Consider the following 72,089-nt stretch of genomic DNA (forward strand, 5'->3'; position numbering starts at 1 on the left):
GTTAAATGTTTTACACCTGTAATGGTATTTTAGTTTGCAATGAATATTTAATTTACAAGGAACAACCTTGGGTAATATCAAATACTGTGTTTATTGTTGAACAATACCAACCCTATAATATTGATAAGGATTCAATTAAGGCCCAATTTTGAGGCCTGAGGTTAGATTTTAGTGAGCATGTATCACAAAGGGTTCCCTGGATAGCAATTTACAGGAAAGATTATGGAATTAAAGATCAATCTTTAGCAACATGCACTAGTATTTTACTAAATAAGATAGATGCCTTGAGTCAGTCTTGTTTCCAGGTAACTGATCTGCATTATGGCTGAAATAATGGAAGTGTTGCATTACCCTTGAAAACTCCCTACCATACTCCCTGACCTTGCCCCACCACGTTCTTGATGGTTAGCCATTAATATTCATAGATGGAGATGGGTCTCTTAATTGCTTATAGCTTTCAACCCATCAGTTATTGTTCTTGGTTCATCCCACTCAGTTTAACATGTTGGAATTCTCTGATGTATTTGCCAAGATAGAAACTGGAATCTCTTCTTGGAAAAATGGCCGCGTTAATCAAACTCTACAACTTCCAACAAGCAGAAATCCATCTGAGGGTTTCATTTTATTAAACATTAATTGAAAAACATATTTAAAATTCATGCCTAATTGACTCTAGATACCAAATTGATAAAACATCATATAGCATTAAAAAAAAAAAAGCATAACAAAATATTCAAATAAGTCTGCATGTTATGTCTAAAAGGACCTACTGTGTTTCAGATTTTGCCTGCTTATGGGAATCTGAATTTAATTCAGATCTTATTTTATAGCAATTAATTTTATTTACTTAATAAATGCAATTTAATTATTAAATTAGAATTCTAGATTCCTGAGAATGATAACTCCAGTGAGGAGAGAAGCAGTGGGAGAATTAAGACAGGGAGGAACTGAATGGAGTGTAAAAGTGGGGTGTTCACCCACAGCAGGGATTTGATCTCTTATGCCAATGCCTGTCAATTTGTAAGAAGGGTGGGCATGCTCTATTGAGAATGACTTTAAGACCACACACTAATTCAGAGGGGAAGAGTGCTGTATCAGTTAGTAATGTCTGCTACTGGCATAGGAAGAAGAAATAGCAGTATGTATGCCATATGTATGCCACTCGTTGTTTAAGTAGAAGAACTAAAATTGAAAATATATGTAGGATTATCATAAGTTCCAATTTGCTCAGGACAGTCTCAATTTATGCCTGATCAATTAATCCCTGTTAATTATGCACAGTACCTCCTTTATTTTCAAGAGATTCCTAGTTTGGATAATAAATTATATATAGCCACCCAGCAAAAATTCTTGCATAATTATCATTAGTTCATTAGTTTACTCAAGAAATATTTCTAAATCCCTACTTTTGGGTCCTGATTATTCATTATTAGCCACAACCTTCCTTTCTTTGGGCCAGAGTTTTCTCAATATTCTGCTCAAAACATCTCAACACAACACAGCCTTTGTTTCTTTAGACACATGCATGAGTCACACTTCCCATCTAAATCAGTGTACAATATATTCTGGAATACAGCCATAAGATCACACTCCTCAGCCACTCCTATATCCCTGATAATTCTCCCTTCTTCCTCCCCACAGTAGCTCCTGAAAAAAAAATATTTTAACCTCTCTTCTGAATGCAGCTCCTTTGTATTTTCTGCCATCCCAGGTATCCTGTCTATATCAAATAAGTGTTGATCTTCAAAAGCCCAGGTCAGCAAAAGACTGAAGAATATGTATGTCTCATATTTTTTTCCACAGCAGTTTCACGAGACTTTAACATCTTTGATTCTGTCTAGATTTTCCAGTTGAGTTCCCAAGGGTATAGCCTGGGTCCTCTAAAACAAACATCCACCACTATTGAAGTTCCTAGCCATACTTGCTCTAAAAGACACACCTGTCAATTTGCTTGCTGTCGCCAGGCTCTGGAATAAACCAGAGTTTCTCAACCTCAGGAATATTAACATTTTGGACTTGATAATTCTTTGTTGCGTGGGACTATCTGTCCATTTTGGGATATTTAGCAGCATCTCTGGCCTCTACCCACCGGATGCCAGTAGCACTAGCCCTCCCCGAATTGTGACGACAAAAGTGTCTCCAGACACTGCCAAATGTCCCCCGCAGGTGAGTTGAAATTGCTGCAAGTTGAAAAATACAGGAATGGGCACTCTGAATATCAAGACAAATAAATCACTCTTTCTGTCCTTGAGCAAGTCGTGTGAGCAGACACATGGGTAGGCCGGTATGGTACAAAACTGTAAGCGCCCTGGTAAAGGGTTGGCAAAAATTCTAGGGGAACCAAAGAAGGAGAGATGAGCTTCTTCTTGGATAGTCAAATAAGGCTTTACAGAGGATGTGCCTTTGGGGCTTTGATGGTAACTTAATATTCCACAGATGGGAAAGAAGGGAAGGTCATTCCAAGCAGAGGAACAGCATATGCAAAGGTGCTGAGATATGAAGGAGAATAGTGTGTGTGAAACAGAGTAAGAAGTTTGGAGGGGACGGAGTGATGGGTACATTGGGAGAGTGTCAGGGAGTCGGGGATAAGATGGGGACCTAGATTTAAGCCCAATTTGGAAACCTGCTAGGATATGGAGTTGGACTTCATTAGTTGGGTAACAGAGAATCACAGAAGGCTAATAGATGGATATGGTCGGATCTGGGCTTTAGAGGGTCCACCTGGGTGTTGGCTAAAGGCAGAAAAGCCAAGTGGACAGCCCTGTCTTTGGCATCGGGCTGCCCTGGACTGGGATCTCATTCTACTGTTGACTAGTATGTGGGACCTTGGGCAAGCCATTTCCTTTTCCTAAACCCCTGCTTCCTCCTCTGCAAAATGAAGATAATTCTACCTACCCCACTGGGCTGTTGTGAGGATTAAACATGTTAATCCTAAGCACATCTAATGTGCTTAGAGTATCTGAATGTAGTCGAAGCTCATTAAATAATTTTTTTTTTTTTTACATTGCAAGGAGGGCTTAGAATTGAGACTGAATGCAGGAAGACCAGTTCAGAGGAGGTAATGAAACATGATGGCAGCATAAACTAGCACAGTGATTGGGTGATGGAGAGATGATGAATTAATTCCCACTTGATGAGTTGACTTAAGAAGTTTATATTCTCCAGGCTCCCAGCAGCAAGAGACCCAGTTCTCCAAAGAGATGCCTCATCCCTGGTTTCCTACCACATCCAGCTCTGGACAGTCCCACTCAGGAAGTTTCCACCACCTGCAACCTCCTGACAATGCGAGCCTGCCATCTGAGAACTCTTTGTTCAGAAAGAGTTAATTAGATGCAGAGCCACACTTGGAGAGTACATCTTTTTTTTTTTTTTAATTTTTATTTATTTATTTTTTTCCCCCAAAGCCCCAGCAGATAGCTGCACGTCATAGTTGCACAGCCCTCCAGTTGCTGCATGTGGGACGCGGCCCCAGCATGGCCAGAGAAGCGGTGCGTGGGTGCGCTCCCCGGATCCCAACCCGGGCCAACAGCAGCGGAGCACGCGCACTTAACCGCTAAGCCACGGGGCGGCCCTGGAGAGTACATCTTAATCTCATTCTGCCTCATCTGTGTTTTCCTGTTCTTTTCTGCAGCCTGCCTTCTGTCCTGAGGAAGAGGGCTACAAATGACCTGCTTCAGGACCAAATAACAATTTAACAGAGTGGAGATTCATTAAGACATCACTGATGGTGACTGAAGTCTCCGGAACGGAGAAACAGCCCAGAGGATTTCTATTCTCTACCAGTTTTCTGACCTTAATTTACAAGGCAGAATTAAGTTCTGGAAACCTCAGAACAGAACAAAATAATGGAACTACAGGATTTTAATCACTGGTAGAGTCATGAAGAGTTAGTAAACCTCTAACCTTGTCATTTAGTCCTCTCTTTTAAAGGAAGTTTCTATATCAGTGACACGTAGCCTGAGGGGATTACTATTTCCTTTCATGTTCAAAATTAATTCACTCAAAGATATATTTTAAAAACAAACTATGTGGCACGGCAGTGCCAGGTGTTGGGAAAACAGTGATAAACAAGACTGATCCAGTCTCTGCTCTTAGGGAGCTAACTTCCAAGGTGGGCCAGACAGCAAAGAAAGAACTCCTAGGAAAATTGTGGCAGTTATGCAAAAGGTCACGAGCCAACTTCTCTTTATGTAGCTAAAGGAAATGGATCCCAGCTTTAAACACGCTTCTCAGGGCTTTTTTCCAGATCATAAACGTATGAAGCAGACAGACAATTTCATATCCACCTCTGGAAATTTTTGGAGTTGACTTAACTAGATTGAGTCATGGGTTAATGATCCAGAGTTATTATTACTTTCTTATACATCTAGGAAGTCAGGGCTCAGTGGAAAAAAAGAGAAATCTTCCTTGTTTTAGTTTTCCGTAGCTAGATGGAGTTTGGTTTCTTAGGGCATTTTGGAAAAACTTGAGTAACAGTATTAAAGTAGAGGATGGGAATGTGGGCCCTGGAGTCAGATGCTCAGGTCCAGATCTGTGCTCTGCTAGTTACTAGCTGTGTGACTTTGGCAGACTAGTTCACCTCTCCATGTCTCAGTCTGTAAAATGAGATAACACCCCACTTCTTAGGGTTGTGAGAACTGAATGAGATAATGCATATAAAGGCTTAGCAGAGTGTCTGACACACATTACACATTTTAAAAAACAATATAGCAGATAAAGGGAGGTGTGTTATATTGCCAGGCAGGATGGAGATGACCGAATTGGTCTCTCAGCAGCAGGAACTGGCGGCAAGGGTTAATAAGTTCAAGTGTAGGTTTGCTAGCTCCTAGCTTTATAAGTGTGGGCAATTCAGTTCCCCCCTCTAAACCCCAGCTTCCTCCTCTGCAAAATAGGGATAATAATGATCATCTTCTGAGGCTGTAGTGAGGCCATGAAGAAATGTATGTAAAACATCTAGCATGGTCACCAGTACATATCGCGGTCCTCAATACATGGTACGGGTCACCATCATCATCTCATTATTGGGGTCAATTGTGTTTGCTGCTTAACATGCTTTTTCCATTCCTGTCTGCCTTAGGTTGTGTTGCCTGGAAGCAGAATTTGCAATAGGGATTCTTGTGCAAGTGGTTTATTGAGGGAGTGCTTTCAGGACAAAACTGTAATGCTCCCTTACAGTTCCCTTTCCAAGGGAAGCAGGAGAAGGAAGGAGAGGAAGGGACACAAAGAAGTGTTTTCAAACAATGTAGAGCCTGAGCAGGATCCCACAGGGAGCTCTGGAGCCTGAATTGTGACACAGAGGTTGTCCTATCCAGAGGCCAGGGAGCTGGGCCTTATAACCCGGTATCAGTCAGTCATTGGTTGCCAGCCACTCCAGGGGAAGGACACAATTCCCCAGGCATGTTTGGTGAGAGGGCTCCTATCAATAACAAGACAATCCTCCAGAGAAGGGAGTAGTATGAGCTGTTAGCAGCAAGCATCTGCAGCTGGGAGATGGATGCACGGGTGTTGTATTGAGGATCTGGGTGGGGCACCGAGAGCACTGCCTGCACCCTTCTAATGCACTTTGATTTTCCTGGTGGATCCACTTTTCATACTCTCAACTCTCAGGGTAGGCTTGTGACCTGGCCAACAAGAGTATCTGTTTTGCCCAGCCATAGTAATTGGTTCAGGGATGATCATGTGATCTCATGAGAGCCAATGAACACAAGGAAACTTGTGCTAGGAACACTGGGAGAGAGCTGCATGGTCTTTTATGCAGATGTTGCTAACAATTATGGGTTTATAAACTGGGCCCCCCAGGGGCCCAACATGGAGTTTAAGAATGAAGATAGCCCAGTGAGTGTTAGAGTCAAGTGATAGAAACAAGGCAAAACGCAGTTAAGTCCCTGTATCAAGACATACTTGAAGTTTACTCTTAGACTTAAATTATATGAGCTCATTTTTGCCTCTCCTTTGCTTAGTTCTCTGAGCTGGGAGTTCTGGATAGAGTCCTGCCTGATATCATCGCTGTAATGGACCCAGAAGCACTATGCAAATTAGAAGCAGTCAATCAATTTATAGGATTATTGTTATGTAAATAAACTTCTCTTTTAACTGAGTGAGCAGAGCCTTCCAAGCTAGGGCAGCTTTCCAAATTAGGTTTCCATTGTCTCGGGAGGAGGAGAGGCACATAGGCGACTCAGAGGACACTAAAGCTGCCCCTATCTCTGAGAAAGAGATTCTCTTGCCAGCTTTCCCTGACAGCCGAGGTCCAGATGCCAGCAAAGTGACCTTCAAACAAAGTGGCCATTGCAAGGCTGATGGCCCAAACCAGGCCAGAGGAAGGGATGGAATCACTTCAGAAGGAAAGGCAGGCAAAGGTAGAGGGGGAGAGGGGGGCAAATGGGCAATGTCTTGATATTGTTAAAAGATAAACTGAGGCATATTAAAAATTTTAAGTTTCTTTGAGCAAAAACCTATTTGAATTGGGCAGTGCCAAACCAGAAGTGGTTAGGAGCATTCCACCAATAGGAGCTGGGGAGAGACCTGTATAGAGAAGAGTTGGAAGCAAAGCAAGGAAATTATTTGGCTGTAGCTTAAGCAGTTGCGTTATTTGGGAAAGCCTGACTGGCTGTTTGTGATTGGCTGTCTTTGGGTTTCAACTTCTTAACCTTGAGGCATTACAAACCTAGGTTTTGGTTTGCTTCCATAGGCTACTAAGTCATTAAAGCCACCTCAGTCTAATGACCTCTTTGTTTAATTAATTTAAAAATATGGACAGAAGCAGTTCACTAGCAACAACAAAAAACCTTTTAGTCCACACAAAGACACCTACTCATAAGGCAAAATGCATTAACCTTACTCATGGTTATTAGCATCTTTTTAAAGTTTATTGTATTTTTATTCCCATTTCTTACTCTTTTCGTTTTAATTTTTCTATATGAATACAATATGCACTTGTATTACCCACTGACCTCATTACAAGATCTCAAAACTAGATGCAGTCAGAAAAAGAGACACAAAAATTTGTGAAAAAAAAAATAAAGATGTTTTAAGAGCCACCAACACATTTCCATTAGACTGAAGGTGGTTTCTAGCCTTTCCAGGCAAAAAGAACGCCTCTACAAGTCAATTTTGGAAACTTTGCGATGCCTTTTCTCTTAGTTGGAGGATTCTTCCAGCTTAAAGGTGGGGAGGGCTCTGGCAGTTTTGGGGTGTTTAGGGGAATAAGAATTCTAAAGCCACAAGGGGAAGACTTTTTTGTGTGTGTGTGAGGAAGATCGGCCCTGAGCTAACATCTGCCAATCCTCCTCTTTTTTTTGCTGAGGAAGACTGGCCGTGGGCTAACCATCCATGCCCATCTTCCTCCACTTTATATGGGACTCCGCCACAGCATGGCTTGCCAAGCGATGCGTCGGTGCATGCCGGGGATCCAAACCGGTGAACCCAAGGGGAAGACTTTTGAGGAGGGCCAGCCAGAACCAGTGGAGTGATAGGTAAGAACACTAGACAAGAAGTGACAGGAGAGAAAAATTAACTGTGGATGAGCCAGTGTGGAGAGAGGGAAACAAAATGTGTGGATCCAGGTTCCAGTCAGGTGGGTCCTGCCTGCCTGGCTGATTGGGGCAAACTGGTCAACTGTGCCTGGCATACGGTACCCCTGGCTGGGTTGGTGTAGCCAAGAGATATATTTTCCTTGAGTAGCATTTTTCAAAGCGCAGTTCAGGGACCACCAACATCAGCATGTCCTGGGAGGCCTGTTAAAAAAGCTGATTCTTGTACTTTACCCACTGCTACTTAATCAGCATATCTGGGGATGAGACTGGGGGTTGCATTTTTTTACAGGTTTATTGAGGTATAATTGGCTTACAATAACTTCACATATTAAAGTATACAATTTGATGAGTTTGGACATGATTACGCATCTGTGAAATCACCACAATCAAGATCATGAACATATCCATACCCACAAAAGTTTCCTCCTGCCCCTTTATAAAGCCTTCCTCATCTCCATACCTTCCCCCTTCTCTCATCTCCGCATAACCATGGATCCGCTGTCTCTATAGATTAGCTTGTAATTTTCTAGAATTTTATGTAAGTGGATTCATGGAATACATACTTTTTGTCTAGTATCTTTCACTCTTCCATCTATCCATCTGATAATAGACTTTTCATGTGTTTCCATTTTTTGGCTATCATGTGTAAAGCTGTTTTGATGATATGTGTACAAGTCTTTGTATGGGCATGTGTCTCAATTTCTCCTTGGTACATACCTAGAAGCAGAATGATTGGATCATACATTAGTTGAATGTTTAAATTTTTAAGAAACTGCCAGACTATGTTCCAAAGTGGTTGTAACTTACTACATTCTCACCAGTAGTGTGTGAGAGTTCTAATTCCTCCACATCTTTACAAACACTTGGTGTGGTCCATCTTTTTAATTTTAGCCATTCTGGTATGAGTGTAGTGGTATCTCAATGTGGTTTATTTTATATTTCCTCAATGACTAATAATATTGAGCAATTTTTCACGTGCTTATTTACTTTCTATATAACTTCTTTGGTGAAGTGTTTATTCATTTCTTTGGTGAAGGGTTTGTTCAAATATTTATATTGGGTTATTTGCCTTCTTATTATTGAGTGGTAGGAGTTCTTCCTGTATTCTAGATAGAAGTACTTTGTTATATATATGTTTTGCGAATATTTTCTCCCAGACTGTGGTTTTCTTTTCATTTTCATTGACTTGCTTTAGTATCTTTGTCAAAAATCGATTGACCATGGGGAACAAGGAGATATTGGTCAAAGGGTATAAACTTCCAGCTGTAAGATGAATAAGTTCTGGGCATCTAATGTACAGCATGGTGATTTTAGTTAATAATACTGTATTATATACCTGAAAGTTGCTAAGAGAGTAGATTTTAAATGTTCTCACCACAAAAAAGAAATGGTAATTATATGATATGATGGAAATATTAGCTAATGCTATAGTGGTAATCATTTTGCAATATATAAGTGTATCAAATCAACACGTTGTATACCTTAAACTTACATGATGTTATATGTCAATTATATCTCAATAAAGCTGGAAAAAAAATCAATTGACCATATACATATGTGGGTCCATTTCTGGACTCCATTCTATTCCATTGATCTTTGTGTCTACGCTTTGGCCAATACAATATTGTCTTGATTATTGTAGCTTTATAATAAGTATTGAAATCTGGCGGTGCAAGTTCACCAAATTTGTTCTTTTCCAGTTATTTTAGCAGTTTAGATACTTTGCATTTCCATATGACTTTCAGAAGTGGTTATCCAATTTTACACAAATAAAGCCAGCTGGGATTTTGAATGAGTTTATATTGACTCTATAGATCAATTTGAGAAATGACACATTACCAATATTAAATCTTTCGATCCATAAACACCATATATCTCTCCATTTCTTCAGGTGTTCTTTAATTTCTCTCAGCAATGTTGGATGATTTTTAGTGTACAGATCTTGCACAACTTTGGTCAAATTTATCCCTAAGTGTTTCATATTTTTGGTGCTGTTGTGAATAGTATTATTTTATAAATCTCAACTTCCATTTATTCATTACCAGTATATAGAAACAAAATTGATTCCCAAAATATGTTAACCTAATATCCAGAAACACTGTTAAACTCACCTTTTAGTTCTAGTAGCTTTTTGGTAGATTCTATAAAATTTTCCTTATAAATGATTCATACGTCTGTGAATAAAGACAGTTTTACTTTTTCCTTTCCAATATGGCTGCTTTTTATTTCTTTTTCTTGCCTTACTGCACTGCTGGAACCTCTAGAACAATGTTGAAAAGAAGTAGTTCAACGAGGAGAATCTACTTACCTGATTCCTGATCTTGAGGGGAAGGCATAGAATCTTTTACCATGATGTTTGGTGCTGGCTGTAGGTTTTTCATAAGATGCCTTTTCTTAGGTTGATGGAGTTCCATTCTATCCTAGTTTTCACAGTTTTTATAATGAATAGATGTTTGTTTGTATAGAAAGCTTTTCTGCATCTATTATTTTCTGATCATACTTTGTTTTTTTCTTGTGGGCTGCTCTTACAGGGAATTCAATGGATCAGTTTTCAAATGTTAAACCAAGCTTGTATTCCCAAGGTAAACTCCACATAGGTATGATGATTATCTCTTTAAAAAATGTTAAGTTTGAAAAACAAACACAGATACAGAGGACAGATTGGTGGTTACCAGAAGGGAAAGGGGATGGGGGGAGGGTGAAATGGGTAAAGGAGGTCGATTGTATGGCGATGGATGGAAACTAGACTTTTGGTAATGTGTTAGCCGTGTATATGTTTTTGATCATTTTGCTTTTGTCCTACTTGTGTAATTGTATTCAAAGTGGCTTCATGTAGTTAGGCTTTAGTGGGAATTTGCTTGTTCATCCAATCTGACAATCTCTGCTTTTTAATTGGGGTGCTTAACCCATGTATGTTTAATGTGATTATGTACATAGCTAGATTCAAATTTTCTATAGCTGGATTCAAATCTTCTATATTGCTATTCATTCTCTATTTTCTTCCTAGTTGTTCTGCCTTCTTTTCGTTGAGTTTTCTTTATGATTCCATGTTGTCTCTTTGTTGGCTTGTTAGCTATAATATTTTGGGTTTTCTTTTCAGTGGTTGCTTTCAGTTTATAGTATACATCTCTAGCTTATCACAACTTATTTTCAAGCAATATTATACCACCTCCATATAATATAAGAATCTAATGATATTTTCATTTCCTTCCTACTTTTGGCTTTGTGCTACTTTTGTCATATATTGTACTTCCACACAAGTTATGAATCCCATGACACGTTCTTATTATTTTTGCTTCAGTCAATTGTCTTATAAGGAGATTTTTAAAAATAAGAAAAAGTCTTATCTATTTACCTACACATTTACAATTTCTGATGCTCTTTATTCCTTTCTATGGATCCAAATTTTTCTGATATCACTTTCATTTTGCATGAAAGAAATTCCTCAACAATTTTTGTAGTATAAACCTGGTAATGGATTCTTTCAGCCTTTGTATGTGTGAAAAAAATCTTTATTTTACCTTTAAAAAAATTTTATCTTTATTTTTGAAATATATTTCCACTGTGTATAGAATTCAAGGTTGATGATTTTTTTAAAATTCTTAAGGATGTTGCTGAACTGTCTTCTGGCTTGTGCAATTTCCCGTGAGACGTCTTCTATCATTCACATCTGAATTTCTCTGTGCATTTTTATTCTCTGATTACTTAAAAAAATTTTGCTTTCTCACTGGTTTTCAGCAATTTGATTATGACAAGCATTTGCATTATTTTCTTCATAATTCTTGTGTTTAGGATTCATCATGCTTCTTGGATCTCTTGGTTTATAGTTTTCATCACATTTAGAAATATTTGCATTATCTATTCAATTACTTTTTTTTCTTGCCACTATTTTCCTTTTGGAATTACAATTACATACATTTTAAGCCATTTGAAATTGTTTCACAGCATACTAATCTTCTGGATTTTTGTCCTTCTGTCTTTTTTTCTCTCTCATTACTATTGCTATGTCTTCAAGTTCACTAATCTTTTGCTCTGTAGTGTCTAACCTGTTTTTAATCTCATCCAGTGTATTTTTTTTTTTATCTTAGAGATTATATTTTTTCCTTTCTAGAAGTATGATTTGGGTCTTTTTAAATATCTTCTCTACTTAACTCATTCATTTTCTATACCTTCTTGATCATATGGAATATAGTAATAATAGCTGTTTTATTTTCCTTGTCTACTTATTCTCTAATATGTGTCATTTCTGGGTCTTTTTCTATTGATTAATTGTTCTCCTCATTATGAGTGATTTTTTTCCCCTACTTCCTTGCATGCCTGGAAGTTTTTATTTTAATCAGCCATTTTGAATTTTACCTTGTTGTGTGCTGAGTATTTTTGTAATCATATAAATATTTATGGGCTTTGTTCTGGGACATAGTTAAGTTTGATGCTTTCTAGGCTTGTTTTTTAAGTTTTGCTAAACAGGCCCTTTAGTCTATGGCTAACATTTCCCCACTAATAAGATGACTTTTTTCAGTACTCCTTATATCCCATGAATTATGAGGTTTTTGCTCTCCAGCTGGTAGAAACACAAACTATTCCTGGCCCTTTATCAGCTTTGGGGATTATTCTGGGGTTGAATTTTTGACAAGTCTCCAGGGGACTTTTAGGTACACCTAAGTTGTGAGTTTTGTCCTAGGCAATTTGAAGATGCTGGTAGAAACCAGAAGTGACTGGGCTTATGAGATTAGTCAGGAAAAGGGCACCCACAGACTCATAGGCTACTTTCTGATCTAAGGAATCTCAAGTCTGTGGAAGTATTTTGATAAGTTTTTTATCATTTAATCAGAAGGGAAAGGGATTATATACCATGTTGTTTCTAATAGGCTCTGTTTCAAGCCTGGGTGTTCTGTAGGCTTCATGAGCATAGCACATAAGGTGGCTTAGATAAGACTGGAATAAGCTATTCTTATTGATCATGCAGCCTTAAGACTGTTAAGCTCTTAAGGACTTGTGTTTAGATGCCCCTGGAGGCTGGAGCTGAAGGACTTGTGTTTAGATGCCCCTGGAGGCTGGAGCTGCTGGACACTAAGAGGCCAATGGGAATACTGTAGACTCAGAAATGCCATTATTAATGCATAACATATCCAGCCAACACACAGAAAGACTCCTGATTATCTGGTAGACAGCAATAGCAACCTCTTGGGAAATGGTTTTTACCCACTTAACTTGCATTTGAACCACATGCCATCCAGGCCAGGGGATCACTTCAAGTCCCTCATGTAGTCACCAAACTCAGAGATCATTCCAGACAGGCATTTTTGTCCCCATCACCCCACTGTTTCCACAGGTCTTAATCCACACAAAGGCAACAGCTGTGAAGGCATCATGTCTTATCCCAAATATGAGTATTAGCATTAAAAAAATTATTAGAATTTTATTAACAACTTAAAAATTTATTTGATTCCACTAGAATATAAGCTCCACTAAGGCAGGGATTTTGTCTGTTTTTCCTACTGCTATATCCTCAGAAGCTAGAGTAGTACCTGGCACATAGTAGACACTTAATTAATTTTTGTTGGATGATTGAATTTTAAAAGTGACATGATAGCTCATGCTTGTCATTGAAAGTCAAATTACACAGAGTAATATATCAGGAAATCCAATGATTAACCTCCTTGTACTCCAAACTCTTCCCCCCGCCAAATTAGATCACCAATGTCTAGTTTTGGTATTAGATATCTTTTTTCATTTTTCACAATGCTCAGACAGAGATATACAAAATTATACACGTTTGTGTTGTTTATTCTTTTGTTTTTTTTCTCCTGCTTTTATTTTCTCTTTTCTTTCTTTTTCCCTCACTTTCTTGCTTTCTTACTTAATATATCAATGATGTCTCTCTAAGCTGGTGGCCTCAACTCTAATTGCACATTAGAATCAACTTGAGAGTTTCAATCAATTCCAAAGACTGGGCTCATCTAAGGTCAGTTGAAGCACTTTGGACGTTGGCATTTTAAAGTCTCTTTAGATGATTCTAATGTGCAACCAGTGTTGAGAGCCCCCGATCCGGTCTGGTACTTACAAATGTAACTCATCAATTTTAGTAGCTACATAATATTTCATAGTAAGGATCTATCAAAATCTATTCATCTGCTTTTCTATTCATGTTCATTCAGGCTGTAACTGATTTCCTTCCTTTACATTCTCTTGTTTGGTGCAGAAAGTTATATTACTATACCATTTTCTCCACGGGTTATACCTATCATTTTATAATCTCTCATTTTGGCTCTTGGTCTTGAATTGTATTCTATCTGACGCCAATGTTATCACTGATGCTTTTGACCATTTTTGTGTTTGCCTAGTATACCTTTACCCATTGATTTATTCACAAACTCTTGTGTCACTTGTTTTAGACGTAAACAGCATATGGCTGGAATTAAACAAAAAATCCTTATCTGAAAGTCTTTGCTTTTTTATAGGGCTATTAGCATTTTAAATAAGAATCCAGAAAGACTGTAAAATCTTCAAGCCTCAGATTAATGGGCATCAGAGTGGAGTGTCAGGAACCATGCCAGCCTGATAGATCAGCAGGACGACCATCGCCTCCTCACCCTCCCAACCCTCTGATTCCTGCATCTGCAGCTGTCACACCAGGCACTTATTGCAAATGTAGACTGTTTCTTTCTTAATTTTATCACTTTTTCCCTCCTAATTTTCAAGAGGCTTAAATTATTAGCACTTGTCTAAACAATGTAGCTTCGCCTGGTATCTCTGAGGAAGTGTTGCTGATAACTTCCAAATGATGTCACCCTTGAAAGCACAGCTCCAAGGCACCCATTCCATCATGGGCATTGTTCAGAAAGTGCCTGAATAATTCAGAGTGACCCACATCCCTGACACATTTATAAAAGTGAAAATTGAAAAGTAAATGAGGGCCGGCGCTGTGGCTTAGCAGTTAAGTGCGTGCGCTCTGCTCCTGGCCGCCCGGGTTCGGATCCCTGCCGCACACCGATGCACCGCTTCTCCAGCCATGCCGAGGCCGTGTCCCACATACAGCAACTAGAACGATGTGCAACTATGACATACAACTATCTACTGGGGCTTTGGGGAAAAAATGGAGGAGGATTGGCAATAGATATTAGCTCAGAGCCAGTCTTCCTCAGCAAAAAGAGGAGGATTAGCACAGATGTTAGCTCAGGGCTGATCTTCCTCACACACACACAAAAAAAGAAAAGTAAATCAGAAACTTTACTTCCATGTCTGGGGCTCTCAAAGCTCCGTGTATTCCCTACGTACCAACATGTCTCATCAGCAGGGGTGGGGAGAGGAAGAAACAGTCTCCTATGGGAGCTGAAGGATCAAATTCCCTCCAGGATCTCTTCTCATATCCTCAGCAGCAAAGTAAGCCTTTTGGGGAATTATGATTCCCTGCCTCGCCTTTCGGGAGCTCTCCATGGTAACATTTATTAAACATGTATTCAGTGCCAGGCACTGTGTTAAGCATCTGAATAGATTATTTTATTTAATCATCACTACAACTCTATATGAGGTAAGCACTGCTAGCTTCCCATTCTGCAGATGAGAAAACCAAGGCTCCGAGAAGTGATGTCACTTGCTCTAGGTCACCCAGCAGGTTAGACAAGGATTAGGGATTTGACCTCAGATCAGTGTGGTGCCAGAGTTATGACTTCACCTCCTATGATAACTTGATTCAATGTAGTATGAAGGGCCCGTCATGATGTGGTCCCTGCCAACCTCTCTGGTCTAATGTCTCTAATCTGGACCCCCACCTTCCCTCACAACTATGCTCTAGAGATACCTAATGCCCCCCTAATGTGCTTCATTATCTTGCCCCTCCACTCCTTTGCTCACACTGTTCATGCTGCCCAGAAGCGACCACTGTCCTCCATGAAGAATTCTATCACAGCTCCCGTACACGTTACAGCTTCCTTTGCATTCACATCTCCCCACTCCACCCCCTTCCAGAGTGTGAGCTCTCTGAGGGCAGGACTATGTCTCACTCACCTCTGTATCCCGAACACCTAGCACACATCTGGCACACAGCAGATGCTCAATAATAAACTGGACATTGTCCCCCACAACTTTTTTTTTCTCCCCACTGTGAAAAAAAAATCAAGTCCTTTTGACATTACATTCCTCTTCAGACAAGTAGAAGGCACATTTGTTTCTATCACTTTATTGGTTTCCCCTTATGTTGTTGAGCTTGAACACTGGATTATCTACAGCACCTACAAGGCCTTGGGCACGCTTAGGTTTCATCTCCAGAAATTAGAAAGACCAGTGGGGCATATGTTTCCCAAAGGTGATTCTACCTGACTGCTCTGCTCCCACGAGGTTTAGTCATATGCAAATCTCAAGGTGAATGGGTCTAGAGATTTAATGGACAGCATGATGACTATAGTTAGTAATAGTGTATTGGATATTGGAAATTTGCTAAGAGAGTAGATTTCAGCTGCTCTTACCATACACACTAGAAAAGGTAACTATGTGAGAAGATGGAGATGTTAATTAGCTTGACTGTAGTAATCATTTCACTATGTATATGTATATCAAAATATCATGCTGTATACCTTAAATATATACAATTTTTATTTTTTCAAAAAAAGATGAATGGATGGCTTCCATCAGCACCATCTTGGGCAAAGTTTCTTTTCCTCATCTTACTTCTCACGTGGTAGAAAGAAGAGTGATCCAACGTTGATTCTGGGCTAGGGGCTAAGTACTGGGGGTGTGACAATGATAAAGGCACATAGGAGGATGCCTTCACGAATTCCAGTGCCCCGAGGGGCCGAGAAGGAAACTTAAGTGAGAGAGATGCTTCAGGTGGAGACTGGGGCAAACTGGAGAATGCAGCCGTGCTTCTTCAAGGGGCAACCTCTTCTCACTCCTGCCAAACGTTGCCATGTGGGAATTCTAGTCTACTGCTGTGAGAAAACTTCAAAAGACTACTTGAGAAAACTCCTCAAGACTACTTAGAAATCTAGATGTTTGTATAAAATGTGAATTTTAATGATAGCTAATAGTTTTAAATTTAAAAAATCTTTATGGTCCAAACAGAACACATCTTTTGGTATGATCTGGCCTGGGTTTGCCAGTTTTCACCTCTGGCTTGGATTTTCACACAGGGCTAAGCAGGAAAATTGATCTGGGTTTGAATTTCCCTTCCATCACATGTTTCCTCGGTGATGATGGGCAGGCTGTTGAACATCTCAGAGTGCTGGTTTCTTCATCTGTAAAATGGGCTGTCCTCCCAAGCCTTCTGAATCTAAGCCCATGGAAAGTCAAAAAGAGCAAGAGTTTTGCCCATTTAGTTTGCTGAGCTATCCTGGGTACCTAGAACAGTGCCTGGCACATAGTAGGGACTCAGTGATATTACTAGAAAGAATATATGTTATGCTCATCTGTCTTCAACACAGGGGATATGACGAATGGAACCCCAAGTGGTGTCATGACATGATGTGAACAAAACAGTCCATTATCAGTTAGGACTCATTTGCTTGCAAGTGATGGAAACGTAACTCCAATGGTTTACACAAAACAGGAAATCCATCGGCTTATGTCTTTATAAGGCTCAAGGCTTCAGGTACTGCCAGATCCAGGAGCACAAAATTGTCTCTTTCCATCTTTTGGCTCCACTTTCCTTTGTGTTGGCTTTAGTCACAGACAGGATCTCCTTATGCAGTGCTAAGATGACTGCTGACAACTTAGTTTTAGACCTTCCTAGGTGTAAACACCTTTCTCTGCAACAATCCCAGCTAAATTCTTATTGACTCTGATTAGGTCCTGTGTGCATTCCTGACCCATTCCCTGTGGTTGGGTGAATGAGATGCTCTGATTGGCTGGATCTGAGTCACACACCCATCCTTGGTGCAGTCAGTCCTCTCCAAGCCATGCAAATTAAGAACTGGGGAGAATCCTTCCCTAGAGGAAGAAGAGAGAGTAAATGCTGGTGACAAACGCCACATCTGGATGATTCGGGTTTATAAACGGCTGCACCTAACCTTGCCTTTAGAGGGCCCTTGCATCTCTCCATTCCTAAAGATAGAGATGGCTACAGAGTGGTGGGCACCAGCTGCATACCTCCCACTACGCAGCAAGCCCAGGACTGCTTTGGCCCAAGGCTAGTGAGGTAAGGGGTATTTGCAAACTCCTCCCCAGAGAGCAAAACACAGAAGAAATTTAATAGTATCATCAAGTAATCACGCCACACACTGGTCTCTTTAAAATGCACTCTTTCTTCCCATTGATCTTGTTCTAATGGATAACGCCCATGGTACTTACTGTGACCTAAATCCCTCACAAGATTGCTGGAGAGGAAAACCACACCAGAGGAGAATAGCAGCCGGAATATCAAGTGTAAGGGGCCAATTATTCCTGCTCCTTGAGACCCTGTCTACCCGGGTTGCATATTCATGGGATCTCAAACGCAGATGAGATGGCAGCTGCTGATTAAAACAGGCTCACTTTGTTGTAAGGGAATTTGGGGACTCCAGGGAAGCCTCTTGAAGCTGGTCGGTGGTGAAATGTCCTCTTCAGGGGTTGTTCTGTTCCCGCTCAGTGTGGTCCTTTGGAATAATAAAAAATCTGGATCTTTCAGCTTCGAGGAGCAGATGCTTTCCGTCCAGCTGGGTTATGTGGGGGGTTGAAAGTCTGGATATAGTTTGGGAAGGACAGAGTCTTAGTTTATCTACTGCACAGCTGTCCTAATTTAGAGTCCCCCCTTTTTCAAAGGGACAGGAATGGAGGTAGGGTGGAGATGGAAGGATCTGTGGAAATTTGAATTGGAAGAGTGCTGGAGACTTGGTGTTTCCTGTCTGGGATGGTCTACAGCAGTGCTTCTCAAACTTTAATAGACACAGAAACCATCTGAGTATCTTGTTAATATTGCAGGTTCTGTTTTAGTGGGTCTGGGGTGGGCAGCGAGATACTGCATTTCCTGCAAGCTCCCAGGTGATGTCAATGCTGCTGGTCCATGGACTACTCTTTAAGTACCAGAGTGTAGAGTGATGGTTCCCAAACTTGGTTGCATATTAGAATAGCCTGGAGAGCTTTTAAAAATCAAGATGCCCAGACCACACCCTGGACCAGTTAAATCAGAATCTCGGGGTGGCACCCAGGAATCAATATCTTTGTCAAGCCTCTCAGGTAATTCCTATGTACAGCCACGTTTGAGAATCAGTGGTGTAGCGGTTCTCAAGCCTAGCTACTGCACCTTATAATCACCCAGGGAGTCTAAAAAGTACCAATGCCTGGACCCACCCCAGGCTGAATCTCTTGAGGGATTTGTGTTGGGGGGATGGACCTCAGCATTTCTATATTTTAAAAGCTTCAGAGCTGATGATCTGCAGCCAAGATTGGTAATCAGAGATGTAGAAGGAATCAACCTACATCAGAGTCATTCTCTCCAACCCTGAGATTTGTGAATTACTTTTGCCATTATTATCGTTAGGGATAGCATCACCACTTTTGGACTCGGGCTTTATCTCCTGAGGCTGATCTGCAGAACCTTCACTTCTATACTCCCATTCCCTTCTTCACCTCTTTTGCCTCTCCCCCCTAATTTCATGATTACAAAAGTAATACATGTTAATTGTTGGAAATTTGGAAATACAGAAAAGTACACAAGATAAAATGTACCCCAACATACCTCCAAATATAACTACTGTTCCAATGGTACTCCTTGAATATAACGACTGCTTCCATTTTGGCTTCTATTCATTTTTTTTTTTTATTTTATTTAATTGTGGTAAGAACACAATATGAGATCTACTCTCTTAAATTTTTAAGTGTACAATACAGTTTTGTTGACTATAATTACATTGTTGTGCAGATCGCTAGCGTTTATTCATCTTGCTTAACTGAAACTATATGCCTGTTGATAAGTAACTCCCCATCTACCCCCTCACCCTAACTCCTGGCAATCATCATTCTACCCTTTGATTCTATGAATTTGACTATTTTAGATACTTCAAATAAGTGGAATCACGTAGTATTTGTCTTTCTATGACTGGCTTATTTCACTTAGCCTCATGTCCTCAAAGTTCATCCATGTTGTAGCATATTGCAGAATTTCCTTCTTTTTTAAGGCTAAGTAGTATTCCATTGTATGTATATACCACATTTTCCTTATCAATTCATCTGTCGGTGGCCATTTATATTGTTTCCACATCTTCGCTGCTGTTGCAATTAACATGGGAGTGTTAATATCTCTTAGAGATCCTGATTTCAATTCTTTTGGATAAATTTCCAGTAGTGGGATTGTTAGATATTATGGTCATTCTAATTTTTGGCTTATATTCTTCTAGTCTTTTTTATTTTGCAAGTTTGGAGTTATTTCATAACTATATTTTTCTTCTTTTTAATATATCACTTCCTCATAGCATATCTTCTTCTATAAGATATTTCTTAATGACTGCACATTATCATGATTCATGTAACCATTCTCCTACTCTTGATAAATATTTATATTGCTCCTCACTTAAATATAGTTCTTTAAGAAAACTTCTTACATGTGGAATAGTGGGATCAAAGGGCAGGAACATTCCTTTAGGAAAATAGATTCATACTGTCAAATTACAGCTTCAAAATTGTAATTCATTTTTGAATATCCAGTGCCTTGATATAGTAATCACCTAGTTGTTGAATGAACGAGTGAATGAATAAAGTGAGTCATTGCATCTCCATCATTTAACAGGGCACCTGGCCCATAGGCTCATTCAACAAGTGTTCTATGAATAAATGAATGAATGAATGAGTAAACTCTGAAAAAAACATTAAAAAAAATGTTATCCATGGCTTAGATATGTCAGGAGGCTGACTCTAGAATATAATTTACTTTCCCCCTCATAAGCAGCCAAACCCAATTACCTACAAATATTTCCCATAGTGAGGGCTAACATCACACTTTGCTCTTGGTAAGGTGTTGGGAAATTAATTGTTCCATTTCTCAAAGACCTTTACTGTGCAATAAAAAAAAAAAAAAAAAAACCCTCCACCGTAGCAATTATCTATAATTACTAATGAAAACAGGTGTCTTAAATGCCTTTTCAAATTGAGACATGAATGGTTCATTATCATAGCAGGCAACTACCAATACCCCATTTTCAATGGGATGTTGAGATCAAACAAAATGTAGAGGATCGTGGGGGCACACAAAGGGAACAGGCGCTTCCTGGATGCTGCTCATTAGAAGAAATTTGGCGGAGGGGCAGAGGTTGACAAGCATTAAAATGAGAAGCAGAAAATTTCTTGGGGATGTGGAGCACTGCGTGGCTGAGAGAAGTATAAAATAGCAACAATGTAGGGGGATAAAAATCTCTTATTCCAAAAGCCTTTTCATGGAGTGAAATTAGCTCAATCAAGCTATTGTCTCTGACCTCAGTTTCTGCATCTGTTCAGTGGCCACGAGAAAACCTAAACTTACTTGGCCATAGAACTCCTTTTATATATAAGACACAGGGGTGCTGTGGGCAAGTAACTGAGAGAATGGATGAAAAGGGACTAGCATAGTGGCTGGTATGTGCCTGGAGGTCAAGATGTGATTCCATTTTCCTATTTCTCCTTTAAAGTTCTCTTAAATTCCCAATTCCGGTGAACTTGTGATAATAAAGGGGACCAGGTACAACAGGGTATCTAAGCATTGCAGAAATTAGAAACCCGCATTCCTGTCCCTACACTTCCGGTTGCATTGCATGTTGGGAGTTATAACTCATGAGCAGATGCATAAAGCAAGGAGTCGACAGGAGAGAAGTGGAGAGGTGTCAGAACTTGGCCTGAATGGCTCAGGACACAGTCTCCACACATTTGAGGGATGGGAACATTTATCTGGGGGCATTTACTGTCCCAGAATCCTAGTTTTAGTTGGAAATAGTGAAGTGGGATCAATATTTCCTCTAATTTCATTCTTCAGGGACACCCTGTTGTAATCCAGAGGATGGAGCTAGTGGTATCCATCCCATTGACAACACAGCTAGCAGCATGCCCCCCTGGACATTGTGATTTCCACAAAATGCAAGCCCCAGGAGCTGTTCTGCTCTAAAATGTTTCCACGGCTTAATACATTGGAGGGAAACTGAATACTCTCTTTCCTCCTGGGAAATTCGCAATGGAAATTGACATATTACTGCAATGCGAGTCCTACAGCAAAGAAACCCGATTAACTGGGTTTACTCAGTCTTTCCTAAACCTATTTGGCCACAGAACTTTTTATATGTAAGAACTGTTAACATCCCACTGAACTAGTGTTCTGTGGAGCACATTTTAAGAAACATCGGTTTATAGTCTTTTCTCTGGTTTCTCTATCAAGTTTTGGATTCTTATGAATCTTTATGAGTATGTTAATGAGAGACTGAGCAGCAGAGAGCAATTTTGTTTTTGTCCATCTAACAGTCTGTGGATTTATCCTTCCTCCTCCTAGCAGGTGACTCCGGGGAGTTTCCAATCACAGAATCCTCATCCTGACTCCATTACAGGGTTGCTAGACAAAATATAAGACACCCAGTTGAATCTGAATTTCAGATAAACAACTAATAATTTTTATTACATACTTATTTTGTCCTTTTTTTTTTTTTTGTGAGGAAGATTAGCCCTGAGCTAACATCTGATGCCAATCCTCCTCTTTTTTTCTGAGGAAGAGTGGCCCTGGGCTAACATCCGTGCCCATCTTCCTCTACTTTATATGGGACGCCGCCACAGCATGGCTTGACAAGCCGTGCGTTGGTGCGCACCTGGGATGTGAACCTGCGAACCCCGGGCTGCCTAAGCGGAGAGCATGCACTTAACTGCTACTCCACCTGGCCAGCCCCTATTTTGTCTTTTTTATTTGCTAAATCTGGCAACCCTACCATTAGGGTGGAGTGCACCCCAAGGCTGGCCAGTCATGGAACTCCTTTCCTCTAGTTCATAAAGCCTCTTCCAGGGGTTAGTATCCTAACTAAGCCAGGTTATTCAGAGAACTTCTGCAATTCCTGATTTGGCGCTGGAGGAAAAGGACTTTGCCTTTTGCATCACAAAGCTGACAGAATGGTAGTCAGTGACTGGGGACAGCCATCTTCTTCTCCATATGGAGAAAGGCTGTCTGTGGGAGGTGAAGATGAGGCCACCACCTACAGAGAAGGAAGCCAAGAGATGGAGAGAGACAGAGCTCTTGCAGCCTCAATGATGTCCTTTGATATTTACTCCTGCCTGAAACTAGTCCCATCTTCAACTTGCTAGTACACAAGCCAATACATCTGTCTTTTCCTTTATTTATTTTTTCTTTTCTTTTCTTAAGCTAATTTGAATTGCAACCAACACAGAAGCATACCTGGGACTTCTTTTCTGCTGTCACAGTCCTATGTATTATTTAACACTTAGCATCTAGTATATTCCAGAGCTTGTGCTGGGTGTTTCTCTTTGCTCATCGCCTGACATTTAAGACTACTCAGGTCACTGACTTGACCTTCATCCCACAATCAAACTCATGGAACCAGCCTCTAGGGGTCTTCCTCCCACCCCCAGCTTCCCACATCCGACCACTGCTGGATTGCTAGTGGGATTTGAATAGAGTCCTGAAGGATCAGCATACTTTAGCGCAAAACCCAAGCAAAAGTATCAGATGCAGTTTTGCTGCAAACCTTCTCCCTCCTCATCGCTGTCAATGGAACAAGGAGAGGTTCCTGTCCACAGTTTGCTTTCTCACTTGGAATGCTCGACAGTGGAGCAGCTGTTTCACGTCAGCATGAGGGTGAAGTCATGGGAATCTCTTGGGTGTGTTGTACGGGAAGTGAGGCCAAATCCTCCTCATTCAAGTCCGTGAGTTATGTAGGGAATGCAGTGACTGATGGAAGGAGGCAGCTGCTTCCCTCAAAGACATTCATTTGAGTGAGTCATGCTTTTCTAATATTCTGGGACTAATAGCTGCCAAAGAGTTCACTTGACTTTGCAAATTTCTGACTTTCAGGTATATATCATATTCAAAAACGTTTTAAGAAAATAAATAATGTGGAAACAATTTTTCTTGTTGTTCAAGGACTGAGATGGCCCTGTCATTTCTCTAGCTTCCTCTCCCCTTTTTGTGTATAGCTAATGATCCAGCTGCTGTGAATTACCAGCAATTCTTTGGGCAGTCCATGGCCTCTCAACCCTGTGTCTTTGCATACACTGTTCCCTCTTATTGGAATAGTTTTTCCATCCTGATTCTTACTTTGAAATCTACCTGTGTAACTGCTAACATTCTTTGGACATCTGGCTCAGTCATCATCTTCCCCTTTGAGCTCTCTTTACCCTGCAGGTGGTGCCTCGCCTCTTTGATTCCACAATATCCTGAATTTACCTCTATCATTGAACTTACACTATATTGTAATCATTGGTATATTTCTTCGCTTCATCTCTAGACTGTGAGCCTTTTTAGAGGTGGAGATTGTGAGTTTTTCATCTCCATGTCTCTAGAACCTAGCATGGGACCTGGCACAAGAATATTTGTGGATTAATGATTTTTTTTTTTTAAATAGCAATTTCTGAAATCTCTGTTCTTACTTTTGTGAGTCCCTTGAGGGTGTTTGGCCTGATATGTGTGTCATAGTGTAGCGGAAAACTGTTGCTTTCCTTGTATCCATTCCCCTTTCTCCTCTTTCTACCAGTCTTGAATTTTGGTAGATTCTTCAGGTACTGGGAAAGCTGATGCCATCCGCTGGTTCTATGGTTAGAGCATGTGACCCAGCCCAGCCAATCAGCAGTGTCCATCCTGCTGGCTATGGAGATTGGTTTGGAGTGGCCATGTGACCTAAGCCAATCCAATCAGAGTGAATCTCAGGTCTTTGACGGGAAACTCTGCACCACAGAAGCTCTTTTCTTCTGGATGCTGTGTTGGGTAGATGCTAAGTCTCAGACTCTCACAGACATTTTGCTACTGTGAGGGAAGCTATCCTCAGGACACAGCTAAGAGAACTGAAGAGAAACCGAGCTGCAAAACTGCAAAGCGAATGATATTTTCAATCTCTGGAGCCGCCCACATTGGAAATCCATCCTAACTGTAGACTTTTCTGTTGCACAAGTCAGTGAATTCTCTGTCTTGCTCATTTTAAAGTCAATTTGAGTTGTTTTCTATTACTTGCAACACGACGTCTTGACTGATGCTCAGAGCCCCTCTTTCTTCTCCACGAACTTTTTCTAGCAAGAGCTACTGCTTAAAATCAAGTCCTTCATTCCAATTGGTGTGATTGACTTTAGCTGAAAGTGTAGGTTGCATTTTGATCTTCTGGGAATATCCTTTACCTTATTTGTAATCCACCTTGTCAGCATTTATTGAACATCTGCTCTGTTCTGAGCACTGGGCCAGATGCTCTGTGACATCCTAATAATAGCAAAGATCCCATCTGCAGATTGCTGGTAGTATAGTGAAAGGGAAAGAGAGCCCTGAACCATGGCTTAAGAAATACATGCTTGCTTTGACCCTATTTGCTTTGTGACTTTTGGTTGATCACCACCCCTCCCTGGGTTTTAGCTTCTCATCTATGATGTGAGGGCATTGGTTGATAATTCTCCAAAATCTTTTCCAGTATTAACATGCCACTTTCTGATTACAAATAATGTAAATATGCTTGATGTTGTCTGGTCAAAATGGAACTTCAGGCTTGCTTACCTAACCAATATTCGTTAAGTCTACTATGTTCGAGGTGCTGAAGACACAGCATTGAACAAAACGGGCAAAAGCACCTGTTCTCCTGGAACTTATATTCTTATGAGGGAGGCAGATGATAAACAAATACCTAAGTAAGATATATAGTCTGTCCTTAATACTCATGGATTCCGTATTTGCGAATTTGCTCACTTGCTAAAATTTATCTGTAACCCCCAAATCAATATTCAAGGCACTTTCACAGTCATTGGCCAATGTGTGCAGAGTCGCGAAAAATTTGAATCACTTAATGCACACATTTCCAGCTGAAGTGAAACCAGGTGATGTGCTGCCTTCTTGTTTCAGCTCTGACGCTGTAAACAAATGTCCTTTTAGCAGTCTGTTTAATGCCGAGTTTTTCACGTTTGTGCTTTTTGTTAGTGATCTCTCTGTTTACACTGGCCCATACGTGTAGTTCTGAAGTGCTGTCTAGTGTTCCTAAGTGCAAGAAGGCTGCGCTGTGCCTTGTAGAGAAAACAAACGTGTTACATAAGTAAGCTTCATTCAGGTCTGAGCTTTAGTGCTGTTGTTTGTGAGGTCAATATTAATGAATCAATATATATTAAATAAGGTGCCTTCACATTAAAACACAAAAAACAAGGTGATATATTGATTGGTTGACAAATATGTTATGACCAGATGCTTGCAAGAACCTCATCCTGTGTTTTCCCAGGAACAAATCGTTCAGTGTTTGCTAATTCAGAGTTCACTTCAACTTTGTGGACCACAACTACCGCAAATAACAAGAAGCAATGGATGCTATGTCAGATTGTGGTAAGAGCTACGCAGAAGAGGAAAGCAGGGAAGCAGGAAAGGGAGTCCCTATTTTAAAAGGGTGTTAGAAAAGTGTGTTTCAGGCAAAGGCAACAGCAAGAATGAGAACTCTGCAGGGGGAGTGGACTCTGCATGTTGGAGAAGCAGCCTGGAGGCCGGTGTGGCTGGAGAGGAGTGATCCAGGGAGGGGGACAGCGGGAGTAGATGGGGTTGAGAAAGTGGCAGAGGCCACGTCTTGTAGGGCTTTGTGGGTGGCGTATGGACTTTGGCTTCACTCTTCACCAAATGGGAAACCATTGGAGGGTTTTAACAGTGTATGGATGTGATCTGGGTTAGTTTTAACGGAGTCCTTCTGGCTGTGGCGTTGAGGAAAGACTGAAGCGGGACAAGCAAGAGGGGAGGAGACCAGTTAGGAGGCTGTTGCAATAACTCGGGCGAGAGCTGATGGTGAATCTTGAACAAAAGACCTGCATTGTCACCGTTAGCCTCCTCCCTGGGCAGATGTTGCTGGGAGTTTGAGAGGCTCTCTCCTGTTGCAAAAGTCCTTGAACTTGAGTAGTAAATTATTCTCGAAGTTCCATTAGTGCACCTTGGCATGGTTCTCTCCTCAGACGCCCTGTGCCGTGCTCCTCCTGAGAAATGGCTATAAATAACCTGCGATTCTGCTCTCCTCAGGGAAAAGGGACCAGGAGTCTCCTTCCGAACACATTAATAACCACCCTCTCCTTGCCCCCAAATTAATCTTGTTATGAGGCAGCTTTGCCACGGGTACCTTCTAATCATCGTTTAATCCCGACACTCAACCATCCTGTGATTCAGCAGTCTGTGCTTCTCCTTAGTATCCTCAGAGGAGCACTGAGTTCCATTGAATTTCCAGCCAAATATCTTTTCCAGAAAAATCCATTGCATTGCATTAGGGAGATTGTATTTTTGATCTAATTAACTGAATTCATCTTTATGACTGATCCACGATTACATGTAATTTTGGACAAACTGTGTGCAAAATCTAAGATTCAAGAAGAAAGCAAGAGATTTGAATTCGAGTTTCACTAACTCCTTAGGGACAGTAGGGGAGAGGAGGGAAGAGGGAACTGGCATTTGTTGGGCACTTACTCTGTTCATTCATTCATTCATTCATTCAATATTTATTGAACACCTATTATGTGCTAGGCATTGCTCTGGGTGCTGGGGATAGAGCGGAGAGACAAGACATATATTAATCAATTAGATGAGAAGCAGAATGGTGCACCAGCTGAGAGCCTGGACTCTGGAGCCAGACTGTGCTCAGACCTTAACCTCGGTTAAGTGTGTGACCTTGGGCAAGTCACTTAACCTCCCTGTGCCTCGGTTTCATCATCTATAAAACAAGAGATAATAAAAATACCTGGGTCACAACTTATTAATTAAATGAGCTCATGTTTAATGTGTTTAGTGCCAGTCTGGTTGATAATGGTTGGGAAGTGGAGTGAATAAGCATGTCTCATAAAGGAGGAGTTTAGGGAGATCTGAGAGTGTAAAGGGGATTGGCCTTGTCTAGTTAGGCACTGTGCTCAGTGCTTTGCATAGCTCATCTCATCTAAGTCTCTGCACAATCTCAAGAGGTCCACCGCATTTCCTCTTCTTCCCAAAAGAGGAAACTGAGAACCAGGAGTATGAATTTGTTGCTGCTGAGTACACAGAGCGAAATCTGTATGGCAACATGAGGAATTGAATCTAAATAGATTTGATTCCAAAGTCCTACTTCCCCAAGCCGAACTTCACTTTGAGGCTGAGAGGTGGAAAGTTATTTTACCCCTAAATACGAAATACCCTGCCCCTTCCCTCCACCTGAGTAACATTGGGGATGGGGGTCTTTAGGAAGAGAACAATGGAATACCAATGCAGTAGGCAGCCTTAATGCTCAGCCAGTCCAACACTCCCTTTATACTACACGATAACAAATGGCCACGATGTGTTTTCTTGAACTTCTCTGGGGGTGGGGAACTCACTACCTCTCCAGGTAGTTCATCTCATTTCCGGACCTCTTGGTTCGTCTGAGATGCCTATTGTACAAGGTCGCACGTTCTCTCTCTTGCTCGTGTTTAAAGCAATTTGACTTCTTGTTCATTCAAAAATTGTTTGTTCTTATTCAGCCCACATGTGTTCTTTGTTTTCCCTGCATTTGAAGGAACTATCCAACCTTCTTGGGTTTAGGTGAAAGAATTTGTTTTCTTCCCCATAGCAATTTTTTAGGAAGGCTCTGAAAGGGGTTATATCCTCTTTATTCACTGTAAAAAAGGCCTCTATTTGGGGGACAGGACTGATGTTTTCTAAACCAAGACTAGGTACTAGAGTCTGTGATACAAGTTTTGTACAGGTAGAATATTCTAGAGATAACAATAGCTAACATTTATTAAGTGCTTATTATGACCAAGCACGGTGCTAACATTGTATGTGGATTGTTTGCTCACTTGATCCTCACAATAACTCTATGAAATTTTTATTAGCCCTGTTTAGTAGATGTGGAAATCAAGGCTCAGCAAGCTCGTTACTTGTCTAATAACATGTAATGTGGTGGAGTCATTTTTAGAACTCATGTCATTTGACCCCAGAGTCCACTTTCTGAACCATCAGGCCACAGCCTTCCTGGTTCATAAAAGTTCTAATGATGTCATGTAAAGTACTGTGTATACTCTAAATTACTACATGGCTGCAAGACTAACAGTGTGTCTCTGTGCCTAGTGGCATACTTGGCATATAGTAACTACTCAGTAAACACTAAATGAATGAATGAATGACTTCATGCATAGGATTCGTACAGCCTCAGAGTGGCTTTTTAAATTTACTATAAAAAAATCAATTTTCCTTCATTGACCATCAAGTTAATATTGAATATGAAAAGCCTAATTTCTTGGAATTGGAGTTTTGGAAGCATACTGGTAACAGTAACCTTGGGTTTGGGGAATTGAGAACATTTTTTGGACCCAGAATCCTGCAGTGACTCACCTTACCTGCTTTTGTTGGCTTAACCTTGGTAATTACCGGGTCTCCTCTAGGTTCAACCTGGGGCATTAAGAAAACAAAGTTGAGAGCTCCAGTGTCAAAGAGATTTCAATGCTATTTATTTTTTCATGAATTTATTATAAATAAATTCTTGGGTTCTTGAAGGAAGCAATAAGCTGTGGATCATTTGCACACTCATGCAGCCCATTCATTTATTCATTGGCCCAGCTATGGAATGGAATGAAGGGGACTGTGTTAATTTTGCTACAAGCAGCTGAAGAGTACATGCCACTTCATGCTCCAGACTAATGCGTCTGCAGGAGCTGGTGATTCAGAGGTGGGAGGTCTGGTGGAAGGCGCAGCTGGAATTTGGAACCAATGAGTATGTATCTACTCATAGTTAGCAAAGTCCCCAGGGATCGCAGTCAGGGGCCATGAGAAGGTCAGGGGCACAAGCTCCTTAAATGGCAATATTCACAAGTTACCAATCCCATTTAAACAGTTTGTTTGGAATAGTTGTACCATGAGCTGAAGAAGTCCCCCAAAGCAGTTTTCCAGAAGCAGGAGGATAGGGTGTTTTGAAGTTAGGGAGTCTTTGGCTCCCAGCTCCACTACTTAGTTGTTTGAATTTCTTGTCAGTGAGGACATCAGTCTGTTTGGAATCTGGGTGAGGCAAGGTGGTTTACTACAAATAACAAGCTTTTTTAGAACTGATCAAACTGGGTTCAAATCCTGGTTCCACCACTTACCAGTCTCTTGGCCTTCCCAAGCCTCAGTTTCCTTATCTGTAAAATGGCAATGAGCATATGTAATCATTCAGAATTGTTTGAGGACTAATGCAATAATGCATGTAAAGTTTCTGGCATAGACCTGATTTTCAAGGTCAGGTCTTATTGTCTTCCCAAGTTCCAATACAAAAAGATACATACTACCAATGCAAAAGGATAAATCCTATTCTTAGCTAGTACTAATTGTATATCAGAAATCTGATGCTTGAAGTTAATAGAAAATCCAACTCAAGTTGCCTTGAATAGCAAAAGGGACTTATTGACTTGGGTAAACCAGCATCCCAGAAGATCTGACTTCAAGCAGGATTTGATCCAGCTTACACGGATATTTTCCATCTCTCCTCTTGGAATACCTTTCTTCTGCCTCATCCTAACAGTGACTCTCCTCATTATTCAAGATGGCTGCCAGGAGCCTGCAGGAGCCCTATGCTTCCTTTCCCAAGGCAGCAGGAAACAAGAATGCCTTTCCCTATAGCTATCTCAGGTAGGCGGGGAAGATTTTTTTCCTCTAGCAAATAGATTTCTTATCTCATTGGCTCAAAATGTATCAGATGCACTGAGCCAATCAGAGTGGCTTCCTGGAGAATGTGGGTTGTTTTAAGCCAGTCAGAGCCCATCCTTGGAGGTGAAGATGGGGCTGTGTGTGTAGGAGCTGGACTAATACCCAGCCCCAAACTGTGGCTTCATTACCAAGTGGAAAGGAGAGTAGATGCCAGTTGATTTTTTTTATTTTGACTTTCCCCTAGAATAGAATAAAAGTCTTGCACCATTTTAGAGGAACTCAGAGGTTCCTCTAAATTTTAATAGGGTGTTGTTTTTAATCTTTTGCAGCCCTGACTCATTTATTTTGTGTCACAAAGAGATGAGGATCATCATTTGGGTTGGACTCTAAGGTCTCTGGGCCTTCCCAGCTGGAAGATTTCATGCAGCCCCTGTAACAGCGGAAACATGCTCAGTGGTAAGGGAGTTAATTGGTACTAACTAAAGCACAGTGTTACAGTTTGGTGGTGATTTAGGGGGAAATGTTGGTCAAGGCTTAACAACGATGCCACAAGAAATTTGCTTTAGAATTCAGTTGCACAATCTGTTTTTTTGTAAATAGTGGCTCAGATACTCAAAATCACTATGCCAGCTCACAAGCCAGGAAATGCTCAAATGAAAGCATGTGTTCCTGTCCGGGAGTTTCAATCTAATCATTTCTCTCTGCTAGGGCAGTGATATATTAAACCTGGTGATATTTTAGACTGCAAGTCACATGCCTCAAGTCCGAATCCCTGCTCCACCTTTCACCAGGTGGACCTCTGTTTTCTCACATGTAAAATGGAGATGTTCATGGTATCTCCTGCAAAGAGTTGTGGTGAAACTTAAAATGGATAATGTAAAGCACCATGGCTGGCACAGAGTGAGTGCTCCATAGCTATTACTGGAAGTAGAAGAAGACTGGAGAGGAATAACTGTAACCTTAGTCAATTATAATCTACACTCTTTGTGTTTGTTTCCCCATCTGAAGACTGGGGGTATTGATGGTACCTACCTTATAGAGTTGTTGAGAAGAGCAAGTGAATTACAATACATCACTCAGTGCCTGGTGCATAGTAGGTGTTCAGGAAGGATATAGTCCATTGGTTCTCAATCAGGAATGATTTTGTCCCCCAGGGCCATTTGGCAATGTCTGGAGACTTTTGGTTGTTACAACTGATGGAGGCATCTTGTATAGAGACCAGGGATACAGCTAAATATCCCCAATGCACAGAATAGCTCCCCCCAACAAAACATTGTCTGGCTCAAAATATCAATAGTGCCCAAGGTTGAGAAACTCTGCTACAGTCCAAATCCTGAATGTGGTTGTCTTTTGCTCCTTTTGGGGCTTTTATGACTTCTGTTTCCCGTGGAAATTTGTTCCCATGGAACAAAGGCCAACCATCAGAAGAGAAGAGAGCCAGATTAGCCCCGTGAAGTGGGTTCTGGTTATGCTCATTTAAAAAGTCTGTTTAAAAATACAGCTTTAAAAAAAGTCTCATTATTCTAAAACACCCCAGAGTCTCCGCCATCCTGTGTCTGTCTTCCAAATCCAACCTGGGTTCAAATACCAGCCTCATCAGTTGTGACCTGGAGCAAGTGATTACCTCTGTTATCCTCACTTTACTCAACTGCACAATGGTGATAATAATACATTTACCCCCTAGGGTTGTTGCAGGGATTCTGTGAGTTAAAGGAGCAGAAGCATTTAACAAGCACAATGCCGGGCACCATAGAATATGTGCCATCGCTACTGCGGTCTTGGTGGTTGTTAACTCTTAAATGGCATCGTGACACCTGCCCTTCCCACCTTTTATTGAGGTTTAAGAATAAAAAGAGAACACAGATGTGAAAGCGTTTTCCCCCCAAAAGTCAAGAGGAATCATAAACGTAAGGGCTGCCGTTAATATTAATTTATGGATGGTGAGGAACATCAGGGAGACTCCCTCTGGTGAGGATTTCATGAATTTCAAGAGCGCATATCCAGTTCCCTGCAGAGCCTAACCTCCTTATCCTCAATTTCTTTGCAGAGATGAATACCAGACCTCTTGTTCCCTGGGAGCCTGCATCTTATTTTCTGACTGCTTCATGGATTCCACTACAATTGATTTTCCTTTTCGGAACAGAAAAAAACACAAAGCAGGAGCAAAAATGCATCCTCCATCCTTTACAAATTGTATTTTTTTTTGACCTGATCATTTAGGAAAACAGTGTGAAGCCCCTTAGTGTGTGTGTCTGCATGCCAGGGGTGGGGGGAGGGGTCGCATGGGTGTCGTGTGAATGCTTCTAAGTACTTATGTATGCGAATGCATGGCCATGCATGTGCCCACAGTTGCATATGTGTTATTGTATGTGGCCCTGTGTACCTATGTCTTTATATGTATGAGTATCTCAGAATTCATATATAAGTCTCTATGTGTACCTGCACATTTGTTCTATGTGTGAATGTGTGAGTTCACTAGTTTTATGTTTGTGTTTGTAAGTACTGTCAGGGAAGAGGGAGAATCCCCCTCCGCCCTTTCCCTCAAGGTTTTTATGGCTGGTTAAATAATTAAAAAGACAGGCTAACAGGAGAACTTAGTACCAAGTTTAATAACACGTATACATGGGAGAAACCAGGGAAACTGAGTTTCTCAACACAATAGTGGCGATTTTCATCTTAAATACCATCTTCAGCTAAAGACAAAGGAAGATGTTGGTGGTGGGGAGAGAGACAGAAATTACAGTAATCAAGGGTATGCAGATTTAAGGCCTCATCCTCTGCACTGATAAGTTTCTAGAGAGGCCATCTCCCCTTCCCCCCAGCACAGAGAGGGAGATACCTTTACAAATGGAGATTTCCCTTATAAATATAAATGTTTGGCTGGCAACTCTTTGCAGGGCCACCTAGAGAATGTGGCTGGGAAGAGACAGAATTTTTGATAAGAGGGGCGCTTGTTGGGGCCTTTCCTATTGTAACATCTATTTTGCATTAGATTACAGCCATCATATGATAGTGGCTCCTTCCTGGAACAGGTCTTCTATGTTAAATTCTTTAGGCAGTTTGGGGGACGTCAAGTGTCCGTCAGAGAAAATAATCAAGGTAAAGAGATATATTTCAGGGTGGCCAATTTTGATCTCCCACGGTACATAAGTGGATGAATGTGTTTGCTCATGTGACTATTATTATAAGTGTGTGGATGCATGTGAATTTTCATACATGTAGGCACACATGCATGTGGATATCTGTGCATACACTGAAGGCTGTGAATACAAGTCTGTGTTTGTGCTTGTGTGTATTTTAGTGAATATTATCAATGACTGTGCATCTGATACATTTGTGTGTGCTTGTAGAGACATGTGTGTGTGCATGCATGTGTGTGTGTGCGTGTGTGAAAGAGGGAAAGAGAGAAAGAGGAGCCAAGATCTCCAGTGGATTTTCGTCTTTGTGTCCATCACTCCTTGGACTGAATGTGCTCTCCCCACTTGGTCAACTCGAGGAAGAAACAGGGGCAAAGACCATGTACACTCAGAGGGAAAAAAGTTATTAGTCAATTAGTTCCTCCTCCTTTCACAGTAACTGCTTACTGATATTTTAAAAAATGAGAGTGTCTTAAAAATGTAGGGAGGAAGCAATTTTTAAAAAGCTTCGTTGTGTATCTGACATTCCCAGGAAGACCTGGAGTCAGAAAGGCCAGAATCTCACCCATGAATCTCATGTCATTTCCATTCCAACGACCCACGCATTTGAGAGAATGTGCTGGAAATTCCTAGCTTAGCTGTGTGTTTGCTGATCCATGCTTACGAGCTGCCACTTGGACGATTTCAAAAATGATGAGGAGGACATTTTGTTGGTGCGAGAAGGAGAAGCTAGTGGATTTTAACTCTATGATCTCAGAAAATTCAAATTATATAGAGAAGGTTTGGGCTGGTGAGTCCCTTACACATTATATAGTTTAACTTTCTTGTTGCATGGATGAGGAAACTGAGGCCCAAGGCAGGAGAGTTTCTAGGGGCTGGAGAGACAGTGGTGAACAAGATGGGCCAGGACTCTATGGTGCTTAAAACTTAGCAAGGGAGAGGTGGAGGCCTAACCCCTGCTGGCTCCGCTCTAGCCGCTCTGCTTTCTTTCTGTTCCTCCAAGCTCTCTCCTGCCCCAGGGACTTTGCACTTGCTGTTCCCTCTTCCTGGAATATTATTTTATAATTTCCATTTTTTTTAATAATTTTATTTTATTTATTTTTCCCCCCAAAGCCCCAGTAGCTAGTTGTATGTCATAGCTGCACATCCTTCTAGTTTCTGTATGTGGGACGTGGCCTCAGTGTGGCCGGAGAAGCAGTGCCTCGGTGCACGTCCGGGATCCAAACCCGGGCTGCCAGCAGCGGAGCGTGCGCACTTAACCATTAAGCCACGGGGCCGGTCCCCTGGAATGTTCTTGACTTCACATGGTTCACTCCTTCTTGTCATTCAGCTCTCAGCTCCAATGTTGTCTCAAATACTCCCTATCCTCATTGTCACTTCCTAGCAGATCACCCTGTTTATTGCCTTCCTAGCTTTCTCACTAAGTAAAATCATCCCATTTATTTGTGTTCATATGTTTACTTTTTGTTTCTCCCAACTAGAATGTGAGCTCCAAGAAGACAAGAATCATTTATGTCTTGTCCCCTGGCAAATATCAATTGCCTAGCACACAGTAGGAACTCAAAAAATATTTGCTCAATGAATGATTTAAGTAAAGGAATAAATGTAGAATTTCTCAAAGGAATAAGTTTTATGAAGAAAAGAAAACAGTCTCTCTGAGGCATTTGAGGTAAGAGCTTGGCGATGAAGAGTCAGCCGTGTGAAGAGAGAAGAGAAGGACGTTGGCACAAGGTGGGGAGGAGCTTTACGGAGGCCAGTGTGGCTGTGGCAGAGGAGGAAGGTGGAGAGTCACATGGGTGAGCCGGAGACAAGAGCCAGATGACGTCGGGCAGGAGTAGGCAGATTTTTCCAGTAAATGGCCGTATAGTAAGTAGTTCAGGGTTTGTAAACTATAAGGTTTCTGTTGCAACCACTCAACTCTGCCGTTACCAGAGAAAGCAGCCACAAACAATACAAAGTTGAATGGGCTTGGCTGTGTTCCAATAAAACTGTCTTGACAAAAACAAGCATTGGGCTGAATTTGGCCTGAGGGCCGCAGTTTGCAGACCCTGAGGGCCGCAGTTTGCAGAGCTTTGATGTAGGGCACCTGTAGGCTGTGGGAAGGGGCTTGTGTTTCATCCTCAGGGCATCAATCTTATGACTGATGTTTTTAAAAACCATCACTCTGCAGGCTGAGAATAGAATGCAGGGAGCAGAAAGAAGCAGGGAGAATGAGAATCTTATCGCCGTTGTCAAGGGAAGAGAGGTGGTGGATTGGAAAGGTCAAAACACACAGGAAGTTAGTGGAGAGCTGGACAGAGCTGTGAATTCCTAACTCTCCTCTCTGGTTCCTCATTTCCTTTCTTAGGGCCAAAGCCAGCTCCCACATCGTTCAGATGTACCTGAACTTGACTTTCTTGTTCATCTTCCTCAGCCCCTTAATCTTACAACAGACCCATCTGGAAAATGGACTGCTTGGGCTTTCCCCAGGGGAGAAGGCTGAAGGGGGGCTCTGAATGGATGGTGCTGGGGCAGCAGAGGCGGGACCCAAACCCCCAGCCAACCACAGCCCACGACTTTGTCCTTCAAGATCCAGAGGCTAAGGAGTGAGTGCCTGAGCTCATTCATGCTCAGGAGAAAATGGAAGACACACACCACACTCCATGCACACATAACACAAACATACACATGCATTTACACGCACCCCACACACATAAATACACACCATGCACACAGACATACACATAACATAATCATACATAAATGCACACCCCACATACATATCATACACACGCACACACACATACACACACACACACACACGGGCCCAGAACTTCGAGTGAGACAAACTTAGGGTCCAATCCTATGTAGACTTGGACAGGCAACGCAATTTCTCTGAGTCTTCCCTTCTTCAAAAGGGACTAGTAGAACTTTGGTCAGGATCCAAAAAAGGAAGTATCTTATGCTTGAAATCCTATAGTCTCATCGCAGTTGACATTCTATTTTTATTAATAGCTAATAATAATATTAACTTAATTTATGATGATATAGTATAATAATAATACATATTATAATTATTAAATTATGTAATATATGTAGAGGGCTTGGAATAGTGTCTAGTGCATAGTAAACACTCAGTAATCAGTCATTATTAAATGTTTATCATGCGCTTTACTGTATTAACAACTTTAACCATTCCAACAACCCTATGAGATAGGCATTATTATTAATAAAGCAAAAAAGTACAGGTGAGATCTTCCAACTATATTTCTTCTGGTGTGATCATGTCGACAAACACTAGTGTGAGGCCCTGGGGCATGTGTGTGTGCATGCATATGTACACGTGCTTCACAATCCATAAAAGACCCTATAAATGGAAGAGTTTATTGTTCTACCAAATAAGTGATTTAGAAAGAAACATATTTGGGAACAATTTCTGAACAAACCCTGTATATGTAATCTTTTTTTTTTCTTAATAAATAACAAATTTATTGCTCACATTTCTGGAGGCTGGAAGTCTGAGATTAGGGTGGTTGGGTGAGGACCCTCTTCTGGGTTGTAGACGTTTTACTGTGTCCTCACATGGCAGAGGGGGCGAGGGAGCTCTCTGGCGTCTCTTTTATAAAGGCACTAATCCCAGTCAATGAGAGCTCTGCCCTCATGACCTAATCACCTCCAGAAGGCCCCACCTCCTAATACCATGACCTTGAGCATTAGCTTTTCAACATATGAATTTTGAGGGGACACAAACATTCAAATGATATGATGAATATGTAAAAGAAAAGAAATTCTTTTTTTTTTTTTTAAAGATTTTATTTATTTATTTATTTTTTCCCCCAAAGCCCCAGTAGATAGTTGTAGGTCATAGCTGCACATCCCTCCAGTTGCTGTATGCGGGACACGGCCTCAGCATGGCCAGAGAAGCGGCGCGTCGATGCGCACCCGGGATCCGAACCCGGGCCGCCAGCAGCGGAGCGCGTGCACTTAACCGCTAAGCCACGGGGACTGCCCAAGAAAAGAAATTGTTATGGTTTCTTTTTTTTTTTTTTTTGGCACTCTATGTAATCCTAACAATCAGAAAATACATCCAGGGTCATGCTAACACTTGACCAGGAAGCAAGATGTGGCCTGTGGTTCATAATGCCCATTTTCTCTAGAGTTCAGTGGGGGATGGTTTGTAGACTGCATCAAAATTGGTCACTCGGAGTTTATGGCTGCATTGGGAGACAGTGTGGAATCACACTAGGAGGTCCAGGCTTGTAGTCAAATCCTGGCTGCCTCACTTGCTAGTTGTGTCATCTTCAGCAAATCCCTCAATCTTTTTGATCCTCGGTTTCCATATCTGTAAAATGGGCGTAATAGCAGTCTTTAATACAAGGCAGCTGGGAGGATTAAATGAATTAATCCATGTAAAATGTTGAGCAGTTTCTAGCATAACAAAAGTGCTCAATGAATTTTAGTTATTCTTAATGCTCACTTTATACTTTGAGATGCTGTGATTTAGTACCAGCACAACCTTTACTTAAGTCTGGAAAATAAGGCCCCATCAACACCCTGCTCTGAGAGCTTCAGTTCTCAGCCCCAATTATTCTGGCTTTATTTATCATCTTCTGGGCATATAAAAGCCTTGAAGGTAAGGGCCAATCCCATTTATTTCTCTTCCTCACTGGACTGAGCACAGTGGATCCCATATTGTGAGTGCTGTCCCTCACTCCAAATGTCAAATGTTAGCCTTCTTCCTCGAACCATAGCCTTTACTACTGAAACCTACCCAAGTCTGACTCCCTGAAATTTCCTGGCAATGGTGTTTTTCTAAAAATTGCTCCTCTAACTTACTGCACATCATTATGCTGTTGCACTTGGAGATTGGAAATGGCCTCAGAAAGCCATAGGCCGTGTTTGTTGCTAGTCACTGACTCAGTACCATAGCTGGAGTCAGTCTGACACCCACACACTCCGTCCTACGAAGGAAAACGTCAGTAACTTTGTTGTGTAGTGATTCACCAGCTCTTCTCACCCACTCCGAGCTTCTTCTTTCCTAGATCACATCACTGTTCAGTTCTTGACTCATGGCTCTGGTTCCATTTTTTTCCTGCAGTTCCAACCTCTTGGGATTTTGCCGCACCATTTCTGAACTCTGCTTGGATTGTCCTCACAGGTTCCTTACTTCATACTCCTTAAGATCATCTGCTTTTTGTATTTCCTATTCCTGTGGGGAATTGACTCCTAGGATGTTCATTCATTCAGTGTATTGATTAAGCACCCGCCATATTGAAAATAAACACTCTCCTATCCTGTTACAGTTTATATTATAATGTGGTTTCATTTTCTTTCTAGCACTTTTCACCATCTAACATTATACTATACTGTACTGTATATAGTTATCTTCTTTTGTTTGAATCCCCCAACCCACCCACCCCTAGGAAATAATGCCCTTACTAAGTGCAGACATCTTTCCCGTCCTGTTCACTGCCGTATCTCCAGCACTTCACAAAGCACCGGGCACAGAGTAGGTACTCAATAAACATTTGTGGAATAAATGAATGGGCAAAATGTTGAAGTTAGTATGCTGCAGAGAAATGGCAAAGGCAAAAGCTTTGGAACCAGACAGACCTAGGTTCAAATCACCATTGGAATCGCTAAGCTGGTAGGGTGCAAACCACTACTGTTGGTGGCCATTGCTTAGCAGAACCTGCCTGACACTAACGCCAACACAGGGGAGACATATAGGATGAGGAGATTGAGACGTTTCTAATGATGTCACTTGATCCTCAGATCCGTCATGCCTAAAGCTGGGCTACTCCCTGATTTTTCTTTGTGTCAGCCAATGAATCCTCCCTTTTGCGTTCAGCTGTTTCTTTTGATTTAAGTAAGTTAACTTACACTCCTTGCAGCCTAAAGAGGCCTGATTGATACACCTGTGCATTTTGCTGTCCTTGAGGGTGGGGGTGGAGAACAGAGCAGAAAGGATAGATCATTCTGCTTAGAGTTGGGGGGAGCACACTTATTCTTTGTGAGTCCCACAACCATACTTCATCTCAGTTTGGGCTCAGAGGCAGTGGAAAGACTGCCTGAGATCAAATCCCTGCTTTGCCAACTGGGAGCTGAGTGATCTTGGGTGAGTCACTTACCCTCTCTGAGACTTAATTTCCTCCCCTATACAATGGGGATAATGTTATATAACTTGCAGGGTTTTTTTGTGATAGTTAAATGGCAGGATCGTTGTGAAAGTTCATCCCCTGTTCCTGGGCAATCACCCCGTGTAATAATTTCCTAGGGCTGCTGTACCAAACTACCACAAACCTGGTGGCCTAAAACAACAGAAATCTATTCTCTTACGGTTCTGGAGGCCAAAAGTATGAAATCAAGGTGTTGGCAGGACCATGGTCCCTCTGAAGGCTCTAGGGGAGAATCCTTTCTTGACTCTTCCAGCTTATGGTGGCCCCAGGCATTCCTTGGCTTGTGGCAGCATCACTCCAATCTCTGCCTCTGACTTCACATGATCTTCTCTGTGTCTCTCTGAGTCTTTTTGAAAATCTCTTATAAGGACACTCATTGTATTTAGGGTCCACTCTAATCCAGTATGATCTCATCTCAATTCTTACCTTAATTACAAAGACTGTATTTCCAAGTAAGTCACATTCTGAGGTTCTGGGTAGGCATGAATTTTGAGGAGGACATTATTCAATCCACTATACCCCATAACCCGAAAATTCGGCTCTTTGTGTTGGATGCTCTCTTGTCCTTCATTCTGTGAGTTCACCATCCTTTCTGAGTGACTGATCCACTGACGGATATGAGTTCCCAAGGATCATCCTCTCTCTCCTGAGCAGTCTCCTCTTTCAATCAGTAGGGTTGAATTAGATAGTGGTTCAGCTCTTAACAATCTTGTGAAGGAGATGCTGTCACTGAAGACCCAAACTAGAAACTATCCACATGGCCATCAACAGAGAATTGGTAAACAAATTGTGATACATCCATACGATGGAATACTCCTCAGCAATAAAAAGGATAAAACAATTGTTTATGCAACAACATGGATGAATCTCAAATGCATTATGCTGAGGGAAAGAAGACAGACACAAAAGAGGACATACTGTATGATTTCATTATATGAAAATTTAGGGAAGGCAAAGCTAAACTATAGTGAGAGAAAACAGAAAGTGATTGCACCTGGGGTTGGGTAGAAGAGGTATTGACTGGAAAGAGTCATGAAGGAACTTTCTGAGGTGATAGATATATTCAAAATAAGTTGAAAATAATGATGGTTACTTGGGTGTATGTATCCAAACTCCTCGAACTTCGCTTACATGAGTGCCTATTATTGTATATAAATTACATCTTTAATAGAGTTGATTAAAAAATAACTGAATAATAGAGTGAGGGAACGTGCTGGGGCACTAAGAGAGTCTTCTATAAAGGGTTTAATGTGTGTATACCTGTATATTTGTGTATGTATAACTGAATACTGAGTTCAGGAAAGAATGTAAGCATTGGGTTGAAAGTTAAGCTAAAGACCCTTAAAGGTCCCTCCAGCCCTACTGTTACATGACACTCCAGCACTGACAGGATATGTTGGTTGCTGGGCCTTATTCTCCATGGATCATCTCTCCTGGCCCCCAAGATGATGTCAAAGACTCTCAGAGAGCATGAGAACTAACATTCAGAGCAGGTTCCTTGAGTGATCAACTTCCAACTGTCAAAGTTCTGGCTTTCCAATTAACTCATTGAAGCCATTTCCTTTCTCAGTATGAATCAACAGCCTTTTCTTATCATCCCTGTACACATTTTACATCCAATGGCGTTTTTTAATCCAAAAAGATTGTGTTATTAAAGTTTTGTGTGAAGCTGTGATTGCCATCCTTGGAACTGAAGACGCAATCAGAGGAGAGAATTGATGCCTTATAATTCAATGAATGGATGTGTTTCTGTGGTAATTTCTTCAGTAATTACTTGTGTAAACTGTGTTTCTGTAATTGAAACTCAACAATGTGTGGTAATTTATCAAAATCTATAATTTATTATAGCTTTTCCATCTTGTTTCTTGGTTTCTCTGCTTGTCCTCATTAGAATGTTGTCCCCTCACCACCACTTCAGCCCATCGTAACCATTTAGACGAGGAAGCAAAAACACATTACATTTGGGAAAAAGGTTCTGATGGTCTTAGATGGAAGTTTAAAATCCATTTTCCAAAGGACACAATTGTTATTGTTGTTTGCAATATATATCTTCTGACAGGCTCTAAGATGTGATTTATGAAATGGTTTTAAAGAGATTGTCTACTTCAAGTGTCTAGATAATAACACCATTTTTCTCTTGTGGTCACCGAGTATTCTGAGTGTGTCTCACGTTTGTTCACAAAAGCCTGGAGAGGGAGGCAGATATTGGGGTGTGTGTTTTGCTAGCAGAGGACATTCAATCACAGAGCCTTCTGAGAGAAAAGCTATACCTCCTGACCTGAGGAATTGACATGGGGCAATGGGATGGGGCAGCTATTTGAATCCCATTTCAAGCCCATGCTAAAGCCACCCAAATACCCAGGAGCTGTCCATGGTGCTTACCACCATTTCCTCTCCAGTAGATCACAGCTATCAAGACAGGTGTGTTGGGCCAGCCCCGTGGCTTAGCGGTTAAGTGTGCGTGCTCCACTACTGGCAGCCCGGGTTCAGATCCCGGGTGCGCACCGATGCACTGCTTCTCCGGCCATGCTGAGGCCGCATCCCACATACAGCAACTAGAAGGATGTGCAGCTATGACATACAACTATCTACTGGGGCTTTGGGGAAAAAAAAAAAAAAGGAGGAGGATTGGCAATAGATGTTAGCTTAGAGCCAGTCTTCCTCAGCAAAAAGAAAAAAGAGGAGGATTAGCATGGATGTTAGCTCAGGGCTGATCTTCCTCACACACACACAAAAAAAGACAGGTGTGTTTGAAGGACCCTAAACTCAAAGACCATTGAAAGAAACTTTAGAGAAATTTCCATAATCTAACATATTTTAAAGCAAAATTTATTTGTTTCATTATCAGAATGAGACACAGAAAAGAAAAAAAAAAGTAGAAAATAACATTTGTTCTCCCACCACCAAAAGGTAATCTGTTAGTATTTTGATGTAGTTTCTTACAGTGTTTTTTTCCTCTGCGTAGTTTATATGTTACTTGATATTATTATTATTATTATTTTCCTGGGAAAGTTTCACCCTGAGCTAACAACTGTTGCCAATCTTCCTCTTTTTTTTTTTTCCTCCCCAAAGCCCCAGTACATAGTTGTATATTCTAGTTGTAGGTCCTTCTAGTTCTTCTACGTAAGCCACCACCACAGCATGGCTACTGACAGATGAGTGGTGTGGTCTGCGCCCGGGAACCAAATCTGGGCAGCCAAAGCAGAGCATGCCAAACTTTAACCACTAGCCCGTCAGGGCTGGCTCTTACTTAATATTACTTTATATTGTATATATAGTTTCTCCACAGCATTCAAAAATAATCAAAAATTTTCTTCAGGATTTTTGAGGTACAATTTTCACACAGTAAAATTCGCCCATTTTGGTGAACAGTTCTCTGAATTTTGACAGATGAGTGCCACCACCATAATCAAGTTATAGAGCAGCCCCATTGCCACCAAAAATTCCCTCATAAACCTTTTAAATCAGCCTCTCTCCCCACCCCCAGTCTCTGGTAACCACAGATCTTTTTTTCTGTCCCTCTAGAAAAACATTATTTTAATGACTGTATAATACTACAGTGAGTAGATACCATATTTTTCTTAAACATTTTATTTCTGTAAAATATTTAGTTTGTTCTAATTTTTCCTGTTATAGATAATACTGTGATGAACATTTTTGCACAGATAGCTCTTCCAGGATTTTAGGTAATTACCTTGTTATGGAATTCCAGAAATGGGATTGATGCATGAGAGGTTATGAAAATTTTTATGCTTGAATCTAGAACCTGACACCAAATTAATACCCTTGATACTAAAAGTCCAGAGGAACCATTTACAAAAGCTTCATAGGAGAGTGGGGAGTATGTAGAATTTGGAGAAGGACAACAATAGCGTTGAGTACCAACATTTCTGATCATGCCACTATTCTATTTAGTCTTCAATAACTTCTCAAGTCACCTCAGAAAAAATATCTCAGCTTAACATTCAAAGTCTTTTATCATCTATGCCCATTTCCACCCCCAAATCCTGATCTATATCTATGGTATACTCTATATGCGCCTACTACTTGTGCTTTCCTAAGTGTGCCACATTCTCTTATGGTTCCTGTCTTTGCACATTTTCTCTCCTTTCTGAAAAACCTCCTTTCCCCTCTGCTGTCCCCTTCCTTTCTAACCCTCTTAACCATCCCTCAATGCTAGGATGGACTAGGTGCCGTTGCTTTGTGCTCCCACAGTCCCTTCTGCTTATCTCTATGTTTGGACTCATTTACTCATCTATTCAACAACTATATAATGAGAGCCTACTGTGCTGGGTGCTATGGACATGGCAGCGAATGAGAGAGACAAAATCCCTGTCAAATGGGAAAAGACACTCCTGCAGGGGGGGAAATGATATTGGGGCAGAGACCTGAATGAAGAAAAGAAGTAGCCATAGGAATAAGAGGAGGAAAGTGCTTTAGGCAGATGGCAAAAGAAGTGCAAAGGTCCTGAAGAGTGAAAGTACTGGCCCATTTGAGGGAGAGTAAAAAGGCTATATGGCTGGAGTCTAGTGAGTAAGAATAAAAGTTGTAGGAAAGAATGTTGGAGAGGAAAATAGGTCCAGATCATTTAAGGCCTTGTAGGTCACGACCCAGAGTGTGATTTTATTGTAAAAATGACGGAACAATTAGAGCTTTTTAATTAGGAGAGTGACAAGATATGATTTGTATTTTAAGAACATCATTCTGACTTCTGGCTGAAGAAGAGGGAAAACAATGGAAGAAAGACTACCAAGTAGGAGACCATGCAGTCACATTGGCATGAAACAATGGGGGCTTAGGCCAGTGGCCAACAAACTTTCTCTGTAGTGGGCCCAATGGTAAAAATTTTACTTTTTGTGGGCCAAACGGTTTCTGTCACAACCACTCAATTCTTCCATTGTAGCATGAAAGCAGCTTAAGGCAATATGCAAGTGAATTAGGGTGGCTATTTTCCAATAAAACTTGATTTACTGAAACAGATGGTGGGCCAGATTTGATCCAAGGGCCATAGTTTGTTGACTCTTGCCTTATACTAAGAGTTATGGTGAAGGTAGTGACAAATGATTAAATTAAGCCTATGTATTTTTGGATATGGAGTAGGTTTTGTCAGAGAAATCAAAAGTTCTGTTTTTGACCTGCAGAATTTAAGATGCACATTAGATGTTTACATGAAGATTTTGAATCAGTAATTGGAGAGTTGGGTAAAGAGTAGAGTACTGTGGAAAGGTTGGCTAGCAATATTAATTCTGGGATTATCAACATACAAGTGATATTTAAAAATAATAAGAATGAATGTGGCCCTCCAGGGAAGGAGTTTAGATGGAGAAGATGAGAGGAGAGGAGATGGGAGGAGGGGAAAGATGAGGTTAAGGACTGAGCCTTGGAGCATTTCAGCACTTAGAAGTTAGTACATGAGGAAGATCCAGCAAAAGAGATGGCAAAGGAGCTTCCAGTGAAGCTGGAAGCTGGAAATAAGAGTAACTTATTTCCAAATTCAGGTGAAGACAATGTTTTAAGAAGGAAGAGTGGCTAAATGTATCAAAGATTGCTGGGAATTCTTGTAAGAGGATGACTGAGAATTGACTGTTAATTTTAGCAACATGGAGGTTATTGGCAAGCTTGGTAAATGAAATAGTGGAAATAAGAGTCATAGGGATATAGTTAGGATAAGCCTGGAATGTGGGGTAGTTTGCTGTAAATAGGAAAGAGAAATGGGTTGGTAGATGGAAGGAGATGTAGTATCAAGGGTAGTGTTCTTAAAAATGAGAGTTACCATAGCTTATCTGTGTGCTTATGGGAATGATGCACAAAAAGGAGAGAATTGATGCAGGGGAGAGAAGGGATAATTGAAGCAGTGAAGTCTTTGAGGAAGAAAGAGCCGTAGTGGAGGGGTTGGCCTACCATAGACAGTCTATCCAGTGTAACAGGGAAGTCAGAGTTAGTCTGTACAGAGGCTTATAAATTTAGTGGTGGGAGTGGGATGATGAAGACGCTCTTTTGAATGCTTCTAGTTTGTCAGTGAAATAAGAGAAAGGTCATCAGTTTTATAAGGGCAGGAGAAGAGTCATTGGAGGTTGGGGGAGAAGATGTTAAATAGTCATCCTGGAAAAATACATAGAAAGGCAAACTTTCCAGGGAAACATAGTAAAATTTTCTAGTAGGACTCTGGTTATAAGGGTAAAGTGAGGTCAGTCAGCTTGGTGTGTGTTTTCTCCAACCATGTTGAAATGTGGGCTGCAGGCACAGAAGAGGTGAAGTACTGGGTTTAACCTGGGCTTGACTTGGCTAGGGAAACAAAATAGAGGGAAGGAGAGGTAAAAGAGTTAAGAGTGTTTCCAAGTGATATGGTTTAGTGCTTGACCATGAACCTAAACTGAAGAAGAAAGTAAGAGTGGACAAGAGGTGATCAATAGTGAGGTACTGATGGGAGACCAAGGATTAGAAGACTCAGTGGTGGGGATGAGTTATTGGACTACAGGGTCCCACAAGGAATGAGCTGGAAAGATAACAGAGTATACTCAGAGAATGGAATACTTAAGTTTGAGATCTTAGATCTGGTGCGCTCAAAGTTCTAGGGTGTAACTATGCAAACAAGTGGCCAAGGTGAGGCAGAAGAATGGATTTGTGGAGGTAAGGTGGTCAAGGACCTGAGAAGCTAGATCCTTGGATGGATAATTTATATGGATATTGAAGCCACAAGGAAGGATGACAGGAATAATAGTGGACAGGAAGACAGTGACCCAGTTGCTAAAATCTTCAGTGAACGAGAGTGAGTGACTATGAAGTCAGCAGAAGACTATGTAAAGAAGGGACTGTGGATGGTAAAAGCTTGGTGTGAACTTCAAAGAAGCAGAAATTTTGGAAGCAGAAAGGAAAAGAAATGACCTGGAAGCAGCCACATTGAAACAAAAAGGATACTTTCCCACCTTCTGGCACATGAAAAAGAAATTATTGCTCTAAGGGGATAGTCATGTTTTGGTTAGCGTATATATACATGTATAGTAATACTCCATTATACAGGCAAGAAAACTGAGGCTCAGCAAGATTAGGGAACCTGCCCGAGGCCATAGCGCAGCTTGGATTCAAGCCCACATCTGCCTGATTCCGGAATCTGTGTTCTGGTTTGGTACGATTCATGAATCTGAACATCACGCTCTATTCGGTTCTGCCATGTGTTACCTCTTCCGCCCTGGCCATGTAGCTTCCTCCTTCGAAGATCATCCACTGAGGTTATTCAGAAGGCTCTTGGCATTTGTAGCCTTGTCCAGGGCTGGGGTTGGCCTAGAATCCTTGATTGTGGCCCTTGAGGTTTATGACCTCGATAGGGAATTGACCCTTGACTTCTCCTCTCTCCCAGATTCTATTCAGGGCAGGGACAAGTTGGAAATGACAGCTGGTTTTCATTCTCTTGGTGCTGACAGGGAGATAATGAGTCAAATTGGCCTCGGTTATGAAATGAAGCCCTGGAAGGAAATCAACATCAGACTCTGTAGCGGGGAGAGCAGAGAAAGGGATTTCAGTTAAAGTGGTAACTGCCAACTTGGTTGGCATTCACCCAGTCTCTTTAAGTCTTCCTTCCTCTTCATGTCATCATTAAATGAGACAAAGCGGGCAACTGGTAAATGGGAGAAAAGTAGGAAAATGCTCGAATACCGTGATAGTTAATCTTTAATACCTCTCCGGTAGGCTCTGAGCCATACACTGAACATGGGGCATTCTACCCGGTCCTCACAGCAATCCCACGAGATGGGTGTTTCCCCCACTCCTTGCCCCTTTTACAGATAGGCAATTGAGTCACAGTGTGATCTTATTTGAGGTCACACATATATCTCTGACTCCAAAAGCAGCCCTCTCTCCACCTCATGGTGGTCCTTCCCTAGGGACCCTATTCATCTGCCTTGACTTTGCTTAGAAGCTGGAGGGAAGAAGAGAGGCCAGATCAGGAGGCCGAATCAAATTACCTTGTGGTCTTCCTCTCCTCTGTATCATGGACTCTAGTACTTGGCTGCCTGGGTTTAAATATTGCCTCTGTCACTTACCAGCTGTGTGACCTTAGGGAAATGACTTACTTTCTCTGAACCTCATTTTCTCCATCTGTAAAATTGGGATAATTATGACACTCATGAGGTTGTTATGTGGATTAAGTAATTTAATTATGGTAAGCATTTATAACTGTGGCTGGCACATAGGAAGTGTTAGCTATTATTTTTATAGTTGCTGCTTTTGTTTTTATTATTGTTAGCTAGTAACAATGATAATGATGCTGGTGGCATCAATGATAAGAGCTAATCATCTGTTGTCCCCTTACTGGGGTGCCAGGGTTGACTGTAACAAATGGTTTACATGTAGTATCTTAATTAACTCTCATCAGTTAGGATACTTTTGGGTGTAAATAACAGAAATTGCACTTCCAGCTGGCTTACAGGATGGGTCACTAATTCCTGCCTGTAACAGGAAACTCAGAAGTAAGGCAGGTTTCAGTGTAGGTTGATTCAGAGGATCAACAGTGAAATAAGGAGCCAGGCTCTTTTTATCTCTCTTCTCTGCTTTTCTCGGTGTTGGCTTCACCCATAGGCTGGTCACAAGATGGCTGAAGCAGTGACAGGCATCCCATCTAGACCAGACAACATCCAGAAATGGAAGAGACTCTTGGAGGAAAGGAACTCTTCCCAGAAGTCCCCAGCGATCTTCTGCTCTTGTCTCATTGACCAAAGTTGTGTTCCATGACCATTCCTGAACCAACTGAGAAAATAGGATTTCCTCCAGCCCAAACAGGTCCCCCTTGGAGCTGAGGAGGAAACTAGCCTTCCAGAAGCATATGGCTGCCTGGGAAAATCATGCTCTATGAGGAAGAAAGGAAGGGAGATACATTTGGGCAAAATTAGGGTCCCCTATAGATAGATGTTGTTATTCCTTTTTAATAGAGAAGGAAACTGAGGGTCTGAAAGGTTAAGTAATTTCACATGGTCATCAAATCAAAAGTGGAACTCAAACCCAGCTATGTATGACCCTAAAATACATGTTCTTTAGGGCCACACTAAAGTTTATGGGGTATGGAGAGGAGATGTGACCATTTTTATTGAGCACATACCATGTGCTAGGCACTATGCAGACACTTTACAAGAATCTTATTGAATTCTTTTAATCAATACAATGAATTAGGCATTTTAGTTCCATTTAATGAGGGAGGGTAAACTGAGGTTAAAACAGGAGATGTGGCTTGGGAATCTCATAAGTGACCAAGCCAAAATTTGGCTGACCTCAAAGCCCAAACTTTTCCTACGACCCCAAAATAATCAAACATCATTCTCACATTCCTCTACTATTAGGGATTCATATGAGGAAAAATCAAACTTTTAATGAGAATCCTGATGAACTACAATTCAATGACCCAGTTTTCTTGAATTTTTATTTTGCAATAAGACATTTTCTTTTTTTTTTTAATAAATTTTATTTATTTATTTTTTCCCCCAAAGCCCCAGTAGATAGTTGTATGTCATAGTTGCACATCCTTCTAGTTGCTGTATGTGGGACGCGGCCTCAGCATGGCCGGAGAAGTGGTGCGTTGGTGCACGCCCGGGATCTGAACCCGGGCCGCCAGCAGCGGAGCGCGCACACTTAACCGCTAAGCCATGGGGCCGGCCCTGGAATAAGACATTTTCAAAGCATGTGCCCCAGTGAACTTTTTCCTTTTTTTTTTGTACTCTGAGCTCTGTGACCTCTTCTTTCCACCTGACTTCACTGAGAACTTTTGGATGAAACCTCTTAATTGGCTGCTCTGATGCCCTCTGGGCTGTGTGGAGTCAGGAGTGTGGGAAAGGCCTCCTTGGATTATGAGATGGGTTGCCTCATCTTCTCCCTTGACCATGAGCGAGGGGAAAGGTGAGGTGATTATGATCACTTGAAACCCAGGTCACACTCAGATCTTGGCTGGCCAGCCCTCAGCAGTTTCTCCTCTGTGTTCCCTGAGATCTCTTCTGGTTCTAAGACACAGAAATTCTGGTTGGTTGAGGCCCTAACAAAGCGCCAGGCAGTATATTAGTGCTTAATTTTTACAGCATCCACATGAAATATTGGTATCCTTTGTAGAGACGAAAAAGACTGTGGTTCACAGAGGTAAACTAACTACTCAAGATAACACAGTGGGTGAGTGAGGGGTTGAACTGACCTGTGTCTGACTCCAAGTCTTCCATTTTTCTATTGTGTTTCCTGGATTGTAAATTCCTACAGGGTATCTACCAAAGTCCCGTACTTCTTTGCATCCCTTCTCTATATCCTTCACATAGCCATATTAATTTGTTATTTTGGTTGCAAGCAACAGAAACCCACTCAGACTAGCTTAAGTAAAAAGAGGAATTAATTTTAAGAATGCTGATGTCTCACAGAGCCCAAGGGCAGGTCTAGACTCAGGAGCAAATGGGAATAATCAGGGTCTTAAATGCCCTGTAGACTCCTCACTCTCACCCCCTCCCACCATTATATGAGCTTCTTTGTGTATTTGCTGCATCTTTCTTATTCATTGTATGATAGCTTCCTTTACTTCCCACAAAATTTTCAAAAAAGTGACTGCTGGAACCTTGAGTTTATATATGACTAGATTATTCACGCAGAAGACATTTCTTCTTCCTTTCTTTTTCCCTCTCTCTCTCACCATCTCAACCCGCTCCAAATTCTGTGTTCTCAAGGAAGGGATTACTTGGGCTGCCTAAGGCTTGTACCAACTCTAGTCCAGTTATCTGTGTCTAAAGGCTGAGAGTAACGTTGTTTCAAGATGGAGTCTCCCCTTGGAATATCGTGGATGAGGGAGGGGGACGTGATCTCAGAAGAATGTGAGGGGGAGATTCTAGAAGTTGTGGTCATGCTGGATAGACAACCTAATAGTTCTCCTTTACAATAAACATTATAATAGTGCTTACACATTAAGAAGATCTAGTGAATAACATGTGAAGCATATGGAACAGTGTCTGTTGAAGTAAATGCTCTGTAAATGAAGCAGGTTATAGTACTGGTCACTCAGCAGTGTTTATTTCTTCTTTTTTTTTTGAGTCTTGAGATGGAAAACATTGAGTTACCATTTGGAGAGCAGAAAAAGTCAGTGTATGAGCTCAGAGGGACATGGAAAGAAAAGGCCATGGAGTTCTTAGAACTGAAACTGGTGCATGCTTATTTCTAAGGCAGAGGTCCTTTGGTTACAGAGAGACTCGAAGTATTTGTGGATTTTTTTCTCCTTCACTTAAAACGGTATTCGTAACCATGGATGCACATACGGTTTTTTAATGCAGAAGTGATCTCAACTACTTCTGCATTAAAAACCTGATGCTTAGGTCCCACCTCTAGGGATTCTGCTTCAATTGGCCTGGGGTGGGGCACATGCATCAATTTTTCAAAAAGCTTCCAAGGTGAGTCTAACACACACAGAAGGGAGAGTCACTGTTTTAACGTGAGAAGCAGTTGCCTGAGGACCTCAGCCTATTCCAAGATCACATTAAGATCAAAAAGCCACAGGATCACAGACAGGCAGGGAAGGTGCAGTTTGCCACAGGCAGACATTGGCAAGGCTCCGAAGTGAGGTACTCTCCAGGAGGTGCTGTGCTGAAGCCATTGACGGGTCTCTTCTGGAGTAAGACCTGCTTTTGATAATTACAAGAGAAATAACTGAAACTCAGGTGGATCTTGTTAGTGTCAAACACACTGCCACTAGGCTCCAATTTGCTCTGCCCTTTTAATTCATCATCTCCCATTTGAAACAGTATAACAGCATATTAGGAAGAGCTCTTGAAGACCTAAGATGATGGGATAACAGGTTCAAGTGGCCATTCCTGATAGACAGCCAAACTTTAAGAACAGAAAGAGAGTGTGCACTGGCTCCATTAGCTCACACCAGGGAAGGCCACTCCAGTCTTGCTGTTGGCTTACTTTCTAGATAGTTATAAATGCTCTGCCTAGACAAAGCTGATAACAGCACCTTGAATCTGTACAACACTTTGCAGCCTATAAAGCTCCCTCACAAATATCTCAGTGTTCCCCAAAGTGTGATAACATGAACCATAGGAAGTATATAAGATGATTTTAAGTGGTACATGGAGATTTTTAATAGTTCTCTTAATGCATATTAGGGGAAACATAATTATTAAGTGAAAAAATGATTTCACAGGTATTATTTCTTTTGATAAAGGAAATGATTAAAGTTTTTTCCTCCCTCTCGTAGTGAGTTGATTTAAAGAGAGGTATTAATTTAAGGTGGTAAGTAGATATGGTAAGAAATTGTGCTGGGTTTTGAGGATGATCAAAGTTTGGGGAGCACTGTGTTATTTCACTGAGTCACCAGCAACCCAGGTTGTCACTTGTTCTTAGCTTCGTTTTACGGGTTAGAAAATTGGGGCTTTGAGAGTTTAAATAACTCATCTGGTTTTTTTTACAGATTAAATCCATGTCTTCTGAATCTAACTCCAGGCTTCTATGACCTGGCTCTTCTACAGAAAGTCCAAGTCTAAGAGAGAGCCTGTTTTTCTAGAAGGTGAGGAAGGGCTTCCCAGAGTCATCCGCATGCCCTCTATTGTACCTATTCAGGATTAGTGATAGCGTGGCTCTGCATACATAATAGAGTGGACTAATTTAGTGGTTCTCTAAAGGTGGTTCCTGGGACAGCAGCTTAAGCATCACCTGGAACTTATTAGAAACACAAATTTTTAGACCCACTCTAGAACTACTGAGTCAGAAACTCTGGGAGAGGGGCTCAGAAATCTCTGTCTTATCAAGCCTATAGGGTGACTCTGATGCACACTGAAGTTTGGGAACTATACCGTGCTTCTCAACTGGGAGTGATTTTGCCCCTAGGAGACATTTTTGGTTGTCTCAGCTGGGGCTAGATGGACATCTAGGGAACAGAGGCCTGAGATATTGCTAAGCATCCTACAATGCACAGGAAAGCCCCCCACAACAAAGAATTATCCATCTCCAAAATGTCAATAGTGCTGAGATTGAGAAACCCTATGTCAGACTAATTGATCTTGTCTTGACTAGCATTGTGGTTAGCCCAGTGGAGCTATACTAGAGACTAAAAGTTTCTTAAAATCTTGGCTTACTTTGGCCACTCGTTGACTAAGTAGCATGATTTCCATTTTCCAGTGCTCAGAGATGAATGGTCAGTGGGCAAGTATCTTCTCCAGGCTGCCTGTGGCCATGTTAATGATAACTGAAATAGATATCAAATTGTGGTGAGAGTTTGTGGTGGAGTCCAGCCCAAGAAAACAGGGCAGCCCAAGGCAAATGTGTGGGACTTGTGTTTGGTGCACCCAACCTTGTCTCTCTCAGCACCCAGAACTTCAAACTCTCCCCTTAAAGGTAAGATGCCACCCCTCCAGAACAGGATGCATATCCAGTTCCCTGTTAATGAGGCAGTATAGCATAATGGTCATTAGCATGGTTTGGGGAGTCAAATTATTTGGACTCAAATTTTAGCTTTGCTATTTCTTGGCTGTGTGACTCTAGGCAAATTCCTCACTTTCCTGAGCCTCAGTTTCCCCACCTGTAAAATAAGGGTGATAATAATAGCAGTATTTTCCTCTTATGAGGATCAAATGGGAACAGGCAGGTAAAACTCTTAGAACAGTGCCAGACCCATGGAAAATGCTTGCCATATGCTAACTATAATTATTATTAATTCTCTGCACAGTCTCTCTAGGTCTTGCATTTGTCATATGGCAAATCTGTCCCCTTCGTGCTCGAGAAGAACACTTGATGCCCACCTCTTTGGGCTCATTCCAGCTCTGGTCTCTTCCCTCCACCTCAGATCTGACAGTGGATGCTACTTATCCAGAACCAACCTTTTCTCTCTCCTCACCTCTGACACATCAGCTAATGAAATGCATCATGTTCTCCCTGCTTCCTGGACTTCATCCTGGCCCTGGAAGGTTGGTGTGATTATTACCAGTGGGGACGGCACAGGTGTCTGGCACTCCACCAGCTGCCCTAAATCTCAAAGAATGCATTTTCAATGACGGGTTATCAGCATCAGGGAAAGTATTTTCAGGCAACTGGTGGCTTCACCCCACATAGGCAGGCTCTTGTTGCGGCTTTCGTAAGGTCGGCCTAGCCCAGGTTAATCTGGCTTTCAAAATAACAAAGGGGAAGAATCAAAATCTGTCTGCTTTCATTAAGTCCAACCCTTGCCTGCATATTAGACTATGTCTAAATCAACCCAATATAGAAGGATGGCTGGCCTCCAAGTCAAGCTAGGTACAAGGGATGGGGGGGGGTGGGACTCCTCATTAATGGTGGAAGCAAACAGGGTCAACATCATTAATAGCAGAGCATCTCCAATTTATCTTCAGATGATCAAACCACCAAGGAAGGGGCTGATGAGGGAAGCTCTGAACATGTTATTAGGATGAGAACTGTTCAAGGCTCTTTTCCTTCTGTGTAACCTCAGAAATATGTCAAAGGGCTCCCAAAGGGCTCCCAGCTCATACCATCATCTACCTGATGCAAAAGCCTTTTTCTGTCTTTGCATCTGAGTATCACAGTGGGAAATCTCCAAGTCAAAACAGAAAAAAAATGGGGAAATTTCACACAGGTGTCTATGCAGTCTTCTTGATAACAATGTTCTCGTCTTATATGGAATTATTGGAGAGCGGGTTGAACAGTCTTTGGAATCCAAGGCTGGGTGAGGAGAGAAGCCAGGGGATTCAGACATTATGGGAGCTCCTGTCAGATTTGTTGTTGTTGTTGTTGTTTCAGAGTTCTGTTTCTGGGCCACAAAGTATCTCCCAGGGTAAGTGTGGGCTTCATGCAAAAATAAAGTCAACAACCAGGCTCCCTCCTTCAGAGGGAGTTATTCCTCAAGTGTTTCCGCCAACCTAGGAGGAGAATACTGACGTATGGAGACTTCTACTTCAAAAGTTGGTTTCGTTTTTCAGGGAGAAGTGATATTTTGGTAACTCATCCTAACTACAGTTGTAGGGAAAATCTGCTAAAGGTTAAGAGCATTAAACATAAGAAACATGGAACAGTTAAATGGCAAAGAGGATGACGTGCCAAGCCCTATGCTGGGCATGGGGCAGTGGTCTCACCTCGGCTGTGCATTAGGATCGTCCTTGGCCTTCAAAAACAATCCAATAAAAAAGCACAATCCTGTGCCAAACCCCAGACTAATTAAACCAGAACCTCTGGGGATTTTCCCAGGCATCTGCATTTTTTAAAGCTCCCCAGGTGATTTCAGTGTGAAGTCAGGGTGGAGAACCACTGACCTAAATGGACAGAGTTGAATAGGACACAGCTCCCTCCCTTGGGAAAGTAAATGGAGGCGATCTTGGACATAAATACAGGTGATTCAGGATATTAGATGCACTGATGGTAATGTACATAAGTTATAGGCGTTTGGAGAGAATGGAATGACTGATTTTTCTTGAGAGGATCAGGGAATACTTCATTGAAGAGAAAATGTCAGAATAATTTTGAAGATAAAGGATTTTACCAACTTGAGAAGCGAGAAAGAAGATCGGAGGGAAAAGGAAGCGCACATGCTGTGTGTGCAGGTAGAGAAAAGCCAAGAAGATGCGGGAGATTTCCAACCCATACCTATCCGAGGTGGAATAATTTGTGCAGAGTGATCACATCCAACCTGAAAGCTGATCTTGATTGAGGAGAAATCGGTGGCTAGAAAAATCCCCTTTTCCCTTCAGTGGAGCTCACAGAGTCAGAGTGAAGAGCTGGAGGGCAGGGCACCTGCAGAGAGGCCCTACCCAGATTAGAAGGTGGCAGAGAGGACGTTGGATAACATCCAAACTTTAGTGCTATTAATAATTTTTAAAGCATTTGTTAGCTTTTAATAAACTCCATGTGGCTTTGAACCAGGACACCAGACCTCTCCCCCTGACTTTTTTCTTCTCCTTGGCTCTCCCGCTGAAGAATTTGATCTCCATGATGACAGGCAGCTTTAGGAACCTTCTCTTCCCAGAACGTTTTAGTGGCTCTATTACACCACATCCATGATGGGAGCACCTCAGTTGTGTTTTTGGTAGCATTTACCCATGTCTCTCATTGACCAAGATCCATAATTCACCAAGATTGACAGTTGAGCAGAAGCTCTGAGTCTTCTTTAAGCGGTAACGCCCCATAGTAACCTTGCCGAAGTAACCTGGGTGTATTTGTCTAAGTTGATCCTGTAGTGATGCCTGCCATCAGCATTACCTTGGCCTCTCTGGTGCTTCTAGTGCTTGCTGATGTGGCCGTCACCATGGCTTACATGGCCCTAAAGTTTCCGGGTCTCCTTCAGTCTGGATAGCACATCAGTGACCAAGACAAATGAGATATGTTTTAGAAGTTGTGACATTTTCATGAGTGGGTGCTGTAACTAATAGAAACAAAGACAACTGTGGCTACAGACATACGATTAGTGAAGACTTGGTGCTTGGTGCAAATTTTAAAGACATGGTGTGAATTTTGACAAGAGCATTCATGTTTAGAAATACTGCTTGAGGTCAACATCATTCAAGCCATATCCCCATGGCCAGGTGAGTTGTGAACAGGCTTATCCATCATCTGACATCTTGTCAGTTACCACAGTTAGTAGCGGAATTACTCGTAACAATGCTGCAACGAATGCTACAACGACAATAATTTTTAAGAAATTATTGAGGGCTTACTATACCCTAAAAGTGTTGACTATTTTAAGAAACTTTGATTATTTTCTGCCACTTACACTCCACTTATTTTACTCTTAATAGTCATCAAACGTTTTATTCACATCTTGGTTTACTCACATAATGAGGGTAATATTTTGAAAAGTTTAAAGAGATGCTTTTTCTCTCTTTTGTGGTCAATCACATTCTTCCAATACAGTATGAGGGGAGAAAAATGCCGCCTTGGGAAAGAGAAGGGTGCAGAATAGGGAACGTTATTGTGAGAGAAGGAGAAGTAGCAGGAGGCCCGTTCCTGCTCTTTCAGGTGGGGTGGGAAGGATCAAGTTAGCAGCTCAATGAAGCAGGTGGTGAAATGCATGGATCTTTATCCACCTCTCTGGGCTGAGGAGCAGGGAAGGGAGACCAGTTGGATACACTAAGGGGGAAGGTTAAAGCAGAAGAAAGTTTTCTTTTCCTGCTTCCTATTTGGGATCTGAGAGGAGAGGGATTTATAAGATGTCCCCCACATCAATATGGGGTAGCCACTTCAGAGCCAACTCAGAGGCATGCTGTGGTTAGGGTAAGAGTTAGTCTGAGACAGCATCTTAAACCTCCCCTGGCTCTTGTGGGGACTGGAAAAAGCCAGAATTTTTTTGAATTATTGAGGGACCTGGATGTTAGCTGAGAATGACTGGAGAGCCCGCCTTACGGGTTGCTGCTCCAGAGGGGAAGCAATGTATGGTAGGGTGCCGTAGGGTGGGCCACCTGGCCTGGGGGCTGAAAGGGAGTGGTCACCTCACAGGGATCTGCAGCTTGAGGAAAAGCAGGCAGGGACTCATCAGAGGCCCTGTCTGGGCTGGGAGAACACAGATCTCAAGTTCACCAGTCACTGGCTTCCAGGTCGAATACCGCCAAGCAGGGTGCCCAGAAACCAGGCAGCAAGGGACATCGCCATGGAGACCAGAGGAGCTGGAATCAGTGGAGGGTCTGGGTGGGTGGCTCCAAGCTCCCTCCTTTTCCTGCCACCCCAGTGCTTTGTACTCCTGCCTCCAGATCCTCATTCAATACCCAATGGAGAGGAAGTATAAGGAGAGGAGGAGGAGATTGGGAACACTGGGAAGAAGCTGGCGTACCCTGAGAGACTGAGGTATTACATCAGACTGAGATAACTTGATTTAACTAAATTTGGGTTTTCCCCACTACCCCTGGGGATAAGGATTTGTGAGGATTATCAGGTTAATTCAGGAAATATAAATGGTACATTTTCTTTGAAATCTGAGTCTAATGTGCAAATTTGTGACCCAACTCTATTAGCTTCCTAGGGCTGCCACAACAAATCATCACAAACTGGGTGGCTTAAAATAACAGCAATTTATACTCTCATGGTTCAGGAGGGCAGAAGTCTGAAATCAAGGTGTCGGCAGGGTTGGTTCCTTCTGGAGCCTCCGAGGGAGCTTCTGGCGGTTGCCGGCAATTCTGGGTGTTCTTTGGCGAGTAGACATCACTCCAAACTCTGCCTCTGTCTTCATGTGGCATTCTCCTCCATGTGTCTGTGTGTCTCCTTTTCTTTTCTTATAAAAGCACCAGTTATTGGATTTAGGGCCCACTCTAATCCAGTCTGACCTCATCTTAACTAATTATATCTGCAAAGACTCTCTTTCCAAACATTCTGAGGTTCTGGGTAGACATGAATACTTGGGGACACCATTTAACCCACTACACCAACAATATTATTTATTTCTTCCTCACTACCTGTCAGCTCAATGAGGGTGGTGAACAGGTCAGTTTTATTTACCATGTTTGGCACCTCACACAGAATGTGTTCCCAGCATGTATTTATTGACTAAATCAAAGAACGGATGCACTCAATCAGTTATGACTTTGGCTCCTTCCTTATAATCTTTGCATCCATCCCAGTAGTACCTCTGTAGTCCATCTTGGGTCAGACTACTCTTCTGTCTTCATCACCCAGGACCTGCATACCCAGCTTCTGCCCCTGCCCTTCCCTGCAAGAGCTTTCTCCAACACTATGGTTTCAATCTTATGTGCAAGCCCCCAAAACTTGTTCCCCTCTGCTTCTGAGTAGAGAGTGGTTACTGAACCTTCGTTCTGCCTAGCGTTTGTTGAGAGAAAGAGGGTTCTTGCCTCTGCGCAAACACGGAGGACATTTATTCCTCACATTGTATGGCTGGAAGAGACCAAGCTCTGTCCACCCTTCCTGACCCTCCATTAACTCTGCTGTTTATCTGAGTTGAGGATTAACCTGGGCAAGACACGTCCTCTGCAGGAGGGAATGTCTCCATGCAGAATTTCGGAAGGCTTTTGATAAGCCTGCCGTGCAATTAGGAGATAAAATAAGTCATAGGCAACTGATGGGAAATGCAAAAAAATAGGTTATTCAGTCTGTTGAGGCATTGTGCCTCATCTGTAGTGTAACGGTGATTACTTCTTATGGTTTATTTTTGCTGTGTGCTTGCAACAAAAGAGATCACTTAGGCAGCCTTGGTCAAATATTTAGGACCTGAAGACTAAATTTAATATAGTGACCAGGTGCCAAAACTGCTCTCAAATCCCTGGGAACTTACATTTTCCCTGTAACAAGTGCATTCCAACCCCGGATCTAAGTGTGGTCAAAATCAGATCCCTCTTCTATCCTCAGCTCTGCCAGCCTACTCTAACCCATCTCTCCTCTAAAATGCTCCTACGTTTGCTTGCAAACAGTGAAACTCAAGGTTAAAGCCCAGTCTGTGGAGTCAGACAGAGCCTAGTACAAAGGATTATACATTTCCCAAAATGTAAGTAAGATAGACACTGGTCAAAATGTGATCCACTGACCAGCTATACACTTAGTTGTGTGTCCTTGGCCAGTACTCTCAGCCCTGGCTGCGTGTTAGAATCACCTGGGGAGCTTAAAAATCCTAACACGCAAGCCCTGCCCCAGACCAATGAAATCACTATCTTTGGGGGTGGGACTGAGGCAACAATATTTCTTGAGACTCCCCAGGCAATTACAATGTGCCTCCAAGTTTCAGAACCAGTGACCTCAGACAAGCCATTCATCTCTCTAAGTCTCAGTTTGCTCTTCTGTAAGTAGAGGCAACTTCTATTTTCATAGAGTTTTTTTGAGGAATAAATGACTATCTGTGAAACATGCCTAGTACAGCGCCTGGCGCTTAATAATCTCTCAGTATATGATAGCTATTTTTTATTATTTTTCTCAAATGGTTTCTTATGTCTTATTTCCAAAATAAGATGGCAAATTTTTCTCTGGAAACTGTTTAATACATTTTGTTCTTAATTAGCTAATTAAACAAGTATTTATTATGGTACATCTCTGTATTAAATACTATAGGGAAGAGGGCTTAAAAGTAGATAAGGCAAGGCTTCTTATCTCCAAGACCTCAACATGTAATGGGGAAAGATGATGTAATGTATGTGGCTCAAACACCAAGTGGTTGGCGTACTTGGAAGACTTCTTAGAGAAAGTAGAGCCTGACGTAATTGGCTCTGTAGAATGAGTAAGTCCGAGATGGACATCTCAGTACTGGGCAAAGAGCATGCAGTGAGAAAGAACAGCTTTTACAAAGACGAAGGGGATGAAGAACATTGAATGTTTTCCCAGAAAAGCAAGTAATTTGTGTCTCAAAAATGCAGTCTGTGAGGGACTACAATGGTAGAAAAGAACATAAAGGTAGGTAGAGACAAATTATGGACGGCCTGGAAACCCAAGGTAAAAGAGTTTGGACATTTTTGTCTTTTACTGGTTGGGAGTACAGGTTGTTGGTTGTTAAGATCTTCTTACTTTTAGGGGTTGAGTTGTGCAGATAAAGAACAGTTCTGCTTGCAGCATTCTATGATGCCCAACCACACCAGGCTTATTAGCACCAGGCCTTGTACAAAAGAGTATATACTTTCCAAAACGTGTGTAAGGTAGACACTGGTCAAAATGTGGTGCATGGACCAGCAGCATTGGCATCACTGGGGGCTTGTTAGAAACGCACAATCTTAGACCCAACTCCAGACTTATTAAATCTAAATCTGAATTTTAACAAGATCCCCAGTGATTCGTATGCATATTAACAATTGAGAAACATTGGGCTAGCCTCTTCTCTTTGCTACATCTTTCCCAATCTCCATCCAGGTGAGCACTTCTCTCATCACCATGACAACTTGTATCCCATAATAACCAATAAGAATGTTAGCAGAAAGGACAAAAGGAGGAAGTCGGCAAATATAACCTTTACCCCCAATTTAGAAATGTTTTGTTTCCAGGAGTCTCTTGTGGTGATACCAATTTCTTCTTTTGGGCACTCCTCGTGTTTTAACATGCAATATTTACTTATTAATGCTGGAAAAGTCACCAGTAGATCTGGGCATTGTTGCCACCAGTGACCTCATTCAGATGCATACGTGCATTTTCCGAAGTTCAGCAAAAATACTAAGTGTACATAAGTCTTAAGAATTGTATCCTTCTCTAATCGCCTGATATCTTGATTGCCAACAGATAGTATTTAAGTTATGCTCTATTAGTAAGAGTTGCACAAATAAGGGCAAAGTAGTATGAGAAACATGGTACATTTTCTTTCCTCTCTTAGAGATTTATAATGTATGCTAACATATTTAAGATTCTACGGTATCCTATAGGAAATAAGCCTGCTTAATTTACTGTTCCCAGTATGTGTCACCACAGGACTCACTTTGTGGATGCATTAATCTCTTGTGGAGCATAGTTAGAGAAATTCTGCTCAAGGAAAGAAATGGATGAGCAATGCAAAGAGGCATAAAATGAACTGCTAGCAATGCACTATTCATAGAGAAATAGAGGGAGAGAGGAAATTGTGCCAAGATAGACCCAAAATCCATTGATCTCAGACTTCTATGCTCTAACAAGGTCCTCAATTAGTCCAGATCAATTCTAATTGAATAACTTTTTAAGCTTCTCCAAACTTCTGAATAAATTGTTGGTGAATGGAAAAAATATTAACCAATTTCACAGTTAGAGCCATATACAACTTCTGTAAGAGGGATAAGGGCTTTGGTGCCAGACATATCTGTGACCCTGGGTAAGTTCTTCATTTGTATGAGTCTTAGTTTTCTCGTCTCTAAAATGGGGATAATGATTTCCATATGACAGACCTTTGTGTGTATTATTCTTTTTGCTTTAAATATTCAATTATGTTTTAAACACATTTAAAATGTAAGAAAAAATTATGTATATACCCGTGTAGTTACCATTTCTGGTGTTCTTCGTTCTTTCATGTAGCTTCAGATTTCCATCTGAAATCATTTTTCTTCTGCCTGAAGGAATCCCTTTAACATTTCTCCTAGTGCTAATCTGCTTCTGGTGAATTATTTGGATTTTGTGTCTGGAAAGTTCTTTATTTCACCTTCATTTTTGAAAGATATTGTCACTGGGTTTAGAATTCTAGGTCACCAGTTTATTTTTTCTTTTTTTACTCTAAAAATATTGCTCAACTGTCTACTTGCTTGCATTGTTTCTTATGAAAATTGCCGTCATTCTTATCTTCATTCCTTTGTATATAATGTCTTTTTTCTCTAGCTGCTTTTATGATTTTCTCTTTATCACTGGTTTTAAGCAATTTGATTATGATGTGTCTTGGTGCAGTTTTCTTCATGCTTCTTGTGCTTAGGTTTGTTGAGTTTCTTGGGTCACTAGGTTTATAGTTTTCATGACATTTAGAGAATTTTTGTTCATTATTTCTTCAAATATTTTTTCTGTTCCCCACTCTTTAGGGTCTCTAATTACACATATATTAGGCCAATTAAAGTTGCTCACAGCTCATTGATGCTCTGTTTATTTTATTCTTATTCTTTCTTTTTTTTCTTTGCATGCCACTTTGGAAGGTTTCTATTGCTGTCTTCAAATTCATAAATCTTCTCTTGCAATGTCTGACCTTCTGTGGATTTCCTCCAGTGTAATTTTCATCTCTGGAAGTTCAGTTTAGGTCTTTTATATGTCTTCCATGTCTCTACTTAACATGCTTAATCTTTCTTCTACATTCTTGAACATATAGGATATAGTTATAATGACTGTTTAATATCCTTATCTAATTTATTCTATCGTATGTGTCATTTCTGGCTCTGTTTTGATTAATTTATTATTCTCCTCATTATGGATCATATTTTCCTGCTTCTTTGAATGCCTGATAATTTTTGTTTGAATATCAGATATTGCAATTTTAGCTTCTTGGGTGTTGGATTATTTTATATTTCTATCAATAATTTTGAGCTTTCTTATGGGATGCTGTTAAGTTATTTGGGAACATTCTGACCTGTTTGAGGTTTGCTTTTAAGCTTTGTTAAGAGGGATCAAAGCAGCTTTTAGTCTGGGGCTAATTTTACCCCACTACCAAGGCAATATCCTTCTGAGTACTTTACCTAATGCCCTACAAATTATTAGGCTTTCCACTCTGGCTGGCAGGAATAGAAACTTGTCCTGGTTCTTTGTGAGCTCTGGAGACTATTTTCTCTGCTAGTTTCAGGTGGTTCTTTCCCTAGACTTTGGTAGTTTTTTCACAGTAATGTGCTGATCAATAGCCTAGGACTTGAGAGGCATTCTCTTCAGATCGCTCTCTCCTCTCCAGTACTCTTCCCTGTGAATTCTAGCCATCTTGGTATCTCTGAATTTCCAGCTCCATCTCAACTCAGAGAGATCACTGGACTTTGCCTGAGTTCCCCTGCCCTACACTGTGGCCTGAAAACTCTCACAGTAGTAAATTGGCACAATTTGTGGGACTTACCTGATTTGGTTCCTTTCTTTCAGGGATCGCTATCCTGCACTGCCTAATGTCCAATATCTTAAAACAGATGTTTCATTTATTGCACCCAGTTTTTCAGTTGTTTCAGGTAGGAAGATAAATCTTCTCCCTGTTACTTCACCTTGGTTGCAAGCAAAAGATTCTATCAAGAGGGCTCAATTTTAAAATATATGTGAAAAGTGCCAGATGCAGGCAGTCAATAGATAAACAATATCCATTTACTTCTCCTTATAATTTGTGATATTAAACTGAGGTCTCCTTCATTTATTCTAGACCTTTCTGCCTCTTCATTCAAAATAATTCTTTAAAGGGCCAGCCCTGGTGGCCTAGTGGTTAAGTTTGACATGCTCTGCTTTGGTGGATCAGGTTTGGTTCCTGGGCACAGACCCACACCACTTGTCTGTCAGTGGCCATGTTGCGGTGGGGGCTCACATATAAAAAGAGGAAGATTGGCAGCGGATGTTAGCTCAGGGCAAATCTTCCTCATCAAAAATAATAATAATAAAAATGCTTTAAATATCACAACCGTGTGCGAATTCCCCATGTTTAGCAATAGGGTCTTATATCAGTTGCAAATTTCCCCAGATGGTTTACAGAGAAGTATGAGAGTCTGATTTCATCCTATAAATGATTTTTTATTTGGATACAACTACAATCTGGGCTGTCCTTAATTGATTTATTAGTAGTTACTCTCAATTTATGAATATTAGCCAAAGTTTTGTCTTTAGCCAAGATACATGGCTAATGTAATGATGTACCAAAAAAGTGAACCATGTGCTAAATTTTGCTTTTGCTAGGCATCCAGGCTGGGAGAAAAATCTAACTGGCCTATAAGGGCGGAAACAGATGCCATCTAGTGGCTGCTGAGCAAATTGCAGGCATAGTTCTAATATGTATTAACAGGTTCTACTGTGATAGTTCCAAGGCTAAAATACCTAGATGGCAGAGGTCCTTGATCACAGAGATGATTAACTTCTGAGCTAATTTTTTATTTTACAAAAACTTAACAGAAAATTTACATTTCTCAATAATGAATTTGCACGTAGTAACTACAGTGTCATTGATCATTCTTTCTTTGGGCTGAAATTATAAATATATAAAAATAATGACTACTACTTAATAAGCAAGCATGATGTTCAAGTCATCATTTCTAGGCCTCAAAACAACTGTGCAAGAAAATCACAAGTCAGAAAACAGAGGTACTTTTATCAATACAATGTGCTTGTCTGCTTGTCATAAACTGGTACGAAAGTCTGTGTGGTAGTTACAATTTTGTTTCGTAAGATTATGAGAATGAATGAATGATTACCACACCAGTACAGTTTGTAACATGATATAGAAAAATGGATATTGTCTTTGGAATCAGGTAGATATGGATTCAAATCTCCTCTCACTAATTAGTTTTGGGATCCTGGGAATATTACTTAACTTGTCAGAATGAGCCTTAGCTTCTTTACTATTAGTAAAGTAAATAATTAGTAAATAATAATAAGATCCAGCATTATTTGAGCACTTACTATGTGCCAGCCATCATAGTAAAATGAGGTAGGGCTGATTATCATTATCTCCATTTTATGGTTGAGGAAAAGGAGGCTTAGAGAGGTCACTTGCCCTAAATGACATGGTAATAAATGGAGAGCCAGGATTTGAATCCCAGTTCACATAAGGATCATGCAAAAATAAGGCAAAATGACACCTATCTTAAAAAGCAGTTGATAAGAGTGAAATATCATGAATTATGTTCCTGATACATAGTCATCAGTAAATGGTACTCCTCTTTTCATCACTGTAATTTCTTAAAACAAGGAGTCCATAGGGGGAGATTTAATCATTAAAAAAAAATAGTTCTTGGTGGTGAGAATACTTGCCGTCAATGGGCAAATTCAAATGCAGAAAGTGAAGGAAACTTTTAGGATATCTTAGGAATAACGTTGATTTACTTTATGTGGGCCCCAGGCCTGAGGGTTTATGTGGATGTTCTCAGATCATCTTTGCAGCAGTCATATGAGACAGACACTTTTATCATCATCATGTCTATTGTGAATTGTGGGGGACATGTCTACTTTACTCAAGTTCATCAGTAAGGGCAGAGGAACAGAGATAATCTTTGAGTCTAAGCAGTCAAATCCAGAGTTCCAACTCTAACCACTAAAACATACTGCCCCATCGTGGTTCTTACACTCTGTTCTCAACCAGCATTTTTGCATTTCTGACTGAAACCACCTATGGGCTGGCTTCCAGGATTGTCATAATCATTCAAGAAGATTCTACCCCACTCATGGATGTAGCTTCCCATTTCAAGTTAATATCACAAGTTCAAGACAGGTTATGCAAATATTTCTACCGCACTTCCCATTTTGTAATTACCCTCCTGTCACAGCCTGATTTCAGATTCCCATTCATGAAAGCCAATTTGGAGCCAAGGAGGATTGAGCACACAAAATCCTGGAAATCGTAGGAGAAATCCCTTTTCCTCCCAGATTTACAACAATTAAATCCTTGCTAATGAAGTGCTCATCAGTTCTTCAGGCGATGGAAGTGATTGCCTCTGCAGGTAGCAATCATTTCCTGCAATTGCCACAATTATCAGTCTCCACCAGGATAATTGGAATTTAGCAATAGAGACTCAATGAGTGGATGGTTTTTCAAGATATGAACTAATATTAGAAACTTGCCAATGAGAAATTGTGTCTTTCCCCTGATGAAGGTCTCTTAGAAAGAGAGTAGTGGTTAGAAATGATCAGCATTTTGGAGTCTCTTCCCTTATAGAGTTTAATGCACTGTTTATCCCAGAAGACTGGATGGTTTTTAAAATCTATCACGGATTTTATCTTTCATCTTCACTGCCCCTACCAATTATTTTCCCGACACACATTCACTTCTGACATAAGTGTTAAATTCTAGGTAATTTTTAACGCTGGTGATGGTATTAGAAGTATATGCCGCCACCCCCCTCTGAAAAATACTTTGGCAGCATGCATAAAAAGCCTTAAATTGTTCATACTCTATACTTAAAGCAGAAAGGTAGGAGAAGATTTAAACACTCAGTGTTATTTCCAATAGAAAAATATTAGAAAACACTTCAAAGCTCGACAACAAGAGAATAGTTAAATAAATTATAGTTCATTAAATGATGGCGTGTTATGCAGCCATTAAAAGTCATGTTTTTGAAGAGTAGTTAATGACACGTGGAAAATGCTCATTATAGAATGTCAAGTGGAAAAAAATAAACACAATCAGAGTTAAATAATAGTAGGTGTAACGTAATTTATTAAGCATCCATAATATGATCCAGAAAAGTAGGTATTTTTATCATTAAAACATTCTGGGCACCTAAGAAACCAACAGCTTTGGAAAAGAACGTCTTCTTGAGCCAGGCTACGTGAAGCAGGAAGTGTACCTCAGTTCTGGCCTTCGGACACCCAGGCTCGAGGACAATCTTTGCTGCTCTGGCCCCTGGTTGGGGTGATTCAGACGTGGGAATACGCCCCGCCTGGTACAGGGCTGGCAGTCGCCCTGCAGCTGTCTCCTCTCATCATGTATGATTTCCTGTCCCAGAATGAAACATCTGGTAAGCTCACCCACACTCAGGTTTTTGGCACTAATAGTGACTAATAGTGAGCATGGCCCTGGAACCCCTGACATAGGAATTTAACAAGGAGCCCAGCCTCCTTAAAAACATAGATTAAAAACATAGATTCCTGGGTCTTTCAGAACTCCCGAGTCAGGATGAGGCTGTGGATTCTGCATCTTCAAGAGCTCCGGTGATTCTTACGTACACAATTGTCAGGGGGCCATTGCTCCCGAGGAACCCACTGCCAAAAGGGAAGAGAATAAAGAGGGAAATCTTTAACCCAGTGACAGGTTCCACAGGGATGATGTCTGGGGGCAGAAAATCCCTTTAATTACATTAGGTCAGCAACCTCCTACTAGGATCCTGGATCTGTTTGTCCCACTTGGGTGACCTTGGCCTTGGGAAAGTTACTTCGCTTCTCTGAGCCTCATTGTTTTCATCTCTGAAATGGGAATGACAACAACAGTAACAATAGTAGTGAGAATAAATGTTATTATTATGGCTAGACCTACCTTATAGAACAGCGGCCAGACTAACCCTTGCCTGAAATGTGAGTGTGCAGTGACTCCTCAAGCCAGATCTTTAACATGGCCAGCAAGATCCTATATGATCCACTCTCCACCCCCGTAAGCTCTGTGACCCCTCTGTGCTCTTTGCATTTGTTTGATCAAGCCAAGTACACCCCACCATAAGGCTCCTCCATTGGCTGTTCCCTCTGCCTGGCTAGCCACATGTCTCATTCCACCGAGTCTTGTGCTCAAGGTTGCCTTTTCCAGGAGACCGTCCTATTTAAAATTTCACCCCATTCCTCCTCATCACACTCCCAATCGCCCCTCCCTTGCTTTCTTTTTTATTGTGCACTGCACATGTCACCTTCAAACATACTGTATAATTGGCCTTTCTATGATCCTTATTGTTTTTTGCACACCTTCTCCTCTGTATACCTGTTGGAATATAAACCACCCAAAACCAGGGATCTTTGTCATTTTGTTGTTGTTAATCAACAACACCAACACCCCAAACACCTTGAACAGTGCCTGGCACATGGTAGGTGCTCATAGATAGTTGTTGAGTGAATGCATGGGCGAATGAATGAACGAATAAAAAAAGAACTTGATGAATCTCTAGTCTCTCCTTCACAAAGGAGATTGATAGTTTCTTAAGGCAGGATGGCTTTAAAGTTCTAGTATTTACTTATTTACCTCTTGTTTTATGTGAGTTTTAGCTAAGTCTCTGCTAATCTACTATATCCTTCTTGCCAAAAGCCTTTGTGTCTCTGAGAGGGACCTAGATCTATGTACAGTTGACTTGGACTGTTCAACAATTGGCCAGTGAGTGAGGGTTTAGAGACGCTGTTTGCCATGGATGTCATTAGAAAAAAAATGTCCCGGAAGAAGATGGGTTAAATGCATTGCCCCCAGAGACATTCTGCAATGGAGGCAGACCCAGGCCATAGTGTGTTCCGTTAAGACAAGCTTGTGCCATCACGTGGATCACACCAGAGGACCTTCTTGATGCCATGAATTTAATAAAATTTCCCAAGTTACTAAAACCAGTTCTGACTCTCTGCCTTCTCTGAGTTCCTCCTGAGACCCCCAGAAAACAGGACTACTGGCTCAGAAATCAAAATGTGTTTAGTGGGGAGATATTGTAGACTGTAAAACACACCACATTTTAGTGGCAGGTGGTATTATTATTATAATTATTGTCATTGTTATTATTTATTTGCTCTCCACCATACGTGTGAAGACTCTTGGGAACTGTCCCTGCTTCCTTGCTAGAAAAGCCTTCAAATTTGCCTCAAAGTGGACTGAGTGATATAATTAGCCCAGAACAGCCACTCATTGTTAGCCTGATAAAAGCAAGTTTTCTCCAGGCCAGCTTGCTTTCTCCATTATCTCAGGCCTCCACCGAGGTGATCAATAAGGATATATAAAGCACCCAGAAGGGCACCATTCCCGCGAGATGGGACCGGGGGACAAAACCACTAAAAGCTTCTCAGTGCTGCTTGGACCCCCTTGTGCCAGGCCCACTTGACGTTAATGATTGTTTTTATCATTCTGCGCTGCAAGATGCAATTTATCCTTTCTGAGATTTCAGAACAGGATGCTCTTTTCTTGTGCTTGGGTCTTTTTCAGATAACCATACTGGAATTCTTTAGCAATCCCTCGCAGTGGCACAAACTAGAAAGCAGAAAGAGAAAAAATGATCAACTCACGGAACATTCAAACTCGATCTAGCAGCCTTTCTCTAATTCCTAGCATGGAGGGCAGAGAACAAGAGGAAGCTGGGGGAATCAGAATGACTTTATCTGATTATCTCAAACATTATCTAAAACAACAGGGCAGTGGGATGGTCCAGGGTCTCGGTTGGGGAAGACCTCGATTCCAATCTTGATTCTGTCACTTTTCATCAACACGAACTTGGGTAATTTATGGAAACTTTCTGTGACTCAGTTTCTTCATCTGTAAGATAAGAACAGTAATACTTCTTGCGGAGTTGATGTGAGAACTAGAGATGATTACTTAAAGATCTTGGCACATAGTGGGTACAGAATACATTATTGTTATGTGGAGAAATGCCCATTTCGAACTCCCCGAGGGCTGGTGGCCCATATGTTGTAAACAGTGGATTTCATCACATCACAACTAAAGTCCTTCTATTTCTCAATCCTTCTGTATTACTGGTTGTTTTTCCCCCTTAGGCAAAGATCTCTGGTGATGGTGATGATTTCCATAATCTTGTCACCTTGATTGCTGCTGTCATTGTAAGTATTGAAATTAATTTTGATTTCTTTTTGTTTCTGCTGAGCACTTCGAATGTGACTAATGGGATTATTTTTGGATTTGGCTTAGAGCAGTGTTCTCAGCAGCTTGAAGAGCAATGCTGGCCTGAGTTTTCCATGTGGGGCCACTTTCCACCCAGGGACTGCAAGGGCACTGGAAATCTCAGGGAAGAGCATCAGGTGGTTGTGATGATTTCAGCCAAATGGCACATAAATGGTCTGTGCTTTCTGATTGTCAATTCCCTCTTGTACATCTCAATGAAACCTTATGTGTTGATCTTACTACAATTTGGGTACTGAAAGGAAGAAAGAAAAAGAAAATTGAGTGCCTAGGCATTATGTTGCTTTATATGAATTAATGTGACTCCTCACAAAAATTCCAGGAGCGAGGAGTAGCTACATGACTTAGGCTAAGCCCCTCAAATGCTCCTTCCCTGGATTTAGTCCTGAGTGAAACTGTGGATTCATCGTGATCGACCCTGTTGCAGCTTCCAGAAGAGACCAGTCTAGCATTCTAAAGCTTCCTGAAGCTGTACTTTCTGAGCCTAGTTTTTCAACTTTCTTGGTGCTTCTTGGAGCAACCCTACATTCTTCCAGAAAGCTCCCTTTCTCCCTTAGTTAGAGTCAGTTTCTGCGATCAATGACCAAAGAACCCAACTGGTACATCCTCCTATGCACTTTACAATTTTTAAGATACCAGTAGTCACTAACTCTCTCTCTCTCTCTGTCTCTCACTTCTGTTGCTGTGCCTAGAATACCACGCCGACCTGGCCCATCCACCTGGTCCTTCATCCTTCAAGACACAGATCAAATGTTATTTCCTTCCCTGAATATCCCAGGGAGACTTGATGCTGGGTCCTCCATTTCCCCCATAGGGCTGTGTCAAGCCTCAAATGCGGCATTTATTACACCACACAGCTATATCTGTTTGCATGTCTGCCTTCCTGCCATGTAACTCTCCTTTGGGGTGAGAATGGAACCTCTGAAGGGTACCTGTGTGACACCGAGCACAATGCCAGGCACAGTCCCCTCAGTCATTGTTCTTGGCGCATGTCAGTAGATGGATGGATGCACCGACCCTGTGCAGGGACAAAAGGTCTGAGAGTTGTCAGCTGTCCAGACTGAGAGCACATGCACTGAATTGTCTCAGAATAAACCTTTAGTGGGTTTGTAATCATATGTTCAAAATGCCCTGGGCCAAAATCAAAGAGTTTATTCTTCCTGATGTGCAGAGGACAAATAGTGCAAAGTTACTGTGACCTCTAAGATTCTGCTTTCTTCAAAAATAGCATGGATTTTTTTCTGATTATAAAAGCTGTACAAACATATTGTAGAGAATTTATATAATACAAAAAGGCATAAAGGAGAAAATAAAAGAGTCACCCATGACCCCAGCACCCAGAGCTAAATGCTGGCACTTTGAAGGACTTTCTTCTGGTCTTTTCCACTATGTATCACAATTTATAGATGTAGTTATTTATGCACTATTTTTTGTTATGAGCTTTCTCTGATTTGATCTTAAATACTGTCCATTTTCCTTTATGTACGACTTTTAGAGTCTGTATGGTATTCCACCCTATAGAGAAACTAATATGGAGTTATCAATCCCCTCGCTTGCAATAACTATGTTGTTCTGCTTTGGGGGCGTGGTTATAACTAACACTGAGTTGGGGGTTGTGAGGGGGTTTAATAAATAGCACCCTTCTTGTTCCTGCCCAACTTCAGAGCCAATTGAATGTTGGACACCCAGGGAGTCAGGACAGATGGGGACCAAGCTGTCAACTTGGTTACTGATTGGTTACTAATTTGGAGGATGTGGCTTAGGCGGGGCAACAGAGAACTCTCTGATACTGCACGCCAGAATATTTTTTCCAGCTTTATTGAGATACAATTGACATATAACATTGTGTAAGTTTAAGGTATACAATGTGATGGCTGATATACGTATATATTGTGAAATGATTGCCACAATAAGCTTAGTTAACACCTCTGTCACCTCATATTGTTACCATTTTTTTGTGTGTTGAGAACTTCTAAGATCTATTCTATGGTAGCTTTCAAATATACGATAGAGTATTGTTAGCTATAGTCACCACGCTGTACGTTACGTTCCCAGCACTTATTTGTCCTATAACTGGAAGTTTGTGTCCTTTGACAGACATCTCCCCATTTTCTCCAGCCCCCAGTCTCTGGCGAACACCAATCTGTTCTCTGTATCTATGAGTTCAGTTTTTTTAGAGTCCACGTATTAGTGAAATCATACAGTATTTGTCTTCCTCTGTCTGACTTATTTCACTGAGCCTAATGCCCTCAGTGTTCGTCTATGTTGTTGCAAGTGGAAGGATTTCTTTCTTTTCCAGAGCTAAATAATATTCTGTTATATATATATGAATATTATTATATATGATTATATTCATATATATTATGTTATATAAAAATGAATATTACATATATATGATTATATTCATTCATTCATTTATATATATAAAAATATATATTGCATATGTATGTAAATATATATGAATATATTCCAGAATTTGACAGGCTTACTCATGCAGGCACAGGCAGTGTGGGCAAACCTCAGGCCTCCCGGGCAAGCCTCTCACCATACATTGGGAGAAGATACCAAAGGCACGCTCTCTGAGGGAAGGCAGATCCCATAGGAAGGGAGGAGGGAAGGGAAGGCAAGACTGCTCAGACCCAGTGTCTTCTCCCAACTCACCAACTAGACGGGTCTCTCCCCTGTCCCTGGAGCGACCAACAAGTAGTACTCCAGTGGGTATCTTCCACCTCT

The sequence above is a fragment of the Diceros bicornis genome, chromosome 26 (assembly GCF_020826845.1).
Source record: "Diceros bicornis minor isolate mBicDic1 chromosome 26, mDicBic1.mat.cur, whole genome shotgun sequence".
NCBI classification, from domain to species: Eukaryota; Metazoa; Chordata; class Mammalia; order Perissodactyla; family Rhinocerotidae; genus Diceros; species Diceros bicornis.